Raw genomic sequence first — 72089 nt, forward strand, 5'->3', positions numbered from 1 at the left:
CAACTCCCTACATTAAAGGACATAACACATAAACTGGCAGGTGCGAAGTACTTCAGTCGGCTGGACGCAAAATCCGGGTACTGGCAGATCCAGCTAGATGATGAAAGTAGTGAACTCACAACATTTAAATCTCCTTTTGGCAGGTGGGCATTTACACCCTTAACTTTTGAACTGCACGACAAGCGACTCAGAGAACTACTTCAGAGATGCCGTGACAAAAACCTTCACCTGAATTCTGCAAAAATGGAAATTGAGATCACAGAGACAAAGTTCTACGCACACACTCTCACGTCGGAAGGTCTGAAACCTGACCCAGACAAGATTAAAGCGATTGAACAGATGCCGACCCCTACCTCGAAAAAGGAACGGGAAACGGTGATGGGTATGATCAATTACCTCACCAAGTTTGTCCCAGGGCATGCCACAGCCACAGCTCCAATAAAAGAACTCTTAAAAGAAAATGTTGAGTGGCTATGGGACGCAAATTGTGACAAAGCATTTGAAGAGGTGAAATCCATCATCACGCGAACACCAGGGCCGGTGTTAGCATACTATGACGTCACCAAGGACGTCACCCTCCAAGTAGACGCGTCAAAATCAGGCCTTGGCGCGGTCCATTCTTCAAGAAGGCAAACCAGTTGCCTATGCCTCACGAGCACTTATGCCGACACAGCAAAACTATACACAGATAGAAAAAGAAATGTTGGCAATTTAGTTTGGGCGTGAAAAGTTTCATTCTTATATCTATAGAAAACAAGTGACAGTACACAGTGATCACAAGCCGCTTGAGATAATCATGCGCAAACCACTGGCTTCAGCACCACCCAGACTACAGCGCATGACGCTGGGCTTACAGCTCTACGTGTGCGGACACACTGTCGAGAAATTACAAATCTGGACATGACGCACATGAAGATCCAACACTGGAAGAGCACGTTCATGCAGTATTTGAACTGATCCCAGTAACTGATCAAAAACTGAAAAAATCAAATCGGAAACATAGAAGGATCAAACTCCCATCAAACTTAAACCTGTCATTCACAGAGGCTAGCCACAGACTAAACAACAAGTGGACGCTGATCTGAGAGATTCTGGCATGTGCGAGAATGTCAAAAGTGACAAAACTGTGATTCCAGCATCATTGCATGTCGACATGCTGCAACGGATACATGCAGGACATTTCGGCATGGAACTTTGCAAACGACGTGCTAGAGAATTTCTCTACTGGCCGCTCATGTGTTCACAAATTGAGGACTATGTGAACAGATGTAGCACATGTCTTGAACACAGATACTCATTACTGAAGGAACCGATGATGTCACCACCGATACCCGATACAAACGGGCCATGGAAATTGTTAGCCACGGACCTGTTTGAGTGGTACAACCGTAATTATCTCATTGTGGCTGATTATTATAGCACACTATTTTGAGATCACTATTTTTTATCATGAAGAAAGCCCAGACCGATGGTACTGACCGGTACATGGGACTGTTGGTCTACAGAAATACACCCACTGATGGAACCGCTACACCAACTCAACTCCTAATGAGTCGTCGTCTTGGAGACAACCTCCCAGTCCAACAAAAGGCTCCGTCCATCTGTACAAAGCGTAAAAGATGTACAAAGGCGACTTCACAGAAACGGATGAACAGTGAGAAATACTACAACCGTAACACCCAATCTCAAAAACCATTAAAGGAAGAAGAGGATGTGTACATGCAACAACTCAATGGAAAATGGAAACCAGCGATAGTGAGAAAAGTAGCCGAGATACCACGATCATATATTGTCTCCACATCTGCTGGTGAAATTATCAACGGAACCGTCGTCACATCATTCCGTCCAAACCAGCCCCGCTAGCCAACAGTCCGAACAACAAATCAACAGGCTCGACACCTTCCACCGCTGGAAAACCCATTTCCTACTGAGACTCCGAAACCACCTGACACATCTCCAATTTCACAGTTCTCACGTTTGGTCGACGTATTAAGCCCAAGATTTTATCTGATTTGACAACTGGATGAAGTGGAAGTGTGTATGTGTTATTGTGAGCACAGTTTGTTTTGCTCTCAGTTGCAGATCTCAGTCAGAATTCCAGCTCCAATAGTGAATTTGTGAATCAGTGATTAATGTATGCATTCTATTCAGTTCATTGGATTCCATCATTCCTCGGCATTGAAATGAGTGATGCATTTACAGATAGTTTCAGTTTTTCCATCACTCAGATTCATGGATTTGGATGATTCAAAGTGCTATGATAATTTTATTTGCCATGTTAAATTGTTCCGAATTGTGCGATCTTGACATTGTTCTGAAAGTTTAATGGATGGATAAATTTGTGTTTAACTTTAAAACCTGGTGAACCACGGATATCATTTGACATTTGACTCCAACTCAAGTTTTAAGTATCAAACTGACTCAACAAATACTTACAGTTTGCAGTGTATTCTATTTTGTTTTAAATTGAAATTTGTTGCATTTGAAATGTATACTTGGGCAGTCCTTTAGAAGCGAAGTTTGTTAAAAAATGTAATACCACTAGCTTTTCTTCAAAAGAAGGGGGATGTGATATTGTCATAGTTTGCCAAGTGCATTTGTTTAGATCATAGCACATGTGTATATTTACGTCACATGATGAGCTCCCCTATATTAATATTCATGACGTTGCAGCATAGCGATTGGCTAATAATACGTAAGTAACATACTGCGGGACTGCTCAAGGTGATGAACCGAGTGGAATAGAGTGACAGTCTGAAAGAAGACGTTGTTTCGAGTCCTTTATTTACTTATACTTTCTTACGTCAAAAGACGGTAACATAAAAGTATTACACTTGTTACATTATGAGACACAAGTATCTCGACCTACCATTCTTGTGGCCTTTTCATGTTATAGTTAGTGCGTCCGCCCCTATCAAAGCGGGAAGACCTACCTGCGATCAAACCCGGGCCAGGTCATACCAAAATCTTTTAAAAGTTAGTACTTGTTGCTGCCTTGCTCAGGCTGAGCCATAGGTGGGAGAATCGTCTGAACGCTGGTCAGAAGTCCATTGTCTAGAACTGGAACTCATATAGCAGAAGGATAGGCAACAAGACAAAACCACGTTATTTCACGGTCTCGACGAGAAATTTCGTGAATGTAACAGTACATGGCTAGGCTGTGGGAGAGGAAATGGGTGCCGGGGTCTCTATCAGCACACAGACCCCCATTACAACTTCCGTTTTTCGAAAAGGGTAGTTCTGTGTATTTTAGGGTATAAAGTTTTATTTTGCCCCCAGGCGGCCATGTTTGGTGTACAGGTGCATGCTTGGTATTAAAATACTGGAAACTGTCTAAACTTTGAAGAGGTATGAGCTTTGCTGATGAAAGTTTGAAATTCTGGGCGAGAGGACACAAGGTGTGAGGTAGTGATGAGGCTGCGAGTGACGTCCCCATGGCGTTGCTAGGCATGGAAAGGTCCAGATTTTGACAGTCAACCTATGTCAAGATTTTTATGGCTCGTTTCTCGCAGGCTGGGCCAGGTATGCACCAAAGCTTATTGGTCACGGAATGTTTGGGACTGGGCTACAGTGCTAGACGTTAACATTGTCGCTTATGGAAAATGAATGGGGGCCTGAGACCATCAAGTTACTGACCTGTTTATTTTCTCTTCATGGGACGTACTGATAAGATCTCGCCTTACTAAATCGACGTTACATGACATAGGTATGTGGCGACAAGAATTTTTGAGCGATCCCTTACCAATGGTGGGTAAATTCTACCGGTTAGTTTTTACCTCCGACGGAGACCTGCTTTTCAAAGTGGCGACAATTTAGCTACATTCTCTACCAGCCCCACCGATTTTCACATTCCTCTTTCATTTTTTTCATCCATTTGACCGATTTTTGTTGTGTTCAACAGTTAATATTATCTCTGGCTTCTTACTATTGGTGTGTGGGTAAATTTATGAAATATAGGTATTTTTTTCCACATCGAATTTGACATTGTTAATGAGGGTAGCACTTTCGAGCTTACCATGGGTTTCAATTATCGTCATTTCCCTCTTCTAAAGGTTTCTTTGTCAACAACAATATTTAATTATTCTTTTGCTTTTTAAAAAGTAAACACTTTTGTGGGAGGCGTGGTATACTTGTTGTTGGTATAAGGTGGCAAGTTACATAGAAAAATACGTGTATAAATGACACATTTTCAGTGTAAAGTCGATATGAAGTTAGCTATAGCGGACTGTTCTGACAGTTATGTAATAGCTTACTATGTCAGAACAGCCAGCCAGAGATAGTCCCTATTTAATTAGTACCATAAAGTCCTGTTGTACCATATTTTTTTTATCCTCGAAAACCTGATTTTAACACAAATAACCAACTCAAGCAGAAATATCTTTACGACCAAATATTAGATTGTTGAGTCTATAAATGTTAATTCTTGTTTATGAAAATGCTGGTAATATTTGTTGTTAATGCGCAAATCTGTCTATTCGTTTTCACATGTATTTTGTTTATATTAAAATATGTGCTTTAAAGCCAAAAAAAAATGATAAAGTTTAAGTGTTACAAATATATTAGAATTTTATACTTAGACCTAAGGTATTGAGAATTTACTTAACTTTGTCTCCCCTCTCTCGTGAACTACAGAGAATAAATTATTCTAGATACCAGTGCTTGATACAGTGTGTTAGGAATATGAAAATATTTCATACAATTTTCCTATATAGGCCTGCCTACTAATTGTTCACCTGTTAAAATGCATAATTAATTGATGAAATCTACTTGTTGGCATACGCCCACACTGAGTGCTTCACATAGCACACATTCAAATTATTACATTTCACCATGTTTTCTGTGTACTCACCAATATGTTCTTTTTTTCAGATTTTCAGTATGTCTCAAAAACCTTGAGACAAGATGGGGCTGGTAAGAAAACACTGGCGTAAACCAACAGTGAATGAAGTGTATTCGTATGGTGCAGATCAACCGAAATTCTCTCATCCAGATGGTGTCTTGCTGATTTTATTTCACAAGCGACAGAACGTGAAGTGACAACTGAACAGTGATTCCGATGGATTACTCCCAGACAAGCTCTGCGTGATTTTAGACAAAACATACCAATATCCTGCCATCATTGTTTTGGATGAGTTTGTGAAATCTGCCTGAACACCCTGAACTATCAAAACCTGCACAGAGCTCGCTGCACGTTGGAAATTAAAACGGTGTTATATCACTAAAATGTTCCTCATGTTGTTATTTAAATACACGTATTTATATCTGATTTGTTTCCTGTTAAAATGCATGGTACCGGTATTAAAAAGAAAATCCAGAGTATTAAACTGTCTGCTTTCACAAACACCATTGGTAATTGAATGAATGCAGCCTTGCATTATCTGGCACTTTTTTATAATTGGTATCGTGAAATGTCCTTAGAAAAGTATCGAAGTCGTGTTATATGCATGTGTCGTAAAATAAATAAACGATCATATTCAAATATCTTGCCACAAGTCCTAACCTTGAAAAGAGAATTTGTATTTCCGTCTGATCTCGCTCTTTTATCGGGGCATTGGTGATTATAAGCACTCTTAACGTTTGCAGAATCGTCTACCAATATAGGGTGCTAGTCTGCATGTCACATGTTGGATCTTGTTCTAGCTTTGGTTGGTGCTTTACCCCGAGCTCATGGGTTTCCTGTACCCATATGATAAATCTTGTACATGTACAAGTGAAATATTCAACTATGAAACAATCACTATCAAATACATTGTTGTCTTACAGAACTTCCCGTTGTCGTAATTTTCCCAACACAACGGCGTTTGCGCCATATTTTCCCACCATGCATCAGCCGTTTCTCAAACGTTTGTAGCGCAATAAAGGGAAAAAATACATGGGTGCGCAGATACGTCACACAATGTATTAGAGACCGAAGAAAAGCGTAAAGTGCCGTAAAGACTAGGTATAGGGAAGTTGCATACTTCTTTGTAATGGACCTTCCACCTAATCTAGAACAAGTTAACTTGATGCCTGGCACAGACGATCCAACTTTAAATAGCTGGGCGTAAAACACGGAAAATCTCAACCAAACAACGTTCCTTCGAAAGTTGACACATTAACATTTACATTGATGTATAAATCGACAAACAAATTAACATGCTTTCACCTGGTTACACGAAGGCTGAAACCCGTAAGTTTGTATGTTTTTTGTTCAGTCGGACATTTTTTGTTCAGTTGGCCAAATCCGGTTACTGGAAAAAGACCGTCAAGCGACAGTTCTAGCTTCATTTCTCAGCAATGGAAGCCGCTGCGTGGATCCATCGTATTTCTACCACCGACCAAGTAAAATGTTCTTTTAATAAAACACTTTGAATTACCTTTATTGGCCATGGTCTACGGAAGTAATGCAGCTTCTTTTGTTTCTACTCCATACATGTACAGCTGTCACTTCTACTTGCCCCTATCACTGTAATCCGTGAGGGCGATTAAAGTTCATTCGCTCTGATTGTTCCCTGATTTAGAATATAGTGTGTACGTAGATAAGTACGTTTGTGAAACGGTCCCCAGACACCTGCATGACCTCACTAAGCAGATAAATCTATGGGTCGAAACAGACATTCGTATACCTGTCATCAAGCAAATAAGGTCAATTCACAAAACGATGTGTCACACAAACCATCAGAAAAAGTATATGAAGAACAAAATAGGACGGAATCATGCAAAGGGAAGCAGTCAACAGCTTTCAGTAATGTGGGAAAGACGCAAGGTTTAATCTAGGCGAATGAGTGGAATCGGTATTCAAATCGTGTATCATGCTAGAATATAATTTGTCGATAAAATGTCTATTTCGGTTGCGCTTTGACTGGACATGTTCATATATCCAACATGGTGATCTAATTCACCACGCTGAATATACGGCTCCTAGCCCCGGGTAAAGGGGAATTAGACAGTCAGGTTAAACTTGGAGTCAAAGCGTTCGATGAAATAACCTTGACACACTAGTTTTTACAATGATAACTTATGACGTTTATTGAAATCGCCTCACAACACATTGGAGCTAACAAATACTACAAGACGAGATATGTACACGCGATATGCAGGACTCCCCCGGTGTGTTACTGTCCCAGTAAGGATGTCATAGTGTCAAAATTGTCACCTCTGTGACGTCACTAACCGGACAAAGCCGGCAGACACTATACTGGGCAAACTGTTTGTCGTGAAATCAAAACAAAGCTGATAACAGAACAAACCTATTCTTTGACAATGGCTTGTGGTTCCCTACTGACACCTCTATCATTCAATTCATTAAGTCCTTGCCGAAACTACAAATCTGAAATTCGAAAACCCAGGAGACAAAGAATATGGAGTCCGACACTTTGGGATAACTGTGTAATTACGAGGATTTATTGGAATTAACTCATGACTAAATATGTATTCACAATGCAAATTTTACACGATGCACTATACATTTTAGAAAGTAATAAGTTTAAATGTATCTCAATGACTTCCGTAGCAAAATTCGTATCTACATTAGATAAATCCACGTCGTTTTCAGGGAATCAGATAATTTAACCTTTTCGAGAACAGTAATATTACAACATTAAAATAGAAATTACGTACATTGTAAGAGATTGGCTATACGACACTGATGGTGTGTTCTGTATATTATACAATGGAGATATGAATTTCAGAATTAGCACAGAGTATTACTGCTCAGGATGTGATCGTGGCATAACAAATATTTACAAACGGCCTAACTTTGAACTCGATATAACAAATGTTTACAAATGGTTCAGACAGTTTTAGACGTGATAATCATAGCAAATGATGAGAACATCACAAGTGCATTTTATAAGTGAATTTTTGTCAAGCAATAGCGAATTGTATTAAACATACATAAATTCAGCGTTCACAATTACATTTTTTTACCGGTTTTGGGCGATTGACTTTTCATGAATGTCAAGTCCTACTTCAATTCAAATGGTGCACATTTATCTGGGTATTGTAAAATTTCGTTTACCATGTTACGAAATTCGATAAAGTTGGCCAGAGAGAAAATATGGTCGATGAGAGGACGGGAAACCATAGACCTCGATCTCAGCTTTTCCAGAAATTCCGTAGTCGCCGATAGCCAAGGCAAAGACAAAAGCCTTCACCTGAAGTCGTCTAACGGCATTTGGCAAGGCGGCTCCACAGTTAGAGTGTCCGTCTGTTAAAACTAGTACTTCCTTCACGGACTCTGTAGCCGATCGGATTCCTGTGGGAAGTAAAAAAAATACTGTTGTGGACTCTGAACTTATTAACGTTCATATATAAGGGCAGAGAGATGGGGCATAAATGAAGCCGTCTGCGTTAGTGATTACAAAGTACTATTGTAATCCAACTGCTTGATTTTCTTTCATTTCCAAGACAAAACTATTACCCGAGCGCAAAAGAGTCTTTGTCATATATCTGACAAAGAAAATAAAATAAGGTTCAAGTGAAAATGTGACGAAAATACAGAGTTATCATTAAACGATCAGAAATGGCAGTGAAGACAATAAGGATACTTGAACAATGACTATAATATCCACAATAGATTTACATATCCGTGATCGATTTATCCATCAATCAAATTACGTATCATATTGGGTATAAAATGTAATGTATTTTTTTTTCAAAACGGTTCGCGTTACTTCCAAGTGTACGGTTTCATTCATCAAATAGTTGAAGTGCATACCTGTTTTAAAGGTATTCACAATATCTTTGAGGGTTACATTGCATCAAATAATTAAACTGCGTTATGTTTCTTGAATAAAATGCAACATTTTCCAAAAGTAAATTAATGGCTGTACCTGTGTCGGGTTCAAACATATATTGGCGAGCATATTCGAAAGCATCACCGGTACAGGTGGAACCTCTTGCTTGAGGCATGGCCAGTATGGCGTTTTTCACACTGTCGATGGTCCAGTGGGCTTTGAAGTTGAAGTTGAGCACAACCCGGCTGGAGAATGTGATAATGGCGATCCGATTATTTTGTGGACCCCTCCCAATGGACCCACACAGTCGCTCTATCAACTCGGCAAGTTTCTGTTTCGTTGTCGTCCAATCGCTGCTACTTATGCTTCCGCTCATGTCAATCATGAAGAGGAGATCACGTGGCAGTAATGTGACTCCACCATCGCCACCACCAAGCACATGTGCTCCCCGGTTGGGGACCTCTACTAGTCCAACAGCACGAGAGCTATCGGGGATGAAACTGTAGTAGTGAGTATGGCCAGTCATAAACTTATTGTGGAACTTCTGCTGGACTCCCTGTCTGGACCATGGATCTGATGAAAACAAGTGTAAGCTCCAAATAAATATGTAGGTAATAAATACAAATGTATGCGCCAAAGACAGGATGTAGAGCGGCGTAATAACGCAACATGTCGTGCATTAAATATTTTTTGACAGCATTATTTGTGTTGTTGTACTTTGCTGATAAGTATGTACACTGGTTTCAGAAATCAACAGCAGTTTTTTCTTAAATATTCGAAGTTCAAATATGGTAGCTGTCATTAAGATGTAAATCATCTATTACCTTAAGACTTTATAATTTCGTTCATCCAAAATATTAGGACTTTTAGCAAATATCGGCTTAGAGAAGCCGCTTCCAAATACTATACCCATGCGTCACTGCCTACATATTCGCCTGGGCTTTTCAGGAGATGGCGCGTCAGTATAATATTAATTAGCTTTGATTGGTGTTTTACGCCCTACTTAAAAATATTCCTCTTATACGAAAGCGACTGCATCGGTGAGAAGCTCCTGGGTCATTTCGACGCTCTGGTACGCTGTGCTGCTAGGTCCTTCTATAAAAAGGATTAACAAAATTTGTAATGCTCTAACCTGCTCTAGAGGCCGTTTCTGTCAGTGTCGGACATGGGCTTCCACCATTTCGAGGAGACCGGACAATCTCTCGTGTGCGGGTTCGTGTGCCTCCGGGCGCAGGCGCTGACCAGGCAGACCATTCTGACCAGACGGAAACCCCACAGTTCGTTCTTCTTGTACTCCATCTGTTTCCTTCTACTGACATGGCCAAGTACGCCAACAACACCAGGCGTACGATTACTTTCATTTTCACAATTTTTTTCTGTAAAGAAAAGCAGTAATTCGTAAATAGAACTTAAAAAAGGATTAATTACCACGAGTGAGTTATTTACCAACATATTTGATCGGCATTTAATGCTATTCTCAATAATATTTCGACCTCGAAACAAACTGTGTTAATAATTTAGTATCTTTCTGGCGCAGTGCACCTTTTGAGAACTGACAAATAAAATACCATGAATCTGTGGGTACTATTTGGGAAAGATCATTTATCAATCCTCCCTCATGTTCGCATTCAGCCAAAAACTCAACGTCCCCCTTTCCAACTCCTTGCACCACCCCACACCCAGACACGCATTAAGAGACCGCAGTTTGTATACATGTTATTGGAAATTCAACGCTTACACTATGAAGCTATGACGCCAAGCAATAATAAAAAAAAAAACAATAAGGAAAACGTCACACTCCAGGAAGGATACCTACATTTATGCAGATAGGTCTGAGGAAGTACGCAAGCAGTTCTCTGTCTACCTTCTATCGCTGCTGGAGACGAGGTCACAGCTTTGCCTCTTTCCATCCTCGGTGGCTCTTTATATACGAGTTAGCATCGTACTAACATCCGGCTGGCATGTGCAATGAGGTCACCCGTACTAGGTCATTACGCAATCGAACAGTAACCAGACTTCCAAAGATCGCATCAGTACTCAAGCGATGATTGGCTGCAGCTCAGAGGTCAGGCTGTGGTTGGGCGCCCGGTTTGGCCTCTCACAGAACCCGCGTGTTTATCATCCGGCTTTCCAATGACCATATGTCTTTACTCAGCACCACCTCCACCCCGCGTCCTCTCTCCGTCACAGATTTTATCAGCACTTTGTCCCTTTTGTAAGCAACATTTTACGAACACCATTATTATTGACAAAATCTTGGTTTTTTATAATTATGGTACAACTACAACTTTACAGTAAGATTGTGTGATGAGAATTACTTAACTGGCATTGTATACGCGGAATGCGTAAGGAATGGCAATGGATATATATTTATAGAAATGTACCTTAAAGCTGCATCCAGGTTAATTTTGGTAATTTTGTACGAATTATCTTTTCACTTGCAATACTTCCGGCTGCAAAAATACGGTATCTTAGTTATTTATTTATTTGATTTGTGTTTTTTGCCACACTCAAGAATATTTTACTTATGCGACGGCGGCCATTATTATGGTGGGAGGAAACCAACGACCATCCGCAGGTTAGCAAAAATATGGTGGCCTGATATATGATTTTATTATTGTTCAAATATACCTATAACACAAATTTAGAGAGTTTTATATGTTTGCTATATAAACGTATTGATTTAACATACATAATTTAAAGAAGACAAGTGTCTTAAATAGACAAATGTAAACGTTCAGTTATTTGGGTGAAAACTGGAATATACCAGTACCTGAAGATGTACACGTTTACTGACTGTTACTTACCTAATGTGAACGATTACTATTTCAAGGAAAAATAGCTTCGTTCATGTTGTGATAATCACATATATAAAAGCTAAATAGATAAACATTTGCTCTGTATCTGTAAAACTTATACAGTATTCGCTGAATGTTTACTACAAATTTTAACAGTGTGTCTTGGGCACAATCTCATGAAAGATGGGGATATAACTCACCGAGTTATTAATATATGTTTATATTCCCACACAAATGTCACGCGTCTTTTTTTTTTTTTTCGTAATAGATTATGATTTTGCCAGTGGGCCTATGAAAAGCAGTTAAATTTGTTTAACGCCACACTCAGGATTTTTTTAAATATACGACCGATGGCGGTCAGGCTTGTGGACGAAAATGAACCGGGTGTCATTCGCCGAGGCATGCATAAGGGAGGTTACTGATAGACTTCTGATTCAAACATGTGGCGTACTGATATGGACACTATGTTGACAAGATACAAGTGCTCTTCGATGAACGTTAGACTGCACAAACAGCCACACAACTGTATGGTGCCGTTATAGTTGTACGTCGTTTCAATAATAATAATGAAGTTGAGGCATCACCACGTAAATGTCCTCTCCGGCCGTATGTGGGAAGGTCGTCAGCAACCTGAGGATGGTCGTGGGTTTCCCCCGGGCTCTGCCTTGCTTCCTCCCACCATAATGCTGGTCGCCGTCGTATAAGTGAAATATTCTTCAGAACGGCGTAAAACACCAATCAAATCAAATAAATAAATCACCACGTAAATGTAAAAGGTTTCACAAACTTTGGATCCCCATGCCGAGATCACGATCACGACTTGAAATCATTGACCCCAGGGGTGTAACATCTACTGATATATGATATATATGAGAGCGGGACCTCATAGTGTACATGTACTGATATATATATTAAATTTTCTCACAATTTATTCTGATCATTCCTATCATTTTTAAGCACACGTTTGGACACAAACTTACAAATATTTTATAAATTATATCTCTAGTTGAGTTGCGTCGTTATTTATTTATATTCACAAAGAGAGCCTATGCTCGAGCTACCATCGGATTGAATTGGGCTCCATACTTCCGGGCCGAGCTTTAGACCTATTTGTTCGCTGAAACTGTATCGCATAGTGTATATTGTAATGTGCCCACCAATCGATCGTTTTCTGTTTATATGTGTATAAAGGTGTAGAATACAGATAACAGAATTACATAGAACATATTTGATAGTTGTTTAGTTCCTAACTAAACATTCACGATTAGGATCTGAGATTGAGAAAGAGATGATTCCGAAAGCTGAACCTCGTTCTCATTTAATGCAGTGAGTTACTTTTTCGATAGATATTGTACATCGCTTGTATATGGCACTCAGTGATTAAAAAGTTCAGAAATTTTAGAATCAAAACTTAGATGGTCCCAACGTCACTATTATTTCAAAATAAAGGTTGTGATAGACTAACAGTGTATTATGTTATAATAATAATGCATTATATAATAGCGAATGTAATAACTGAATTTTTGTTGAAAACGAATGAATGATTTATTTATTTATTTATTTGATTGGTGTTTTACGCCGTACTCGAGAATATGTCACATATACGACGGCGGCCAGCATAATGGTGGGTGGAAACCGGGCACAGCCCGGGGGAAGCCCACGACCATCCGCAGGTTGCTGAAAGACCTTCCCACATACGGCCGTAGAGGAAGCCAGCATGAGCTGAACTTGAACTCACAGCGACCGCATTGGTGAGAGACTCCTGGGTCATTACGCTGCGCTAGCGCGCTAACCAACTAAGCCACAGAGGCCCCATGAATGAATGAATGAATGAATGAAGGAGTGAGTGAAAGATTATGGCTTAGCGACAAAGCCACAAATATTTCAGTCATATATCATTGCCAGAAAAATAACAGATAATATTTTTCAGTGTGTCATCGTCCAGAAATAGATCAAAGTATTACACACGTACTTTGGACCCATGCAGCATTTCTGAGTTTCCCACTATACGCTATACCGCGCAAACAACAACTGCACAACTTACAAGAGCTGTATTTGAAACCACAACCTTTCTTTGGGTGTTTAATCACTATTTCTACGGGACCATGTACACGAGGACAGTTGAGCGCAGACAGATTTAATTATTATTTATTTTTTTATCACATCAGTTTTCAACTGTTCTAAAAGTTCACCAACTTTTTTTACTATATAAACACCGTCATAAATATTACCGATGGGGAATGGGGTTACTTTTCTTGTTGTTGAGAAGGATAGTGTTGCGTGGAAAAGATGTAAATGGCAGAGAACGCATTCATTGGCTAACCGATATACACAGGCTGCGATTGGCTGTCTGTTTGCCGGCCGGCTTTCTCATATGCTGTGCCGTATTTGTTTGTCGACCTGAATTAAACAAATATAGGTCAGTCTACGTCCGGGAGAAGTCTTTTTCGAGGGCTATAAATACGCGAAACATTTTGTGAGGAGCCAAAAGCCTCCTTCAGCAGCTTTCTGACAACAGTCACTGATTCGCCTAATTCCACCAAGATGGTTTACACTACGGCTGTTTTCCTGTTGGGCACCTTCGTCTTCGGCACCCATGCATGGGGTCCGACAGACTGCGCCTACTCCGTCTGGAGCGAATGGAGATCTTACAACAGCGGGACTTTCCAGTTCCGCACTCGGGACATCCTCCGTAACGCCAGGCAAGGTGGCCAGCCATGTGTTGGGGACAGAGTTGAATACAGACCAGTCAACGGTAAGCCAATAAGTCAACTTTGTAGGATAGCAACTGTTCCAGAGATCGCTCAGTTACGCATATCGCTATATCTATGAAACTTTTGTGGACGTACGAGAAAAACATGTTGGTGTGAAGTTAAGGAAACCACGCCAATCCTGACACATTGTACGAACAGCCTCACAGCGTACCGGTAACAGCTCCATGACAATGCGATAAAGATGAAATAAGATCAGCCACAGCTGTCTTTTCTTGAAAACTTTTTGCCAAATGTTTTTAAAGTAAAATTTCTGCAAAGCTAATCGAAGTTCTGGATTTGTGGCTGAAACTTTTTGTTTGGCGTTTTCGCACAGTTTCATCGTGGTTGATTGATCAGTACTTTGTGGACATCTTGTAATATATATAATGTACTACAAATTTTATAAGGTCAATTCATACTTAAATACGTGATTAAATAAAAAAGCACGCAAGATAGATGCATCTGCGTCTTATATGTACACTTGTATAATGGCATTCAGCACATACATATGTTTGGTATTGTGATTTGATGTTACGTTCAAAATCATAATGTCATGGCGGTGTCTGCGTGTAGCCAAAAAGTCTCTTATCCACCAACACGGTGATAGTAATCTGACATCGCGCGATTGGCATTTCCTATGTCTGTGTAAACATTTGCTAGGAAATTTCTAGTACAATTTCTGTATACGGCCTTGCTTTGGTTTAAACTCCCTAATGCACCGCGAATTGTGAGAAAAAGTTACCGTACGAAGAAAACCTTTGTTCGCGAAATTTTAAGCTTGTTCCAGGTACTGCCCTCAACTTAAAGCAAATCTGGAACTTCGTCTTAACAATTGTCCTCTTTGTTTCATTTCAGCGCAACTCGATCCGGGTTTTGAGGGATTTTTGTCCATGTTTTTGGCGGGAAACGCCCCGTCGTACAACTTAGCTGGAGGAGGGTTCTATACGCTGTCACGTGACTTTGTCATTCTTCTCGACACAACAATAAATGTCCAGTTGTTCCCATATTATAAATCTCTGGTGTCGAACATCTTGGGGAAGGTATGCGGGGATTTCTCAAGCAACCCCAGTGACAACCGAGTCACTATGGCGTCGTTTGACAGCTCAGAGACGGCGATTCACACATTTTCTGATACCCAGTCAAGGGAGATAATGCAGGACAAAGTCCTGAGGGTTCCTAGATCCCAGTACAGCACTTACGCTAACATCATACCGGCAGCTGACTTTGCCAGGACCACTTTGCACAGTGATACTTCAGGTATTATTGAGTACATCGCTATACAATATAAAATATAAGTACTTATTTCCATATATATTAATCCGTCTTATCCCAGATGTACCAGACTCGAATGTTATTTATTTATCTATTGATTTATTTATTCATTTGGTGTTTATTATTATTATTTCACTCATAGGCTTAAGTTTTAATAACTCAGGATTATATCAGACACTTGCCGAAGGTTGATGGTTTAACCCATTCCGGTCACTCTGGTTTCCTCCACCCTTAAAGTTTTCTTCAGACTGGCATCCAGTATTTATGTAGACCTATACGGTAATATTCAAAATTATGGAGAGGTGATGACAGTTATATAAGAATCATCAGTCTATCAAAATATATTTTATGGTATGCAGTTGGGCTCTTATCTTTATTCATTCTCTTCAGGCACCAGAACATATAACAATGCAACAAAGGAAGTTCTCCTTGTGACGTCATCTCCGGATTACTGCTCGCGCGGTCTGACCAGAGCCTTGAATCGTCTTCGTACCGTAGCTGAAGTTTACATCCTTGTCATTGGTCGCCCTAGTAACTCCTGCCTGGAGAGCCTTACCACTTCTCCGACCGAGTTTCACTTCCGGCAGCTTGAGGACGTCGCTGCTATCACGGACGGTTCTGCACTTTTGTTAGATCAGTCGCAAGGAAACAACTTCTGCGTTCGCAACACGGGTGGTGGACAACACTACTGAGAGAGTCGGTAACTGACCAGACTGTTACTTGAAGCCTTCCATGATTCAATTTAAGTTTAATGTGCATATTTGGTGAAGTAATTTTCCAGTATTATTATATCTGTCACTTTAGAAGTTAACTCAAACGGCCATAAGCATTGTCCTTGGATTTTATATCCAAGTCCACCAAATGTTGAAGTGTATCGGTTGTAGCCCTCTAAGCATCCTTGTACATATGTGCGTAGAACCATTGCTTATTCATTTTTGTAAAACGTGATTCCACACCATCGTTGTAAGTAGAAGACATCTAAGTTATTTTAGAGTTTTTCAGGGTGAAATTTCCAACCTGATACTTGATCCTGGAATATGACAATGTTCAAAACATGATTAAAGATTCACAACTGTACATAAAAGATATGGATTGATAATAATAAACCTTTTTAGTGTATCTCGAAGATTTATGTCATTTATCTTTATGTCATATGAAATGGCGTTTTCTGGCTGTGAATGATCTCGGATGAATGAATAAATGCGCTGAATGCTGCACGGTCATCGACGAAAAATCTAAATACACACAAGAATGCGTTTTGGTTTATATGCTCCATGACTCCTCGCCTGATTGACTGATGCTAGTCGCCATGCTCAAGAATATTCACTTATAAGCCCAAAGTACACCACCAGCATTTAGAACGTAACTGACCAAACTCTTCACATTTACTCTACAAATTTTCACAAGAATAGCGAGCTTGATGTACCTCATATTATTTTCTACTGATCCACATCGCCAGAGAGCGGCTAATTTTGATCCAGCACCACCTATGGACCGCGAGTGAAACAGCATCTTTTCCATACATGGTTGACTGCTTACCCAGTAACAACCAGATGTTTATGATTATGTTACATACCAACGGGTTTTATAGAGAACCAATTATGCGAAAAACAGGTCCACACGGTTCTCTGAGGAACTATAAGGAACCAAGATTTCTGAGAGTGTAGTGCATCCTCACTTAAACGCCATGCACGCACTGCATGCCATGCGTGCTGAAGACACTAGACACGGTACCCCACCCACTAACATTATATACTGACACTACGTTGATCACATAGTTTTCAAATAACATTAAACCCATGACAGAACATTTTGATGGATGAAATAACAAACAAATGGTTGACAAAATATGGAATGCCAATACCTAAAAATATTAATCTGTTGAGTTTATCAGAATGTCTGTTCTGTTAAGTGATGCCTGAATGTATTCGCTTATCATAACATATTACTGTGTTATATGCAATGTATTATTCTGTTATCCTATTATCCTATTAACAAGGTCATTTATTTGGATATTTGTGCTTTAAAAATAACGGTATAGTCTGGTGCAATAATAGAATACATTCTAATTTCCCTTCACATACAATATACGTTCACTTTTGTAATATAAAGATTAGCATTTATCTTGGTAAACTTTTACCGGTCACGAGTACATCTTTACTGAAACATTTGCTCAAAAAGATGCAGCCTAATTTTGTAGTCCTCATCCATGCCTGCTGCAGTAAGGCCTATAGACCTGTTTGCTATTTCAACGTAGTGATTTAATATACATAATTTAAAGAAGACAAGTGTCTTAATTGTACAAATGTAAACGTTCAGCTATTTGAGTGGAGACTGGAATATACCCGTACCTGAAGATGTACACGTTTACTGACTGGTCACTAAAACGAGACAGCTGTCGCCCAGTTGCAACAATGACTGGTTTTTGCAGCTTGGACTGAAACAGTTCATCTTCACTTTCCACTTTTAGTATAAGTCTCTTAATCTGTTCGCTGAGAGATTCTACTCTGGAGAGATGCGGTCGTTGTTGTTCACCACCACCCTGCTGGCGTACATCGTCGGTGCGGTCCGAGTTTTGACGAACATCCACCTCCTGCTGAACATTAACACCTCCAGTAGCCATTGCACATCTAGATCCAGGGTCAGGTCAAGGTCATATCACCAGGTCATTTCAGGGGTTTTTCTCCACTCACCACGACGAATCATCTTATCTCCCATCCCACTTCTGACACCAAATGTAAAGGTGTGGGAATAAACACATGTAGACCATCTGCTACGACTGTTATAGTTTATTAGGAGTTGGTGAACGGAGATGTTGTACAGAAGTGAGGGAGAAACCACAAGAAAGAAAAATACCTGCAATGTACAAAAATAAACACCACATGTACTCACAGTCAATTAATGTTCTATGATAAAAAGGCATTTCATATATAGACACAGTTCAGATTTACATCACTCCAAGAGAACCAGAAGTCACATCCTTTACTACTGTAGAGGAAGGGTTATTTCCTTTTCATGGAATACCATGCGTGTTTACTTAGTTTCCTTTCTTTAGAGTTGTTTTACATGCGTTTGGTGACTAAGTAATGTGATTAGAAACGTTGTGTAACTAAGGTTAGTGGAACGGCTCGAACTCCCGAAGCTGAAATGACCTGGGTCAATGTGTTTCACAATTTATGAAACCTGTGATCGTTAAGTTATACATCTGAGACAGGCGTTGTGCCAGCTATAGAGAATGGGGACAGCGTTCCAAGCCGATTCCTCTGACCAGGTCTCCACATCAGTTACCATGCTTGCCTGGGCGAAATGATTGGGGATAGCCTCAAGTTGCCATTTATGGCAAACAGCAACATTCCATCACCCCTTCCGTCATGGCTAAGTAAAAGTAGGGACACATGTAGAGAGGAATGCCGTGAGTTCTTTTTTTGTTGTTGTTGCCTTATGTTTGAATACTTGCTTTCACAATAACCTAATAAATTTCAATATTGTTTTGTTAACCTGTGTCTGAGCCTCGTTTTTGGAGAGTTGGCCGTCTGGCATTTTGGCTGATTCGCGTCACTTGGGGTCCTAACTTACGAACCTGGGTAGGTCAAGGAAGACAGCATTAGTTGCCTCCTGTTACACTACTCTTATCCAATGTATGTGTAAACCCCCAGGTCAGATCTGCCCAAATCTCCAGGCCAGATCTGCTCTGGGTGTTCACCAGTAAGCTAGTCACATCAGTAACCAAGCCTTATGCTTGTGGGGGAGTGTCCATGGCCTGAGAGGGGGTGGGAGGTCACATGACCTCCGCACCCCAGCCTTGCCATGCGGCCCTTTGTTTTAGCCCCACTCCCTCCAAGACAGCCGAGCAGTCAAGACGTGTTTTGCCAAGATCACAGCCAGTCTTCATTTATACATTTCACCCAGCTAAGAATTTAACCCTTGTGGTCTCAGAACACTTCCATAAACTGATATATGTAATTCTTGTTACATATGCACTTATCTGACTGTGCCATATAGGATATATTATGCACATCTCTTTGAGTAATTTAGGTTATTACTTCGGGTAGCCATTCACGAGTTAGTGTGATCTCTGCAAAGAGATACACACATTCTAAAAGGATTGGCTGAGTAGATTTCAGGAATTTACACTAAGAAACAGGTGGGATAACTGCTTCTCCCATCAACCTGTTTACAGTAAAAATATTTGGTTAGCTGTGTTAGTTTGGGGTAAACCTCCACACTGGAACTATTAACCCACTTAAGACTAAGTGACCACTGTTTACTTAAATTAATCTGGAATTTAAGGATTATATGTATCAACTACCAGCTTTTGCCTAAACTTAACTTAATCTCCTAACTTCCAGAACAGATAGTTCCTTTTATCCTGGTTAACACATGGTCAAGCCTAATTCCTTTGTTTGAGCTGACCATACCAGCCTCCAGTAGCTACAGACATGTTGATTACCCCAGTGTATGTAAGCAAGGTGGCAGCACATCTGGAAGGGATTAATTTCTCCTTGGCATCTATTGCCCCTGATGACCCCTGCTGGTTAATCTCATCCTATCAGCCCAGCCTTTATCAAGTGGCTAAACAAGATGGCTGCACCAGCAGTACACAGACCAAATGAAAACTCAGTACAATAGCAACCACTTGTAACTGTTCTGAGTTTTTGTATTTAGTTATGCCTCAGTGATACAACACAATCCTCAGAAATTACATATCACTGCAGATGCACATATACTGGAATTTATCATACTTTTGGACTTTGACCTTTTGAGTCCAGTGTACATGTTCTCTATGGCCAGTCAGTAAGCATTTGTTATTATTGTTGATAGATACATATATATAGATATTAACTTTGTATATACAGTTAATATGCATATGGGCTATCGCGTGGTAATATTGTGTTTAGTTTATAGATTTTATCAAAATCCCCTGTCTGACAAGCATGTTGATGTTATATCGTCCGACTGATGTATACCTGGTCAATTATTGTTCCCTTATTAGGAATTGCATACATATATCTCATTGATAAATGGTTATCATGTTTAAACGTTTCCGTCATAATTTGTTATTCTGTCTAAATGCGTAATTTGACATTTTGACTACCTTAAGAACAAGGGTTACCAGCACATACCATACAATGACATGTCACATGCACCACATACATGTGGTTATCATGCGTGACCCGTATCATTGTTCCTCATGCGGTAACCGTTCTGGATAGTACAATATGTATACAGCCCATAAAAATGTACCACTCAGATTATTATTGCATACATTAGCCTACACTATTGATTTGTAACCTGTATGTTAAATGATCAATTTAAATTAAGAGTAATTTACGAATGTTGTGTTTTGGTTGGAGGTGAAGGTCAGCTGGCATAGACCAGCAGGTCTTGTTATATATGAGATATGACCTGGCATCATAAAATGCATTTGTACCCATCATATGGATACACTGAGTCATCTAAATTTCTAATGCGAGCCTGGCCCCTTATTAGCCTGGCAACGTACTCGACATTATGTTTAGATGCTTCTCTTAAACAGGATACCGGTAACCCTGTGACCCTTGGCCTCTCTAGTATTGACTATGTTGCAATCATTGTTAGCATGATGTCACTTGGTTTCTAGATGCCATGCTTAAACGTTACATGCATTATGGTCTGACTGTCAGGCTGACCTCTCAACTTCAACCTACCTTGACCTACATGTATGTGTACAGGTCGCTGTGTATACATGTGGACACAAATGTAACATGTCTATTATATAATTGGGTTAATAATCATGTCCAACACCTTAACTTGTTTAACTTACCTGTTATGATCGTATGGCGCTTCTATTAAGTCTTTGAAAGCTAAGTTCTAAATTATTTACTCATTAATACTTGAAAGCTCTAGTAGCTCCCCATTCCCTCCACGACAGCCGAGCAGTCAAGACGTGTTTTGCCAAGATCACAGCCAGTCTTCATTCATACATTTCACCCAGGTGCTGTACCGTCTTGACTGCCAGACATTACCCTCTAGGCTGCTTCTCCTTGTGAGTCCCTCAGCGGGAACACTGTCCAAATTCAGAAGGAAGGAAGGAAGGGAAGAAACATATTTACAGATACTCCTACTCTTATACTGATTACCCCTGTCTCACATAATAAATTCTCAGGCTGTGGCACTTGTGAAAACCCACCAGAGCATTTGAGTTTCTTTGTCTAGCATATATTTAACACTTGTTCCCCCAAAAGCCAGTCACGTGTCCACCCGACAACGTAAGATAGTCTCGCAGGTGATTCAACCACAGACAAACAGGTCTTACATATGCAACATTATCTTATCTTATCTGACACAAGACAATTCTCACAATAACTATCATAGAATTGCAACCTCTGTTCTAAAATCGCCTGTTTATACATCTACACAAAGCATGCTATGCCAGTGAAAACATCACTATTACTGACCACTCACTAAACATCCTAAAACATTTCAATACAACCTTATCTGTATATAAGTAGAACTGAATTTAACGTGCACATTAACTAAATTTAAAAAAAAGTGTAAGGAAATATTAATCTACATTTCGACAACTGATAGATTTGTCACAACTGACAATTACTAAAAAAAGAAAACTACAACAGTTAAACAACTGCCTGGACCTATCCTGATTCAGTGGAGTCTATGACAATGTAACATAATACATCAGGCACCTCTACTACATCACTACAGTAACATTTCGTTTTAATAACAATATCATCTACACACATTGTTATCTAACCAGAGGGGAAACTCTAAAACTCAACTCCCAAGAGAGCTACAGCATCCCATTCAGTAAAGCAGCTACTTATGCAGCGCCTGGCAGTTCAGAATAACAATCAACTTAGCTGGGGTATAATGAAACAACGACAGACAATTAGTCTATGGTCTAATAACTAGTAGTAATAAACTAAAATATCCTTATGAATTTCAGTCACTTTATAATACTGATGGCATAGTTCCCTACTTACATTTACATTATGATTTCACATAATATACTCTCTATATGGCCGTGGCATCCTCTGTAAGGATCCCAGCGGCATTACATAAACATGTAATGTACTATATATACGAGAATTCTACAGCAATTTCCACATTTGTACTTTAACGGCCAAAATATAACTGTTTGCTAGCTCAAATACACATTTTACTTTTAAACCTCTAAAAGACATCATGTAGCACAAAATAAAGCCTTCTCGAGTCAATACGGATTTCTTGAGATTTTACGGTAAGTCGCACTTGTTCACCATGACATAATCCCACTTTGTTTTTTAGAATCAAATCTGTTGATTTACGCAATGTCATCTGAGAAGACAAAGTTCTTTCAACAGCGCACTGAAACTGCACCTTCCTTCCAACAACTGTGCATTCCTACATACATGACAAAAATTACGAAACATGATAGGTCTGATCGTCTGCGACCTACACGATTGCGATTTAAGATGGCGGGTGACCTCGATCGGTCACATCTAGTGTGCGTCTTAATTACACATACAAAAACAAATCTTTCAATATATACTGACTTCAGACAATGAATGAGGATTATGCAAAATAACTGTTACAAAAAAAAAATGATGGGTAATAAACTTTTGTGAGCTAATCAGCCCCGAACAGTCACGGAGATCTCCGAACACACACCAACATGCCAGTCACCGATAATGACCTAATTACTTGGTGCACCTCTTACACTAAGCCAGATAATTTCCATGATATTTAGATGAAGGTATTGTGCTGGCTATCTACGCGGGCTATAACAGGCTATAAATGATCAATTGTGCCAATATGTTGGCATCTAACGTCAATAATGTTCCAACACCACTAATGTGACAGACACAGCCCAGACCATAAAAGTAACTTTCCTCCAAGATGGCCAGCAGACATGATGCATGGGGACTGTTGACTTAATCATGTTTTCTCCATACACAAACGGGACTGTCCGTCCCTATCACAACTTGACTTTCATCAGAAAATATCGCATTTTTCACTCTCGATAATTCGTCCAGTTCCTCCTTTCCTTACACCATTTTACACCCTTTTGTGCCAGGGTAAGGCGCCACCGAGTTCGCACACATTGCATGGTCCTTTATAGACAGTGTTTAGCCTTCTTGGTTAAGGGCTATTTCATACTGATGATGTGCAAGTGCTCATAACTCTTTTGTGTTTGTGTTAGGTGTGTAATACTACTTTTTTTCTTACTTTTTTGGATACATTATTGTGACTATGATGCTTCCATTGGTAGAACCGTTGAACACTGTTGTTATGAGAGAAGGGAAGGTTTAACTACATCTGTATGTAAAAGGCCCGGTTTGGGTACGAGAGTATCCATGACATGGCTGCCGCCTCGCCAAAGGCGGTCGGTTTGAGTTAAGCTGTCGCTTATTTGCCTGTCATCGCTCTATGCTTGTATCTGTTATCCTTCCAGGGTTGCACACGACTGTCACACATACGACTGAGCCCAGTCCAAATGTAAAACCAGAGGAAAGAAATAAAGAGCATAGTCACAAGCAAGCCAGCGTTGTTCCAGCTGTGAAACTGAAAGGACCGGTAAACTCCACTCCGGTTACATTTTTTCTTCTTCACCTCACGAACCGCAATTCTCTTTCTTGCAACTCGTCTTTTGTACCCTGCTTTCTGCAAGTTTCTTGACACATTTTTCTGACAAAATTGACATTCCTTCCCCTCATTTAGCTTGTTGGTCACATCTGACAAACTTAATCTTCTGGTAAAACATACGTGAAAACCCTGATTTACCTGGAGCATGAAATGGTGCTTTCCTTTGTTTCTCGTCCATACACGGCTGTTTACCTTTCCGACCGATCTTGTCAAACAATGTTTACAAACAAACCGTAAGAGCCGACGACGATATGACGTCATGAATATATTTATGAAAACTTAAAGTCTATTTCATATAAAAGGTTTGATATGTTTATATGTCTGTATATAGAGCTGAACATAAACACATCAACTTCGCGAAGCGCAATTCCGCAATATTATGGAAGTGACGAATACTTATGTGCACTGACCGAAACCCGAGACCTCGCTCTATGGGTGGAGTATACATTGTAGCGGTCCAATTATTGTATTTATCTTATGTGCTTTCGTTACTTATGATGTCTTCTCCTCAAGTATACAGGTACTTATGTCAGTGCGACATAAATGTACAAATTGAACTGAGGACAATAAATGTTCTTTTGCTGTGTGAAACAAGAACGAAAATAGAAGGTAAAAGTTTTTCAGATAAGACAATGACATAGAATTTCGTAATTTTTAGATTATGGCTATATTGTTGAAAATACTTATAATTATCCCAAATGTGTAGGAATGCAGATACATGAACAACAACAACATCTCTCGTTCATGAAACAGATGGACGTAAGTTTAAATCTTTCTACGAGAATACATAAACACTATACTGGCAAATATTGACTTCATAAATTAAAAACTATGGCCTCATATAACTGTCTTACCAAAATTTCGGTGAAAATTCCTGCAGAAATGAATATATATAAACTTCCCTGCCTTAAATTTATTTCTCAAATCCCGGTACGTTTTACTGGTACACAGGAAGCGCTGGCCACCATGGTCCACGCCTAACCCCATATCAAAAGATCACAGCCGAGATCCTTGGCTAGTGTAGATTCGTCGTTGATTCTCGCGGAGATTTATTCATTCAGAAACGTTCTAATGTGACAGGACGGGACTACGAGCTGAGGATTATGTACAGAAATGATACATATAAATATCAAACAGCAACTCAAGTCCATATCTTCTTTTGGACCGATTTTATTACCCACGGAACATGCGCATGCCTGCAGGAAAAAATGACCGCCCGTGCAATCCCTTCTAGATAGGTTACCGTAATTGACCCACGCAGTCGTTAAATACCGTACAATTGGTATAATGACGCAACACATGACAAATATAAGGCACATGTTTGACAAACAAAGGAAAAAAATACACCCGGGGAGTATAAGAGGATAGTCCTTATATTCCAGTGTACTTGTTGTGATATTGTCATAGTTTGCCACGTGCATTTGTTTAGATCATAGCACATGTGTATGTTTACATCACATGATCAGCTCCCCTATGTTAATATTCATGACGTTGCAGCATAGCGATTGGCTAATAATAAGTAAGTAACATACTGCGGGACTGCTCAAGGTGATGAACCGAGTGGAATAGAATGACAGTCTGAAAGGAGACGCTGTTTCGAGTCCTTTATTTACTTATACTTTCTTACGTCAAAAGACGGTAACATAAAAGTATTACATGGTGTCAGAAGTTCAGAATAACCTTCGAGATAGCGGTAATGTTGCAGAAAACTGGTCACGATGGAAGAAACTGATGCACCTCGTGTTTACCGGACCGGATGCAAACAAGTGGAAAGCGGAGCAAAAGCCGTACAGTTCTTGATAAATATCGGACAAAAAGGCAGAGACATTTGCAGAGCATGGCGTTCTAGTGGTGAACTTTCAGAGGAAGATTCTAAGAAGCCAGAGAAACTGTTCGAACTTTTCGAGTACTACTGCAACCCGTAGAAAAACACAACGTAAGTACAACGTAAGTTATTTCATCAACGGGGTCAAAGTCAGTCAGAATCGATAGACGAATGGGTCACTCAGTTAAAACTCATTGGCCGTGACTGTAGTTTTCATGATCTAGACGACATGATTAAAGACAGGATTCTCGTGGGCTCAAATTCAGGAAAAACTCCCCTTAGAAGATGATCTGACTCTAGAAAAAGCAACAAAAATTGCCAGGGTTCATGAAATATCACGTGAACAATTGAAAGTGTTGAACAAAACTCCCGACGAAGTCCACGAGCTAAATTTGAGAATAAATTTGGAAAGAATAAATTGAAAATTGGTCAACAGAAATTTTAGGGACAAAACCAACAGAAATTTAACAAGTTTCAGAAACGGAACACACATGACAAGCAGGACAATTCTCAGTGTGGTCGGTGTGGATATGAACATAAGAAGTCAGAAACTTGCCCAGCAGTGGGAAAAAATTGTATGAAATGTGGCATCAAAAATCATTTCAGGAGAATGTGTAGGTCTAAATGAGCTCATGCTGTTTGTGAAGGTAATCATAACACAGAGACTGACACTGAAGACAATGTGGTATTTTAGGTACAGTTCACAAAACTGAAAACAACGAAAATGAAGCTTATGCAAACATTGAAATAGGAAACACAGGCAAAACTCTCAGGTGTAAACTGGATACTGGAGCACAGGTAAACTGCATTCCCACAGAAACATACAAAAGACTACTGTCAAGCGAAGTACCTTTACAAACACCCTTTCTCCCCAAGCTGTCAGGATATGGTGGTAATCAACTCAAAGTCACAGGTAAATGCACGGTACCATGCAACTGCAAAAACATTATTCAGAACTTAGAGTTTGTAGTCGTGGATAACCCAGCGAAACCCCTCCTAGATTTCAACGCCTGTAAGCTGCTACACCTGGTGAAAGTGGTTATGACAATTGATCAACCAATCACAAAGCAGTTTTTGACTAAAGAATCAGTGGTCAAGGAGAACAAGGATATCTTCACAGAGCTTGGTTGTCTTCCAGGAAAAGCCAAAATTAGACTTAAAGACAACGCACTACCAGTTGGACACGCACCACGGCGTGTCCCCGTAGCATTAAGGGATCGTGTCAAAAATGAACTAAAACGTATGGAGACAATGGGCGTTATCAGAGCCATTGACGAGCCCACAGAATGGGTAAGCTCAATGGTGGCCGTCGCGAAAAAAGACAACACACTGCGGATATGTATCGACCCGAAGGATTTGATCGAAAACATAATGCGAGAGCGCTGTCAACTCCCTACATTGGAGGACATAACACATAAACTGGCAGGTGCGAAGTACTTCAGTCGGCTCGACGCAAAATCCGGGTACTGGCAGATCCAGCTAGATGATGAAAGTAGTGAACTCACAACATTTAAATCTCCTTTTGGCAGGTGGGCATTTACACTCTTAACTTTTGAACTGCACGACGAGCGACTCAGAGAACTACTTCAGAGATGCCGTGACAAAAACCTGCACCTGAATTCTGCAAAAATGAAAATTGGGGTCACAGAGACAAAGCTCTACGCACACACTCTCACGTCGGAAGGTCTAAAACCTGACCCAGACAACATTATAGCGATTGAACAGATGCCGACCCCTACCTCGTAAAAGGAACAGGAAACGCTGATGGGTATGATCAATTACCTCACCAAGTTTGTCCCAGGGCTTGCCACAGCCACAGCTCTAATAAGAGAACTCTTAAAAGAAGATGTGGAGTGGCTATGGGACGCAAATTGTGACAAAGCATTTGAAGAGGTGAAATCCATCATCACGCGAACACCAGGGCCGGTGTTAGCATACTATGACGTCACCAAGGACGTCACCCTCCAAGTAGACGCGTCAAAATCAGGCCTTGGCGCGGTCATTCTTCAAGAAGGCAAACCAGTTGCCTATGCTTCACGAGCACTTATGCCGACACAGGAAAACTATACACAGATAGAAAAAGAAATGTTGGCAATTTAGTTTGGGTGAGAGAAGTTTCATTCTTATATCTATGGAAAACAAGTGACAGTACACAGTGATCACAAGCCGCTTGAGATAATCATGCGCAAACCACTGGCTTCAGCACCACCCAGACTACAGCGCATGATGCTGGGCTTACAGCTCTACGTGTGCGGACATACTGTCGAGAAATTACAAATCTGGACATGACGCACATGAAGATCCAACACTGGAAGAGCACGTTCATGCAGTATTTGAACTGATCCCAGTAACTGATCAAAAAGTGGAAAAAATCAAATCGGAAACATAGAAGGATCAAACTCCCATCAAACTTAAACCTGTCATTCACAGAGGCTGGCCACAGACTAAACAACAAGTGGACGCTCATCTGAGAGAATTCTGGCATGTTCGAGAATGTCAAAAGTGACAAAATTGTGATTCCAGCATCATTGCATGTCGACATGCTGCAACGGATACATGCAGAACATTTCGGCATGGAACTTTGCAAACCACGTGCTAGAGAATTTCTCTACTGGCCGCTCATGTGTTCACAAATTGAGGACTATGTGAACAGCTGTAGCACATGTCTTGAACACAGATCCTCCCTACCGAAGGAACCGATGATGTCACCGCCGATACCCGATACAAACGGGCCATGGAAATTGTTAGCCACAGACCTGTTTGAGTGGTACAACCGTAATTATCTCATTGTGGCTGATTATTATAGTACACTATTTTGAGATCACTATTTTTTATTATGAAGAAAGCCCAGACCGATGGTACTGACCCGTACATGGGACTGTTAGTCTACAGAAATACACCCACTGATGGAACCGCTACACCAGCTAAACTCCTAATGAGTCGTCGTCTTCGAGACAACCTCCCAGTCCAACAAAAACGGCTCCGTCCATCTGTACAAAACGTAAAAGATGTACAAAGGCGACTTTCACAGAAACGGATGAACAGTGAGAAATACTACAACCGTAACACCCAATCTCAAAAACCATTAAAGGAAGGAGAGGATGTGTACGTGCAACAACTCAATGGAAAATGGAAACCAGCGATAGTGAGAAAAGTAGCCGACATACCACGATCATATATTGTCTCCACATCTGATGGTGGACATTATCAACGGAACCGTCGTCACATCATTTCGTCCAAACCAGCCCCGCTAGCCAACAGTCCGAACAACAAATCAACAGGCTCGACACCTTCCACCGCTGGAAAACCCATTTCCTCCCGAGACTCCGAAACCACCAGACACACCTCCAATTTCACAGTTCTCACGTTTTGGTCGAGGTATTAAGCCCAATATTTTATCTGATTTGACAACTGGATAAAGTGGAAGTGTGTATGTGTTATTGTGAGCACAGTTTGTTTTGCTCTCAGTTGCAGATCTCAGTCAGAATTCCAGCTCCAACCGTGAATTTGTGAATCAGTGATTAATGTATGCATTCTATTCAGTTCATTGGATTCCATCATTCCTCGGCGTCTCAATGAGTGATGCATTTACAGATAGTTTCGGTTTTTCCATCACTCAGATTCATGGATTTGGATGATTCAAAGTGCTATGATAATTTTATTTGCTATGTTCACTTGTTCCGAATTGTGTGATCTTGATATTCTTCTGAAAGTTTAATGGATGGATAAATTTGTGTTTAACTTTAAAACCTGGTGAACCACGGATATCATTTGACCAACTCCAACTCAAGTTTTAAGTATCAAACTGACTCTACAAATACTTACAGTTTGCAGTGTATTCTATTTTGTTTTAAATTGAAATTTGTTGCATTTGAAATGTATACTTGGGCAGTCCTTTAGAAGCGAACATAAGACGGTAACATAAAAGTATTACACTTGTTACATTATGAGACACAAGTATCTCGACCTACCATTTTCGTGGCCTTTTCATGTTATAGTTAGTGCGTCCGCCCCTATCAAAGCGGGAAGACCTACCTGCGATCAATCCCGGGCCAGGTCATACCAAAATCATTTAAAAATTAGTACTTGTTGCTACCTTGCTCAGGCTGAGCCATAGGTGGGAGAATCGTCTGAACGCTGGTCAGAAGTGCATTGTCTAGAACTGGAACTCATATAGCAGAAGGATAGCCAACAAGACAAAACCACGTTATTTCACGGTCTCGACGAGAAATTTCGTGAATGTAACAGTACATGGCTAGGCTGTGGGTGAGGAAATGGGTGCCGGGGTCTCTATCAGCACACAGACCCCCATTACAACTTCCGTTTTTCGGTAGGGTAGTTCTGTGTATTTTAGGGTATAAAGTCTTATTTTGCTCCCAAGCGGCCATGTTTGGTGTACAGGTGCATGCTTGGTATTAAAATGCTGGAAACTGTCTAAACTTTGAAGAGGTATGAGCTTTGTTGATGAAAGTTTGAAATTCTGGGCGAGAGGACACAAGGTGTGAGGTAGTGATGAGGCTGCGAGTGACGTCCCCTTGGCGTTGCTAGGCACGCCTCCCAGCTGCCGGCATGGAAAGGTCCAGATTTTGACAGTCAACCTATGTCAAGATTTTTATGGCTCGTTTCTCGCAGGCTGGGCCAGGTATGCACCAAAGCTTATTGGTCACGGAATGTTTGGGACTGAGCTACAGTGCTAGACGTTAACATTGTCGCTTATGGAAAATGAATGGGGGTCTGAGACCATCAAGTTACTGACCTGTTTTTTTCTCTTCATGGGACATACTGATAAGGTCTCGTCTTACTAAATCGACGTTACATGACATAGGTATGTGGCGACAAGAATTTTTGAGCGATCCCTTACCACTGGTGGGTAAATTCTACCGGTTAGTTCAGAAGCCATCCATTGTTCCTCCACTGGGTGTCCGCATCCAGAAACATGTGCAAGCAGCTGGACTTTGGCTGGATACTATCACCCCCATACGCATCCAGGAAGATCCACCGTGGTTATGTCCTGAGCCTCAGGTTGATACCTCGCTCTCCTCCTTGAAGAAATCTTCCACCAACCCTTTAGTATACCAGCAGGAGTTTAGTAATATGTGTTCAAAGTATCCATTTTATCACCGCATATTCACTGACGGTTCCAAGAATGATGATGGCGTGGCTTCTGCCGCTGTCCTTGGGCCCAGAACCATTTCAACACGGTTTCCAAATTCCTGTTCTGTATTTACTGCGGAAGCCAAGGCAATTTTGTGCGCACTTCGGTCCATTCCAGAACTAGGAGATAGCAAATTTCTCATCTGCTCTGACTCCCTTTCCTGCCTCCAGGCAATTCGGCCTAGTTAGCCTGTACATCCAGACATTATGTCTATCAGGGAGATGTTTAAACGACTTAATGAAGATTTTATCATTGTCTTTTGTTGGGTGCCCGAGCATGTGGGTATCCCTGGGAATACTGCTGCAGATGAAGCCGCGAAGGCGGCTTTGCATTCCGTTACTACCCAAACTGACGTTCCATATTCGGACTTGCGTTCACTTATTTGCTCCTATATCAAGCGCTTGTTTCAGGCTCAATGGGATGACCAGACAACCAATAAACTGCATGATATTCGTCAGTTTGTTGGTCCAGCGCCTTCCCTTTCACGGCATCGTCTCCGTTCTTGCATTTTGAGGAGGTGTCGTATCGGTCACACACGTGCTACGCATGGGTATTTGTTGAAAGGAGAATATGCTCCTCATTGCTTTGCTTGTGATCAACGGTTCACAGTCAAGCACATATTGCTTCACTGTGGCGACTTTACTCCTGTACGAGATTCCTTTTATCACGTGAGCTCTCTTTCAGAACTTTTCAATTCTGTAGAAAGTGATACTATTTTTGACTTTCTCTCTACCATTGGTATGGCAGGAAAGCTGTGATTTTAAACTACCGTCTGTGTTTGTTATGTGACTTCTGGTGTCCTTTTTTGACTGAATAGTAAATGAATTATCCGTAGTAGATCGACTACTTGACGTTTTATTGTCGCGATAAAACTGAAATATTGTTGAAAGCGACGTTAAAACTTTCACTCACTCACTCACTCTACCGGTTAGTTTTTACCTCCGACGGTAAAATCTTTTCAAAGTGGCTGCTTTTCAAAGTGGCGACAATTTAGCTACATTCTCGACCAGCCCCACGGATTTTCACATTCCTCCTTCATTTTTTTCATACATTTGACCGATTTTTGTTGTGTTCAACAGTTAATATTATCTCTGGCTTCTTACTATTGGTGTGTGGGTAAATTTATGAAATGTAGGTATATTTTCCACATCGAATTTGACATTGTTAATGAAGGTAGCACTTTCGAACTTACCGTGGGTTTCAATTATCGTCAATTCCCTCTTCTAAAGGTTTCTTTGTCAACAACAATATTTAATTATTCTTTTGCTTTTTAAAAAGTAAACACTTTTGTGGGAGGCGTGGTATACTTGTTGTTGGTATAAGGTGGCAAGTTACATAGAAAAATACGTGTATAAATGACACATTTTCAGTGTAAAGTTGATATGAAGTTAGCTATAGCGGACTGTTCTGACAGTTATGTAATAGCTTACTATGTCAGAACAGCCAGCCAGAGATAGTCCCTATTTAATTAGTACCATAAAGTCTTGTTGTACCATATTTTTTTTATCCTCGAAAACCTGATTTTAACACAAATAACCAACTCAAGCAGAAATATCTTTACGATCAAATATTAGATTGTTGAGTCTATAAATGTTAATTCTTGTTTATGAAAATGCTGGTAATATTTGTTGTTAATGCGCAAATCTGTCTATTCGTTTTCACATGTATTTTGTTTATATTAAAATATGTGCTTTAAAGCCAAAAAAAAATGATAAAGTTTAAGTGTTACAAATATATTGGAATTTTATACTTAGACCTAAGGTATTGAGAATTTACTTAACTTTGTCTCCCCTCTCTCGTGAACTACAGAGAATAAATTATTCTAGATACCAGTGCTTGATACAGTGTGTTAGGAATATGAAAATATTTCATACAATTTTCCTATATAGGCCTGCCTACTAATTGTTCACCTGTTAAAATGCATAATTAATTGATGAAATCTACTTGTTGGCATACGCCCACACTGAGTGCTTCACATAGCACACATTCAAATTATTACATTTCACCATGTTTTCTGTGTACTCACCAATATGTTCTTTTTTTCAGATTTTCAGTATGTCTCAAAAACCTTGAGACAAGATGGGGCTGGTAAGAAAACACTGGCGTAAACCTACAGTGAATGAAGTGTATTCGTATGGTGCAGATCAACCGAAATTCTCTCATCCAGATGGTGTCTTGCTGATTTTATTTCACAAGCGACAGAACGTGAAGTGACAACTGAACAGTGATTCCGATGGATTACTCCCAGACAAGCTCTGCGTGATTTTAGACAAAACATACCAATATCCTGCCATCATTGTTTTGGATGAGTTTGTGAAATCTGCCTGAACACCCTGAACTATCAAAACCTGCACAGAGCTCGCTGCACGTTGGAAATTAAAACGGTGTTATATCACTAAAATGTTCCTCATGTTGTTATTTAAATACACGTATTTATATCTGATTTGTTTCCTGTTAAAATGCATGGTACCGGTATTAAAAAGAAAATCCAGAGTATTAAACTGTCTGCTTTCACAAACACCATTGGTAATTGAATGAATGCAGCCTTGGATTATCTGGCACTTTTTTATAATTGGTATCGTGAAATGTCCTTAGAAAAGTATCGAAGTCGTGTTATATGCATGTGTCGTAAAATAAATAAACGATCATATTCAAATATCTTGCCACAAGTCCTAACCTTGAAAAGAGAATTTGTATTTCCGTCTGATCTCGCTCTTTTATCGGGGCATTGGTGATTATAAGCACTCTTAACGTTTGCAGAATCGTCTACCAATATAGGGTGCTAGTCTGCATGTCACATGTTGGATCTTGTTCTAGCTTTGGTTGGTGCTTTACCCCGAGCTCATGGGTTTCCTGTACCCATATGATAAATCTTGTACATGTACAAGTGAAATATTCAACTATGAAACAATCACTATCAAATACATTGTTGTCTTACAGAACTTCCCGTTGTCGTAATTTTCCCAACACAACGGCGTTTGCGCCATATTTTCCCACCATGCATCAGCCGTTTCTCAAACGTTTGTAGCGCAATAAAGGGAAAAAATACATGGGTGCGCAGATACGTCACACAATGTATTAGAGACCGAAGAAAAGCGTAAAGTGCCGTAAAGACTAGCTATAGGGAAGTTGCATACTTCTTTGTAATGGACCTTCCACCTAATCTAGAACAAGTTAACTTGATGCCTGGCACAGACGATCCAACTTTAAATAGCTGGGCGTAAAACACGGAAAATCTCAACCAAACAACGTTCCTTCGAAAGTTGACACATTAACATTTACATTGATGTATAAATCGACAAACAAATTAACATGCTTTCACCTGGTTACACGAAGGCTGAAACCCGTAAGTTTTGTATGTTTTTTGTTCAGTCGGACATTTTTTGTTCAGTTGGCCAAATCCGGTTACTGGAAAAAGACCGTCAAGCGACAGTTCTAGCTTCATTTCTCAGCAGTGGAAGCCGCTGCGTGGATCCATCGTATTTCTACCACCGACCAAGTAAAATGTTCTTTTAATAAAACACTTTGAATTACCTTTATTGGCCATGGTCTACGGAAGTAATGCAGCTTCTTTTGTTTCTACTCCATACATGTACAGCTGTCACTTCTACTTGCCCCTATCACTGTAATCCGTGAGGGCGATTAAAGTTCATTCGCTCTGATTGTTCCCTGATTTAGAATATAGTGTGTACGTAGATAAGTACGTTTGTGAAACGGTCCCCAGACACCTGCATGACCTCACTAAGCAGATAAATCTATGGGTCGAAACAGACATTCGTATACCTGTCATCAAGCAAATAAGGTCAATTCACAAAACGATGTGTCACACAAACCATCAGAAAAAGTATATGAAGAACAAAATAGGACGGAATGATGCAAAGGGAAGCAGTCAACAGCTTTCAGTAATTTGGGAAAGACGCAAGGTTTGTTCTAGGCGAATGAGTGGAATCGGTATTCAAATCGTGTACCATGCTAGAATATAGGTTGTCGATAAAATGTCTATTTCGGTTGCGCTTTGACTGGACATGTTCATATATCCAACATGGTGATCTAATTCACCACGCTGAATATACGGCTCCTAGCCCCGGGTAAAGGGGAATTAGACAATCATGTTAAACTTGGAGTCAAAGTGTTCGATGAAATAACCTTGACACACTAGTTTTTACAATGGTAACTTATGACGTTTATTGAAGTAGCCTCACAACACACTGGAGCTAACAAATACTACAAGACGAGATATGTACACGCGATATGCAGGGCTCCCCCGGTGTGTTACTGTCCCAGTAAGGATGTCATAGTGTCAAAATTGTCACCTCTGTGACGTCACTAACCGGACAAAGCCGGCAGACACCATACTGGGCAAACTGTTTGCCGTGAAATCAAAACAAAGCTGATAACAGAACAAACCTATTCTTTGACAATGGCTTGTGGTTCCCTACTGACACCTCTATCATTCAATTCATTAAGTCCTTGCCGAAACTACAAATCTGAAATTCGAAACCCAGGAGACAAAGAATATGGAGTCCGACACTTTGGGATAACTGTGTAATTACGAGGATTTATTGGAATTAACTCATGACTAAATATGTATTCACAATACAAATTTTACACAATGCACTATACATTTTAGAAAGTAATAAGTTTAAATGTATTTCAGTGACTTGCTTAGCAAAATTCGTATCTACATTAAATAAATCCACAACATCATTTTCAGGGAATCAGATAATTTAACCTCTTCGAGAACAGTAATATTACAACATTAAAATAGAAGTTACGTACATTGTAAGAGATTGGCTATACGACACTGATGGTGTGTTCTGTATATTATACAATGGAGATATAAATTTCAGAATTAGCATAGAGTATTACTGCTCAGGATGTAACCGTGGCATAACAAATATTTACAAACGGCCTAACTTTGAACTCGATACTTTTCGCGATATAACAAATATTTACACATGGCTCAGACAGTTTTAGACGTGATAATCATAGCAAATGATGAGAACATCACAAGTGCATTTTATAAGTGAATTTTTGTCAAGCAATAGCGAATTGTATTAAACATACATAAATTCAGCATTCACAATTACATTTTTTTACAGGTTTTGGGCGATTGACTTTTTATGAATATCAAGTCTTACTTCAATTCAAATGGTGCACATTTATCTGGGTACAGTAAAATTTCGTTTACCATGTTACGAAATTCGATAAAGTTGGCCAGAGAGAAAATATGGTCGATGAGAGGACGGGAAACCATAGACTCGATCTCAGCTTTTCCAGAAGTTCCGTAGTCGCCGATAGCCAAGGCAAAGACAAAAGCCTTCACCTGAAGTCGTCTAACGGCATTTGGCAAGGCGGCTCCGCAGTTAGAGTGTCCGTCTGTTAAAACCAGTACTTCCTTCACGGACTCTGTAGCCGATCGGATTCCTGTGGGAAGTAAAAAATATACTGTTGTGGACTCTGAACTTATTAACGTTATTATATATAAGGGCAGCGAAATGGGGCATAAATGAACCCGTCTGCGTTAGTGATTACAAAGTACTATTGTAATCCAACTGCTTGATTTTCTTTCATTTCCAAGACAAAACTATTACCCGAGCGCAAAAGAGGTCTTTGTCATATATCTGACAAAGAAAATAAAATAAGGTTCAAGTGAAAATGTGACGAAATACAGAGTTATCATTAAACGATCAGAAATGGCAGTGAAGACAATAAGGATACTTGAACAATGACTATAATATCCACAATAGATTTACATATCTGTGATCGATTTATCCATCAATCAAATTACGTATCATATTGGGTATAAAGTGTAATGTATTTTTTTTTTCAAAACGGTTCGCGTTACTTCCAAGTGTACGGTTTCATTCATCAAATAGTTGAAGTGCATACCTGTTTTAAAGGTATTCACAATATCTTTGAGGGTTACATTGCATCAAATAATTAAACTGCGTTATGTTTCTTGAATAAAATGCAACATTTTCCAAAAGTAAATTAATGGCTGTACCTGTGTCGGGTTCAAACATATATTGGCGAGCATATTCGAAAGCATCACCGGTACAGGTGGAACCTCTTGCTTGAGGCATGGCCAGTATGGCGTTTTTTCACACTGTCGATGGTCCAGTGGGCTTTGAAGTTGAAGTTGAGCACAACCCGGCTGGAGATATGTGATAATGGCGATCCGATTATTTTGTGGATCCCTCCCAATGGACCCACACAGTCGCTCTATCAACTCGGCAAGTTTCTGTTTTGTTGTCGTCCAATCGCTGCTACTTATGCTTCCGCTCATGTCAATCATGAAGAGGAGATCACGTGGCAGTAATGTGACTCCACCATCGCCACCACCAAGCACATGTGCTCCTCGGTTGGGGACCTCTACTAGTCCAACAGCACGAGAGCTATCGGGGATGAAACTGTAGTAGTGAGTATGGCCAGTCATAAACTTATTGTGGAACTTCTGCTGGACTCCCTGTCTGGACCATGGATCTGATGAAAACAAGTGTAAGCTCCAAATAAATATGTAGGTAATAAATACAAATGTATGCGCCAAAGACAGGATGTAGAGCGGCGTAATAACGCAACATGTCGTGCATTAAATATTTTTTGACAGCATTATTTGTGTTGTTGTACTTTGCTGATAAGTATGTACACTGGTTTCAGAAATCAACAGCAGTTTTTTCTTAAATATTCGAAGTTCAAATATGGTAGCTGTCATTAAGATGTAAATCATCTATTACCTTAAGACTTTATAATTTCGTTCATCCAAAATATTAGGACTTTTAGCAAATATCGGCTTAGAGAAGCCGCTTCCAAATACTATACCCATGCGTCACTGCCTACATATTCGCCTGGGCTTTTCAGGAGATGGCGCGTCAGTATAATATTAATTAGCTTTGATTGGTGTTTTACGCCCTACTTAAAAATATTCCTCTTATACGAAAGCGACTGCATCGGTGAGAAGCTCCTGGGTCATTTCGACGCGCTGGTACGCTGTGCTGCTAGGTCCTTCTATAAAAAGGATTAACAAAATTTGTAATGGTCTAACCTGCTCTAGAGGCCGTTTCTGTTAGTGTCGGACATGGGCTTCCACCATTTCGAGGAGACCGGACAATCTCTCGTGTGCGGGTTCGTGTGCCTCCGGGCGCAGGCGCTGACCAGGCTGACCATTCTGACCAGACGGAAACCCCACAGTTCGTTCTTCTTGTACTCCATCTGTTTCCTTCTACTGACATGGCCAAGTACGCCAACAACACCAGGCGTACGATTACTTTCATTTTCACAATTTTTTTCTGTAAAGAAAAGCAGTAATTCCTAAATAGAACTTAAAAAAGGATTAATTACCACGGGTGAGTTATTTACCAACATATTTGATCGGCATTTAATGCTATTCTCAATAATATTTCGACCTCGAAACAAACTGTGTTGATAATTTAGTATCTTTCTGGCGCAGTGCACCTTTTGAGAACTGACAAATAAAATACCATGAATCTGTGGGTACTATTTGGGAAAGATCATTTATCAATCCTCCCTCATGTTCGCATTCAGCCAAAAACTCAACGTCCCCCTTTCCAACTCCTTGCACCACCCCACACCCAGACACGCATTAAGAGACCGCAGTTTGTATACATGTTATTGGAAATTCAACGCTTACACTATGAAGCTATGACGCCAAGCAATAATAAAAAAAAACAATAAGGAAAACGTCACACTCCAGGAAGGATACCTACATTTATGCAGATACGTCTGAGGAAGTACGCAAGCAGTTCTCTGTCTACCTTCTATCGCTGCTGGATACGAGGTCACAGCTTTGCCTCTTTCCATCCTCGGTGGCTCTTTATATACGAGTTAGCATCGTACTAACATCCGGCTGGCATGTGCAATGAGGTCACCCGTACTAGGTCATTACGCAATCGAACAGTAACCAGACTTCCAAAGATCGCATCAGTACTCAAGCGATGATTGGCTGCAGCTCAGAGGTCAGGCTGTGGTTGGGCGCCCGGTTTGGCCTCTCACAGAACCCGCGTGTTTATCATCCGGCTTTCCAATGACCATATGTCTTTACTCAGCACCACCTCCACCCCGCGTCCTCTCTCCGTCACAGATTTTATCAGCACTTTGTCCCTTTTGTAAGCAACATTTTACGAACACCATTATTATTGACAAAATCTTGGTTTTTTATAATTATGGTACAACTACAACTTTACAGTAAGATTGTGTGATGAGAATTACTTAACTGGCATTGTATACGCGGAATGCGTAAGGAATGGCAATGGATATATATTTATAGAAATGTACCTTAAAGCTGCATCCAGGTTAATTTTGGTAATTTTGTACGAATTATCTTTTCACTTGCAATACTTCCGGCTGCAAAAATACGGTATCTTAGTTATTTATTTATTTGATTTGTGTTTTTTGCCACACTCAAGAATATTTTACTTATGCGACGGCGGCCATTATTATGGTGGGAGGAAACCAACGACCATCCGCAGGTTAGCAAAAATATGGTGGCCTGATATATGATTTTATTATTGTTCAAATATACCTATAACACAAATTTAGAGAGTTTTATATGTTTGCTATATAAACGTATTGATTTAACATACATAATTTAAAGAAGACAAGTGTCTTAAATAGACAAATGTAAACGTTCAGTTATTTGGGTGAAAACTGGAATATACCAGTACCTGAAGATGTACACGTTTACTGACTGTTACTTACCTAATGTGAACGATTACTATTTCAAGGAAAAATAGCTTCGTTCATGTTGTGATAATCACATATATAAAAGCTAAATAGATAAACATTTGCTCTGTATCTGTAAAACTTATACAGTATTCGCTGAATGTTTACTACAAATTTTAACAGTGTGTCTTGGGCACAATCTCATGAAAGATGGGGATATAACTCACCGATTTATTAATATATGTTTATATTCCCACACAAATGTCACGCGTCTTTTTTTTTTTTTTGTAATAGATTATGATTTTGCCAGTGGGCCTATGAAAAGCAGTTAAATTTGTTTAACGCCACACTCAGGATTTTTTGACTTATACGACCGATGGCGGTCAGGTTTGTGGACGAAAATGAACCGGGTGTCATGCGCCGAGGCATGCATAAGGGAGGTTACTGATAGACTTCTGATTCAAACATGTGGCGTACTGATATGGACACTATGTTGACAAGATACAAGTGCTCTTCGATGAACGTTAGACTGCACAAACAGCCACACAACTGTATGGTGCCGTTATAGTTGTACGTCGTTTCAATAATAATAATGAAGTTGAGGCATCACCACGTAAATGTCCTCTCCGGCCGTATGTGGGAAGGTCGTCAGCAACCTGAGGATGGTCGTGGGTTTCCCCCGGGCTCTGCCTTGCTTCCTCCCACCATAATGCTGGTCGCCGTCGTATAAGTGAAATATTCTTCAGAACGGCGTAAAACACCAATCAAATCAAATAAATAAATCACCACGTAAATGTAAAAGGTTTCACAAACTTTGGATCCCCATGCCGAGATCACGATCACGACTTGAAATCATTGACCCCAGGGGTGTAACATCTACTGATATATGATATATATGAGAGCGGGACCTCATAGTGTACATGTACTGATATATATATTAAATTTTCTCACAATTTATTCTGATCATTCCTATCATTTTTAAGCACACGTTTGGACACAAACTTACAAATATTTTATAAATTATATCTCTAGTTGAGTTGCGTCGTTATTTATTTATATTCACAAAGAGAGCCTATGCTCGAGCTACCATCGGATTGAATTGGGCTCCATACTTCCGGGCCGAGCTTTAGACCTATTTGTTCGCTGAAACTGTATCGCATAGTGTATATTGTAATGTGCCCACCAATCGATCGTTTTCTGTTTATATGTGTATAAAGGTGTAGAATACAGATAACAGAATTACATAGAACATATTTGATAGTTGTTTAGTTCCTAACTAAACATTCACGATTAGGATCTGAGATTGAGAAAGAGATGATTCCAAAAGCTGAACCTCGTTCTCATTTAATGCAGTGAGTTACTTTTTCGATAGATATTGTACATCCCTTGTATATGGCACTCAGTGATTAAAAAGTTCAGAAATTTTAGAATCAAAACTTAGATGGTCCCAACGTCACTATTATTTCAAAATAAAGGTTGTGATAGACTAACAGTGTATTATGTTATAATAATAATGCATTATATAATAGCGAATGTAATAACTGAATTTTTGTTGAAAACGAATGAATGATTTATTTATTTATTTATTTGATTGGTGTTTTACGCCGTACTCGAGAATATGTCACATATACGACGGCGGCCAGCATAATGGTGGGTGGAAACCGGGCACAGCCCGGGGGAAGCCCACGACCATCCGCAGGTTGCTGAAAGACCTTCCCACATACGGCCGTAGAGGAAGCCAGCATGAGCTGAACTTGAACTCACAGCGACCGCATTGGTGAGAGACTCCTGGGTCATTACGCTGCGCTAGCGCGCTAACCAACTAAGCCACAGAGGCCCCATGAATGAATGAATGAATGAATGAAGGAGTGAGTGAAAGATTATGGCTTAGCGACAAAGCCACAAATATTTCAGTCATATATCATTGCCAGAAAAATAACAGATAATATTTTTCAGTGTGTCATCGTCCAGAAATAGATCAAAGTATTACACACGTACTTTGGACCCATGCAGCATTTCTGAGTTTCCCACTATACGCTATACCGCGCAAACAACAACTGCACAACTTACAAGAGCTGTATTTGAAACCACAACCTTTCTTTGGGTGTTTAATCACTATTTCTACGGGACCATGTACACGAGGACAGTTGAGCGCAGACAGATTTAATTATTATTTATTTTTTTATCACATCAGTTTTCAACTGTTCTAAAAGTTCACCAACTTTTTTTACTATATAAACACCGTCATAAATATTACCGATGAGGAATGGGGTTACTTTTCTTGTTGTTGAGAAGGATAGTGTTGCGTGGAAAAGATGTAAATGGCAGAGAACGCATTCATTGGCTAACCGATATACACAGGCTGCGATTGGCTGTCTGTTTGCCGGCCGGCTTTCTCATATGCTGTGCCGTATTTGTTTGTCGACCTGAATTAAACAAATATAGGTCAGTCTACGTCCGGGAGAAGTCTTTTTCGAGGGCTATAAATACGCGAAACATTTTGTGAGGAGCCAAAAGCCTCCTTCAGCAGCTTTCTGACAACAGTCACTGATTCGCCTAATTCCACCAAGATGGTTTACACTACGGCTGTTTTCCTGTTGGGCACCTTCGTCTTCGGCACGCATGCATGGGGTCCGACAGACTGCGCCTACTCCGTCTGGAGCGAATGGAGATCTTACAACAGCGGGACTTTCCAGTTCCGCACTCGGGACATCCTCCGTAACGCCAGGCAAGGTGGCCAGCCATGTGTTGGGGACAGAGTTGAATACAGACCAGTCAACGGTAAGCCAATAAGTCAACTTTGTAGGATAGCAACTGTTCCAGAGATCGCTCAGTTACGCATATCGCTATATCTATGAAACTTTTGTGGACGTACGAGAAAAACATGTTGGTGTGAAGTTAAGGAAACCACGCCAATCCTGACACATTGTACGAACAGCCTCACAGCGTACCGGTAACAGCTCCATGACAATGCGATAAAGATGAAATAGGATCAGCCACAGCTGTCTTTTCATGAAAACTTTTTGCCAAATATTTTTAAAGTAAAATTTCTGCAAAGCTAATCGAAGTTCTGGATCTGTGGCTGAAACTTTTTGTTTGGCGTTTTCGCACAGTTTCATCGTGGTTGATTGATCAGTACTTTGTGGACATCTTGTAATATATATAATGTACTACAAATTTTATAAGGTCAATTCATACTTAAATACGTGATTAAATAAAAAAGCACGCAAGATAAATGCATCTGCGTTTTATATGTACACTTGTATAATGGCATTCAGCACATACATATGTTTGGTATTGTGATTTGATGTTACGTTCAAAATCATAATGTCATGGCGGTGTCTGCGTGTAGCCAAAAAGTCTCTTATCCACCAACACGGTGATAGTAATCTGACATCGCGCGATTGGCATTTCCTATGTCTGTGTAAACATTTGCTAGGAAATTTCTAGTACAATTTCTGTATACGGCCTTGCTTTGGTTTAAACTCCCTAATGCACCGCGAATTGTGACAAAAAGTTACCGTACGAAGAAAACCTTTGTTCGCGAAATTTTAAGCTTGTTCCAGGTACTGCCCTCAACTTAAAGCAAATCTGGAACTTCGTCTTAACAATTGTCCTCTTTGTTTCATTTCAGCGCAACTCGATCCGGGTTTTGAGGGATTTTTGTCCATGTTTTTGGCGGGAAACGCCCCGTCGTACAACTTAGCTGGAGGAGGGTTCTATACGCTGTCACGTGACTTTGTCATTCTTCTCGACACAACAGTAAATGTCCAGTTGTTCCCATATTATAAATCTCTGGTGTCGAACATCTTGGGGAAGGTATGCGGGGATTTCTCAAGCAACCCCAGTGACAACCGAGTCACTATGGCGTCGTTTGACAGCTCAGAGACGGCGATTCACACATTTTCTGATACCCAGTCAAGGGAGATAATGCAGGACAAAGTCCTGAGGGTTCCTAGATCCCAGTACAGCACTTACGCTAACATCATACCGGCAGCTGACTTTGCCAGGACCACTTTGCACAGTGATACTTCAGGTATTATTGAGTACATCGCTATACAATATAAAATATAGGTACTTATTTCCATATATATTAATCCGTCTTATCCCAGATGTACCAGACTCGAATGTTATTTATTTATCTATTGATTTATTTATTCATTTGGTGTTTATTATTATTATTTCACTCATAGGCTTAAGTTTTAATAACTCAGGATTATATCAGACACTTGCCGAAGGTTGATGGTTTAACCCATTCCGGTCACTCTGGTTTCCTCCACCCTTAAAGTTTTCTTCAGACTGGCATCCAGTATTTATGTAGACCTATACGGTAATATTCAAAATTATGGAGAGGGGATGACAGTTATATAAGAATCATCAGTCTATCAAAATATATTTTATGGTATGCAGTTGGGCTCTTATCTTTATTCATTCTCTTCAGGCACCAGAACATATAACAATGCAACAAAGGAAGTTCTCCTTGTGACGTCATCTCCGGATTACTGCTCGCGCGGTCTGACCAGAGCCTTGAATCGTCTTCGTACCGTAGCTGAAGTTTACATCCTTGTCATTGGTCGCCCTAGTAACTCCTGCCTGGAGAGCCTTACCACTTCTCCGACCGAGTTTCACTTCCGGCAGCTTGAGGACGTCGCTGCTATCACGGACGGTTCTGCACTTTTGTTAGATCAGTCGCAAGGAAACAACTTCTGCGTTCGCAACACGGGTGGTGGACAACACTACTGAGAGAGTCGGTAACTGACCAGACTGTTACTTGAAGCCTTCCATGATTCAATTTAAGTTTAATGTGCATATTTGGTGAAGTAATTTGCCAGTATTATTATATCTGTCACTTTATAAGTTAACTCAAACGGCCATAAGCATTGTCCTTGGATTTTATATCCAAGTCCACCAAATGTTGAAGTGTATCGGTTGTAGCGCTCTAAGCATCCTTGTACATATGTGCGTAGAACCATTGCTTATTCATTTTTGTAAAACGTGATTCCACACCATCGTTGTAAGTAGAAGACATCTAAGTTATTTTAGAGTTGTTCAGGGTGAAATTTCCAACCTGATACTTGATCCTGGAATATGACAATGTTCAAAACATGATTAAAGATTCACAACTGTACATAAAAGATATGGATTGATAATAATAAACCTTTTTAGTGTATCTCGAAGATTTATGTCATTTATCTTTATGTCATATGAAATGGCGTTTTCTGGCTGTGAATGATCTCGGATGAATGAATAAATGCGCTGAATGCTGCACGGTCATCGACGAAAAATCTAAATACACACAAGAATGCGTTTTGGTTTATATGCTCCATGACTCCTCGCCTGATTGACTGATGCTAGTCGCCATGCTCAAGAATATTCACTTATAAGCCCAAATTACACCACCAGCATTTAGAACGTAACTGACCAAATTCTTCACATTTACTCTACAAATTTTCACAAGAATAGCGAGCTTGATGTACCTCATATTATTTTCTACTGATCCACATCGCCAGAGAGCGGCTAATTTTGATCCAGCACCACCTATGGACCGCGAGTGAAACAGCATCTTTTCCATACATGGTTGACTGCTTACCCAGTAACAACCAGATGTTTATGATTATGTTACATACCAACGGGTTTTATAGAGAACCAATTATGCGAAAAACAGGTCCACACGGTTCTCTGAGGAACTATAAGGAACCAAGATTTCTGAGAGTGTAGTGCATCCTCACTTAAACGCCATGCACGCACTGCATGCCATGCGTGCTGAAGACACTAGACACGGTACCCCACCCACTAACATTATATACTGACACTACGTTGATCACATAGTTTTGAAATAACATTAAACCCATGACAGAACATTTTGATGGATGAAATAACAAACAAATGGTTGACAAAATATGGAATGCCAATACCTAAAAATATTAATCTGTTGAGTTTATCAGAATGTCTGTTCTGTTAAGTGATGCCTGAATGTATTCGCTTATCATAACATATTACTGTGTTATATGCAATGTATTATTCTGTTATCCTATTATCCTATTAACAAGGTCATTTATTTGGATATTTGTGCTTTAAAAATAACGGTATAGTCTGGTGCAATAATAGAATACATTCTAATTTCCCTTCACATACAATATACGTTCACTTTTGTAATATAAAGATTAGCATTTATCTTGGTAAACTTTTACCGGTCACGAGTACATCTTTACTGAAACATTTGCTCAAAAAGATGCCGCCTAATTTTGTAGTCCTCATCCATGCCTGCTGCAGTAAGGCCTATAGACCTGTTTGCTATTTCAACGTAGTGATTTAATATACATAATTTAAAGAAGACAAGTGTCTTAATTGTACAAATGTAAACGTTCAGCTATTTGAGTGGAGACTGGAATATACCCGTACCTGAAGATGTACACGTTTACTGACTGGTCACTAAAACGAGACAGCTGTCGCCCAGTTGCAACAATGACTGGTTTTTGCAGCTTGGACTGAAACAGTTCATCTTCACTTTCCACTTTTAGTATAAGTCTCTTAATCTGTTCGCTGAGAGATTCTACTCTGGAGAGATGCGGTCGTTGTTGTTCACCACCACCTTGCTGGCGTACATCGTCGGTGCGGTCCGAGTTTTGACGAACATCCACCTCCTGCTGAACATTAACACCTCCAGTAGCCATTGCACATCTAGATCCAGGGTCAGGTCAAGGTCATATCACCAGGTCATTTCAGGGGTTTTTCTCCACTCACCACGACGAATCATCTTATCTCCCATCCCACTTCTGACACCAAATGTAAAGGTGTGGGAATAAACACATGTAGACCATCTGCTACGACTGTTATAGTTTATTAGGAGTTGGTGAACGGAGATGTTGTACAGAAGTGAGGGAGAAACCACAAGAAAGAAAAATACCTGCAATGTACAAAAATAAACACCACATGTACTCACAGTCAATTAATGTTCTATGATAAAAAGGCATTTCATATATAGACACAGTTCAGATTTACATCACTCCAAGAGAACCAGAAGTCACATCCTTTACTACTGTAGAGGAAGGGTTATTTCCTTTTCATGGAATACCATGCGTGTTTACTTAGTTTCCTTTCTTTAGAGTTGTTTTACATGCGTTTGGTGACTAAGTAATGTGATTAGAAACGTTGTGTAACTAAGGTTAGTGGAATGGCTCGAACTCCCGAAGCTGAAATGACCTGGGTCAATGTGTTTCACAATTTATGAAACCTGTGATCGTTAAGTTATACATCTGAGACAGGCGTTGTGCCAGCTATAGAGAATGGGGACAGCGTTCCAAGCCGATTCCTCTGACCAGGTCTCCACATCAGTTACCATGCTTGCCTGGGCGAAATGATTGGGGATAGCCTCAAGTTGCCATTTATGGCAAACAGCAACATTCCATCACCCCTTCCGTCATGGCTAAGTAAAAGTAGGGACACATGTAGAGAGGAATGCCGTGAGTTCTTTTTTTGTTGTTGTTGCCTTATGTTTGAATACTTGCTTTCACAATAACCTAATAAATTTCAATATTGTTTTGTTAACCTGTGTCTGAGCCTCGTTTTTGGAGAGTTGGCCGTCTGGCATTTTGGCTAATTCGCGTCACTTGGGGTCCTAACTTACGAACCTGGGTAGGCCAAGGAAGACAGCATTAGTTGCCTCCTGTTACACTACTCTTATCCAATGTATGTGTAAACCCCCAGGTCAGATCTGCCCAAATCTCCAGGCCAGATCTGCTCTGGGTGTTCACCAGTAAGCTAGTCACATCAGTAACCAAGCCTTATGCTTGTGGGGGAGTGTCCATGGCCTGAGAGGGGGTGGGAGGTCACATGACCTCCGCACCCCAGCCTTGCCATGCGGCCCTTTGTTTTAGCCCCACTCCCTCCAAGACAGCCGAGCAGTCAAGACGTGTTTTGCCAAGATCACAGCCAGTCTTCATTCATACATTTCACCCAGCTAAGAATTTAACCCTTGTGGTCTCAGAACACTTCCATAAACTGATATATGTAATTGTTGTTACATATGCACTTATCTGACTGTGCCATATAGGATATATTATGCACATCTGTTTGAGTAATTTAGGTTATTACTTCGGGTAGCCATTCACGAGTTAGTGTGATCTCTGCAAAGAGATACACACATTCTAAAAGGATTGACTGAGTAGATTTCAGGAATTTACACTAAGAAACAGGTGGGATAACTGCTTCTCCCATCAACCTGTTTACAGTAAAAATATTTGGTTAGCTGTGTTAGTTTGGGGTAAACCTCCACACTGGAACTATTAACCCACTTAAGTTCACTAAGTGACCACTGTTTACTTAAATTAATCTGGAATTTAAGGATTATATGTATCAACTACCAGCTTTTGCCTAAACTTAACTTGATCTCCTAACTTCCAGAACAGATAGTTCCTTTTATCCTGGTTAACACATGGTCAAGCCTAATTCCTTTGTTTGAGCTGACCATACCAGCCTCCAGTAGCTACAGACATGTTGATTACCCCAGTGTATGTAAGCAAGGTGACAGCACATCTGGAAGGGATTAATTTCTCCTTGGCATCTATTGCCCCTGATGACCCCTGCTGGTTAATCTCATCCTATCAGCCCAGCCTTTATCAAGTGGCTAAACAAGATGGCTGCACCAGCAGTACACAGGCCAAATGAAAACTCAGTACAATAGCAACCACTTGTAACTGTTCTGAGTTTTTGTATTTAGTTATGCCTCAGTGATTGTGCTAACACAACACAATCCTCAGAAATTACATATCACTGCAGATGCACATATACTGGAATTTATCATACTTTTGGACTTTGACCTTTTGAGTCCAGTGTACATGTTCTCTATGGCCAGTCAGTAAGCATTTGTTATTATTGTTGATAGATACATATATATAGATATTAACTTTGTATATACAGTTAATATGCATATGGGCTATCGCGTGGTAATATTGTGTTTAGTTTATAGATATTATCAAAATCCCCTGTCTGACAAGCATGTTGATGTTATATCGTCCGACTGATGTATACCTGGTCAATTATTGTTCCCTTATTAGGAATTACATACATATATCTCATTGATAAATGGTTATCATGTTTAAACGTTTCCGTCATAATTTGTTATTCTGTCTAAATGCGTAATTTGACATTTTGACTACCTTAAGAACAAGGGTTACCAGCACATACCATACTGTTATGTATGACTATTTAACGTTTTCATGTACTGTTAGTCTGCGGACCTTTGCGAAAGCATAACAAGCCCTGTTATATATGTACAGCGCGGACCTGGTGGAAAGCGCCTTGTTCAAGGCTTTGTTTATTTCACTGGCTGTTCATTGGCTGTTAATTCTGTGTCTAAGAATAGCTGAATCCACCTGGACCGTATATAAGCCGTGTTTTCTGTGCAGAGTGGAGGTATTTTTGCTGCATCCACTGGGAGCCAGGAGAGTGTGCGATGCTCTCGTATCGAGTCCATTATATTTATATGAGCTGGTGATGCCAGTTTCGTTTGGGAGGACAGATTTTTATGCCGGCACCGTTTGTGTACCACAGTAGTACTGATGTCTGGTTTATGTGAATTTCTGCGGAAGTCACGTTTATTGGTGTTCGGATCTTTATTATGATTATACAGTGTTGACTGTGTAATTTGTTTAACACGCTGACCTCACCTGACCGACAAGGTCGTCAAGGACTCTAAACTGAAGTTTTCAGTTTTGCAAAGGACGTTCGTTCTGCCACAAGGTGACATTACTCTACGTCTCTGAACGGCTCGTTTGTGAGCTTCTGCGGGAGCTGTGACTGATCTAAAGTGGATTATACCTCCATGCCTGTATTTACCCTGTGTTGTGCTCTGCGGGTGTGACGTCATTCAAAGGCTTGACTGTTCCAGTTCTGTGTAACCTGTGTACTGTGTTCGCGTTCGCTAACCTAGCGAAGTACCTGACTAGGACAATTTGTGACTTGTGTGAATTGTGTGTTTATCCCATGGTCTTTACGTTGGATCTCCTGGAACACGTTCCTTGGGATGCAAAGGTGAACTGGAAACTTTTAAAGACCGGTAATACTGATTTCTATGTTTTTTTATGTTGTTGTTGTTGAACTGTCTGTAAAACTGTACGTCTCATTTTATATATAAAGCCATTGTTTACATTGAAATATTGAGTCACTGAGTCTGTTTTCTGTTGCTGTTTTCAATACCGTAACAATACAATGACATGTCACATGCACCACATACATGTGGTTATCATGCGTGACCCGTATCATTGTTCCTCATGCGGTAACCCTTCTGGATTGTACAATATGTATACAGCCCATAAAAATGTACCACTCAGATTATTATTGCATACATTAGCCTACACTATTGATTTGTAACCTGTATGTTAAATTATCAAAAGAGTAATTTACGAATGTTGTGTTTTGGTTGGAGGTGAAGGTCAGCTGGCATAGACCAGCATGTCTTGTTATATATGAGATATGACCTGGCATCATAAAATGCATTTGTACCCATCACATGGATACACTGAGTCGTCTAAATTTCTAATGCGAGCCTGGCCCCTTATTAGCCTGGCAACGTACTCGACATTATGTTTAGATGCTTCTCTTAAACAGGATACCGGTAACCCTGTGACCCTTGGCCTCTCTAGTATTGGCTATATTGCAATCATTGTTAGCATGATGTCACTTGGTTTCTAGATGCCATGCTTAAACGTTACGTGCATTATTGACTGACTGTCAAGCTGACCTCTCAACTTCAACCTACCTTGACCTTCATGTATGTGTACAGGTCGCTGTGTATACATGTGGACACACATGTAACATGTCTAATATATAATTGGGTTAATAATCATGTCCAACACCTTAACTTGTTTAACTTACCTGTTATGATCATATGGCACTTCTATTAAGTCTTTGAAAGCTAAGTTCTAAATTATTTACTCATTAATACTTGAAAGCTCTAGTAGCTCCCCATTCCCTCCAAGACAGCCGAGCAGTCAAGACGTGTTTTGCCAAGATCACAGCCAGTCTTCATTCATACATTTCACCCAGGTGCTGTACCGTCTTGACTGCCTGACGTTACCCTCTAGGCTGCTTCTCCTTGTGAGTCCCTCAGCGGGAACACTGTCCAAACTCAGAAGGAAGGAAGGAAGGGAAGAAACATATTTACAGATACTCCTACTCTTATACTGAGTACCTCTGCCTCACATAATAAATTCTCAGGCTGTGGCACTTGTGAAAACCCACCAGAGCATTTGAGTTTCTTTGTCTAGCATATATTTAACACTTGTTTTCCCCCAAAAGCCAGTCACGTGTCCACCCGACAACGTAAGATAGTCTCGCAGGTGATTCAACCACAGACAAACAGGTCTTACATATGCAACATTATCTTATCTTATCTGACACAAGACAATTCTCACAATAACTATCATAGAATTGCAACCTCTGTTCTAAAATCGCTTGTTTATACATCTACACAAAGCATGCTATGCCGGTGAAAACATCACTATTACTGACCACTCACTAAACATCCTAAAACATTTCAATACAACCTTATCTGTATATAAGTAGAACTGAATTTAACGTGCACATTAACCAAATTTTTAAAAAGTGTAAGGAAATATTAATCTACATTTCGACAACTGACAGATTTGTCACAACTGACAATTACTAAAAAAAAAATACAACAATTAAACAACTGCCTGGACCTATCCTGATTCAGTGGAGTCTATTATAATGTAACATAATACATCAGGCACCTCTACTGTATCACTACAGTAACATTTCGTTCTAAAAACAATATCATCTACACACATTATTATCTAACCAGAGGGGAAACTCTAAAACTCACCCCCAAGAGAGCTACAGCATCCCATTCAGTAAAGCAGCTACTTATGCAGCGCCTGGCAGTTCAGAATAACAATCAACTTAGCTGGGGTATAATGAAACAACGACAGACAATTAGTCTATGGTGTAATAACTAGTAGTAATAAACTAAAATATCCTTATGAATTTCAGTCACTTTGTAATACTGATGGCATAGTTCCCTACTTACATTTACATTATGATTTCACATAATATACCCTGTATATGACCGTGGCATCCTCTGTAAGGATCACAGCGGCATTACAAAAACATGTAATGTACTATACATACGAGAATTCTACAGCAATTTCCACATTTGTACTTTAACGGCCAAAATATAACTGTGTGTTTGCTAGCTCAAATACACATTTTACTTTTAAACCTCTAAAAGACATCATGTAGCACAAAATAAAGCCTTCTCGAGTCTATACGGATTTCTTGAGATTTTACGGTAAGTTGCGCTTGTTCACAATGACATAATCCCACTTTGTTTTTAGAATCAAATCTGCTGATTTACGCAATGTCATCTGAGAAGACAAAGTTCTTTCAACAGCGCACTGAAACGGCATCTTCCTTCCAACAATTGTGCATTCCTACATACATGACAAAAATTACGAAACATGATCGGTATGATCGTGTGCGACCTACACGATTGCGATTTAAGATGGCGGGTGACCTCGATCGGTCACATCTAGTGTGCGTCTTAATTACACATACAAAAACAAATCTTTCAATATATATTGACTTCAGACAATGAATGAGGATTATGCAAAATAACTGTTACAAAAAAAAAATGATGGGTAATAAACTTTTGTGAGCTAATCAGCCCCGAACAGTCACGGAGATCTCCGAACACACATCAACATGCCAGTCACCGATAATGACCTAATTACTTGGTGCACCTCTTACACTAAGCCAGATAATTTCCATGATATTTAGATGAGGGTATTGTGCTGGCTATCTACGGCGGGCTATAACAGGCTATAAATTATCAATTGTGCCAATATGTTGGCATCTAACGTCAATAATGTTCCAACACCACTAATGTGACAGACACAGCCCACACCATAAAAGTAACTTTCCTCCAAGATGGCCAGCAGACATGATGCATGGGGACTGTTGACTTAATCATGTTTTCTCCATACACAAATGGGACTGTCCGTCTCTATCACAACTTGACTTTCATCAGAAAATATCGCATTTTTCACTCTCGATAATTCGTCCAGTTCCTCCTTTCCTTACACCATTTTACACCCTTTTGTGCCAGGGTAAGGCGCCACCGAGTTCGCACACATTGCATGGTCCTTTATAGACAGTGTTTAGCCTTCTTGGTTAAGGGCTATTTCATACTGATGATGTGCAAGTGCTCACAACTCTTTTGTGTTTGTGTTAGGTGTGTAATACTACTTTTTTTCTTACTTTTTTGGATACATTATTGTGACTATGATGCTTCCATTGGTAGAACCGTTGAACACTGTTGTTATGAGAGAAGGGAAGGTTTAACTACATCTGTATGTAAAAGGCCCGGTTTGGGTACGAGAGTATCCATGACATGGCTGCCGCCTCGCCAAAGGCGGTCGGTTTGAGTTAAGCTGTCGCTTATTTGCCTGTCATCGCTCTATGCTTGTATCTGTTATCCTTCCAGGGTTGCACACGACTGTCACACATACGACTGAGCCCAGTCCAAATGTAAAACCAGAGGAAAGAAATAAAGAGCATAGTCACAAGCAAGCCAGCGTTGTTCCAGCTGTGAAACTGAAAGGACCGGTAAACTCCACTCCGGTTACATTTTTTCTTCTTCACCTCACGAACCGCAATTCTCTTTCTTGCAACTCGTCTTTTGTACCCTGCTTTCTGCAAGTTTCTTGACACATTTTTCTGACAAAATTGACATTCCTTCCCCTCATTTAGCTTGCTGGTCACATCTGACAACTTAATCTTCTGGTAAAACATACGTGAAAACCCTGATTTACCTGGAGCATGAAATGGTGCTTTCCTTTGTTTCTCGTCCATACACGGCTGTTTACCTTTCCGACCGATCTTGTCAAACAATGTTTACAAACAAACCGTAAGAGCCGACGACGATATGACGTCATGAATATATTTATGAAAACTTAAAGTCTATTTCATATAAAAGGTTTGATATGTTTATATGTCTGTATATAGAGCTGAACATAAACACATCAACTTCGCGAAGCGCAATTCCGCAATATTATGGAAGTGACGAATACTTATATGCACTGACCGAAACCCGAGACCTCGCTCTATGGGTGGAGTATACATTGTAGCGGTCCAATTATTGTATTTGTCTTATGTGCTTTCGTTACTTATGATGTCTTCTCCTCAAGTATACAGGTACTTATGTCAGTGCGACATAAATGTACAAATTGAACTGAGGACAATAAATGTTCTTTTGCTGTGTGAAACAAGAACGAAAATAGAAGGTAAAAGTTTTTCAGATAAGACAATGACATAGAATTTCGTAATTTTTAGATTATGGCTATATTGTTGAAAATACTTATAATTATCCCAAATGTGTAGGAATGCAGATACATGAACAACAACAACATCTCTCGTTCATGAAACAGATGGACGTAAGTTTAAATCTTTCTACGAGAATACATAAACACTATACTGGCAAATATTGACTTCATAAATTAAAAACTATGGCCTCATATAACTGTCTTACCAAAATTTCGGTGAAAATTCCTGAAAAAATGAATATATATAAACTTCCCTGCCTTAAATTTATTTCTCAAATCCCGGTACGATGTACTGGTACACAGGAAGCGCTGGCCACCATGGTCTACGCCTAACCCCATATCAAAAGATCACAGCTGAGATCCTTGGCTAGTGTAGATTCGTCGTTGATTCTCGCGGGGATTTATTCATTCAGAAACGTTCTAATGTGACAGGACGGGACTACGAGCTGAGGATTATGTACAGAAATGATACATATAAATATCAAACAGCAACTCAAGTCCATATCTTCTTTTGGACCGATTTTATTACCCACGGAACATGCGCATGCCTGCAGGAAAAAATGACCGCCCGTGCAATCCCTTCTAGATAGGTTACCGTAATTGACCCACGCAGTCGTTAAATACCGTACAATTGGTATAATGACGCAACACATGACAAATATAGGGCACATGTTTGACAAACAAAGGAAAAAAATACACCCGGGGAGTATAAGAGGATAGTCCTTATATTCCAGTGTACTTGTTGTGATATTGTCATAGTTTGCCACGTGCATTTGTTTAGATCATAGCACATGTGTATGTTTACATCACATGATCAGCTCCCCTATGTTAATATTCATGACGTTGCAGCATAGCGATTGGCTAATAATACGTAAGTAACATACTGCGGGACTGCTCAAGGTGATGAACCGAGTGGAATAGAATGACAGTCTGAAAGGAGACGCTGTTTCGAGTCCTTTATTTACTTATACTTTCTTACGTCAAAAGACGGTAACATAAAAGTATTACATGGTGTCAGAAGTTCAGAATAACCTTCGAGATGGCGGTAATGTTGCAGAAAACTGGTCACGATGGAAGAAACTGATGCACCTCGTGTTTACCGGACCGGATGCAAACAAGTGGAAAGCGGAGCAAAAGCCGTACAGTTCTTGATAAATATCGGACAAAAAGGCAGAGACATTTGCAGAGCATGGCGTTCTAGTGGTGAACTTTCAGAGGAAGATTCTAAGAAGCCAGAGAAACTGTTCGAACTTTTCGAGTACTACTGCAACCCGTAGAAAAACACAACGTAAGTACAACTTAAGTTATTTCATCAACGGGGTCAAAGTCAGTCAGAATCGATAGACGAATGGGTCACTCAGTTAAAACTCATTGACCGTGACTGTAGTTTTCATGATCTAGACGACATGATTAAAGACAGGATTCTCATGGGCTCAAATTCAGGAAAAACTCCTCTTAGAAGATGATCTGACTCTAGAAAAAGCAACAAAAATTGCAAGGGTTCATGAAATATCACGTGAACAATTGAAAGTGTTGAACAAAACTCCCGACGAAGTCCACGAGCTAAATTTGAGAATAAATTTGGAAAGAATAAATTGAAAATTGGTCAACAGAAATTTTAGGGACAAAACCAACAGAAATTTAACAAGTTTCAGAAACGGAACACACATGACAAGCAGGACAATTCTCAGTGTGGTCGGTGTGGATATGAACATAAGAAGTCAGAAACTTGCCCAGCAGTGGGAAAAAATTGTATGAAATGTGGCATCAAAAATCATTTCAGGAGAATGTGTAGGTCTAAATGAGCTCATGCTGTTTGTGAAGGTAATCATAACACAGAGACTGACACTGAAGACAATGTGGTATTTTAGGTACAGTTCACAAAACTGAAAACAACGAAAATGAAGCTTATGCAAACATTGAAATAGGAAACACAGGCAAAACTCTCAGGTGTAAACTGGATACTGGAGCACAGGTAAACTGCATTCCCACAGAAACATACAAAAGACTACTGTCAAGCGAAGTACCTTTACAAACACCCTTTCTCCCCAAGCTGTCAGGATATGGTGGTAATCAACTCAAAGTCACAGGTAAATGCACGGTACCATGCAACTGCAAAAACATTATTCAGAACTTAGAGTTTGTAGTCGTGGATAACCCAGCGAAACCCCTCCTAGATTTCAACGCCTGTAAGCTGCTACGCCTGGTGAAAGTGGTTATGACAATTGATCAACCAATCACAAAGCAGTTTTTGACTAAAGAATCAGTGGTCAAGGAGAACAAGGATATCTTCACAGAGCTTGGTTGTCTTCCAGGAAAAGCCAAAATTAGACTTAAAGACAACGCACTACCAGTTGGACACGCACCGCGGCGTGTCCCCGTAGCATTAAGGGATCGTGTCAAAAATGAACTAAAACGTATGGAGACAATGGGCGTTATCAGAGCCATTGACGAGCCCACAGAATGGGTAAGCTCAATGGTGGCCGTCGCGAAAAAAGACATAATGCGAAAGCGCTGTCAACTCCCTACATTGGAGGACATAACACATAAACTGGCAGGTGCGAAGTACTTCAGTCGGCTCGACGCAAAATCCGGGTACTGGCAGATCCAGCTAGATGATGAAAGTAGTGAACTCACAACATTTAAATCTCCTTTTGGCAGGTGGGCATTTACACTCTTAACTTTTGAACTGCACGACGAGCGACTCAGAGAACTACTTCAGAGATGCCGTGACAAAAACCTGCACCTGAATTCTGCAAAAATGAAAATTGGGGTCACAGAGACAAAGTTCTACGCACACACTCTCACGTCGGAAGGTCTGAAACCTGACCAAGACAAGATTATAGCGATTGCCAGATGCCGACCCCTACCTCGAAAAAGGAACAGGAAACGCTGATGGGTATGATCAATTACCTCACCAAGTTTGTCCCAGGGCTTGCCACAGCCACAGCTCTAATAAAAGAACTCTTAAAAGAAGATGTGGAGTGGCTATGGGACGCAAATTGTGACAAAGCATTTGAAGAGGTGAAATCCATCATCACGCGAACACCAGGGCCGGTGTTAGCATACTATGACGTCACCAAGGACGTCACCCTCCAAGTAGACGCGTCAAAATCAGGCCTTGGCGCGGTCATTCTTCAAGAAGGCAAACCAGTTGCCTATGCTTCACGAGCACTTATGCCGACACAGCAAAACTATACACAGATAGAAAAAGAAATGTTGGCAATTTAGTTTGGGTGAGAGAAGTTTCATTCTTATATCTATGGAAAACAAGTGACAGTACACAGTGATCACAAGCCGCTTGAGATAATCATGCGCAAACCACTGGCTTCAGCACCACCCAGACTACAGCGCATGATGCTGGGCTTACAGCTCTACGTGTGCGGACATACTGTCGAGAAATTACAAATCTGGACATGACGCACATGAAGATCCAACACTGGAAGAGCACGTTCATGCAGTATTTGAACTGATCCCAGTAACTGATCAAAAAGTGGAAAAAATCAAATCGGAAACATAGAAGGATCAAACTCCCATCAAACTTAAACCTGTCATTCACAGAGGCTGGCCACAGACTAAACAACAAGTGGACGCTCATGTGAGAGAATTCTGGCATGTTCGAGAATGTCAAAAGTGACAAAATTGTGATTCCAGCATCATTGCATGTCGACATGCTGCAACGGATACATGCAGGACATTTCGGCATGGAACTTTGCAAACCACGTGCTAGAGAATTTCTCTACTGGCCGCTCATGTGTTCACAAATTGAGGACTATGTGAACAGCTGTAGCACATGTCTTGAACACAGATCCTCCCTACCGAAGGAACCGATGATGTCACCGCCGATAACCGATACAAACGGGCCATGGAAATTGTTAGCCACAGACCTGTTTGAGTGGTACAACCGTAATTATCTCATTGTGGCTGATTATTATAGTACACTATTTTGAGATCACTATTTTTTATTATGAAGAAAGCCCAGACCGATGGTACTGACCCGTACATGGGACTGTTAGTCTACAGAAATACACCCACTGATGGAACCGCTACACCAGCTAAACTCCTAATGAGTCGTCGTCTTCGAGACAACCTCCCAGTCCAACAAAAACGGCTCCGTCCATCTGTACAAAACGTAAAAGATGTACAAAGGCGACTTTCACAGAAACGGATGAACAGTGAGAAATACTACAACCGTAACACCCAATCTCAAAAACCATTAAAGGAAGGAGAGGATGTGTACGTGCAACAACTCAATGGAAAATGGAAACCAGCGATAGTGAGAAAAGTAGCCGACATACCACGATCATATATTGTCTCCACATCTGATGGTGGACATTATCAACGGAACCGTCGTCACATCATTCCGTCCAAACCAGCCCCGCTAGCCAACAGTCCGAACAACAAATCAACAGGCTCGACACCTTCCACCGCTGGAAAACCCATTTCCTCCCGAGACTCCGAAACCACCAGACACATCTCCAATTTCACAGTTCTCACGTTTTGGTCGAGGTATTAAGCCCAATATTTTATCTGATTTGACAACTGGATAAAGTGGAAGTGTGTATGTGTTATTGTGAGCACAGTTTGTTTTGCTCTCAGTTGCAGATCTCAGTCAGAATTCCAGCTCCAACAGTGAATTTGTGAATCAGTGATTAATGTATGCATTCTATTCAGTTCATTGGATTCCATCATTCCTCGGCGTCTCAATGAGTGATGCATTTACAGATAGTTTCGGTTTTTCCATCACTCAGATTCATGGATTTGGATGATTCAAAGTGCTATGATAATTTTATTTGCTATGTTCACTTGTTCCGAATTGTGTGATCTTGATATTCTTCTGAAAGTTTAATGGATGGATAAATTTGTGTTTAACTTTAAAACCTGGTGAACCACGGATATCATTTGACCAACTCCAACTCAAGTTTTAAGTATCAAACTGACTCTACAAATACTTACAGTTTGCAGTGTATTCTATTTTGTTTTAAATTGAAATTTGTTGCATTTGAAATGTATACTTGGGCAGTCCTTTAGAAGCGAACATAAGACGGTAACATAAAAGTATCGCACTTGTTACATTATGAGACACAAGTATCTCGACCTACCATTTTCGTGGCCTTTTCATGTTATAGTTAGTGCGTCCGCCCCTATCAAAGCGGGAAGACCTACCTGCGATCAAACCCGGGCCAGGTCATACCAAAATCATTTAAAAGTTAGTACTTGTTGCTACCTTGCTCAGGCTGAGCCATAGGTGGGAGAATCGTCTGAACGCTGGTCAGAAGTCCATTGTCTAGAACTGGAACTCATATAGCAGAAGGATAGCCAACAAGACAAAACCACGTTATTTCACGGTCTCGACGAGAAATTCCGTGAATGTAACAGTACATGGCTAGGCTGTGGGTGAGGAAATGGGTGCCGGGGTCTCTATCAGCACACAGACCCCCATTACAACTTCCGTTTTTCGGTAGGGTAGTTCTGTGTATTTTAGGGTATAAAGTCTTATTTTGCTCCCAAGCGGCCATGTTTGGTGTACAGGTGCATGCTTGGTATTAAAATGCTGGAAACTGTCTAAACTTTGAAGAGGTATGAGCTTTGTTGATGAAAGTTTGAAATTCTGGGCGAGAGGACACAAGGTGTGAGGTAGTGATGAGGCTGCGAGTGACGTCCCCTTGGCGTTGCTAGGCACGCCTCCCAGCTGCCGGCATGGAAAGGTCCAGATTTTGACAGTCAACCTATGTCAAGATTTTTATGGCTCGTTTCTCGCAGGCTGGGCCAGGTATGCACCAAAGCTTATTGGTCACGGAATGTTTGGGACTGAGCTACAGTGCTAGACGTTAACATTGTCGCTTATGGAAAATGAATGGGGGTCTGAGACCATCAAGTTACTGACCTGTTTTTTTCTCTTCATGGGACATACTGATAAGGTCTCGTCTTACTAAATCGACGTTACATGACATAGGTATGTGGCGACAAGAATTTTTGAGCGATCCCTTACCACTGGTGGGTAAATTCTACCGGTTAGTTCAGAAGCCATCCATTGTTCCTCCACTGGGTGTCCGCATCCAGGAACATGTGCAAGCAGCTGGACTTTGGCTGGATACTATCACCCCCATACGCATCCAGGAAGATCCACCGTGGTTATGTCCTGAGCCTCGGGTTGATACCTCGCTCTCCTCCTTGAAGAAATCTTCCACCAACCCTTTAGTATACCAGCAGGAGTTTAGTAATATGTGTTCAAAGTATCCATTTTATCACCGCATATTCACTGACGGTTCCAAGAATGATGATAGCGTGGCTTCTGCCGCTGTCCTTGGGCCCAGAACCATTTCAACACGGTTTCCAAATTCCTGTTCTGTATTTACTGCGGAAGCCAAGGCAATTTTGTGCGCACTTCGGTCCATTCCAGAACTAGGAGATAGCAAATTTCTCATCTGCTCTGACTCCCTTTCCTGCCTCCAGGCAATTCGGCCTAGTTAGCCTGTACATCCAGACATTATGTCTATCAGGGAGATGTTTAAACGACTTAATGAAGATTTTATCATTGTCTTTTGTTGGGTGCCCGAGCATGTGGGTATCCCTGGGAATACTGCTGCAGATGAAGCCGCGAAGGCGGCTTTGCATTCCGTTACTACCCAAACTGACGTTCCATATTCGGACTTGCGTTCACTTATTTGCTCCTATATCAAGCGCTTGTTTCAGGCTCAATGGGATGACCAGACAACCAATAAACTGCATGATATTCGTCAGTTTGTTGGTCCAGCGCCTTCCCTTTCACGGCATCGTCTCCGCTCTTGCATTTTGAGAAGGTGTCGTATCGGTCACACACGTGCTACGCATGGGTATTTGTTGAAAGGAGAATATGCTCCTCATTGCTTTGCTTGTGATCAACGGTTCACAGTCAAGCACATATTGCTTGACTGTGGCGACTTTGCTCCTGTACGAGATTCCTTTTATCACGTGAGCTCTCTTTCAGAACTTTTCAATTCTGTAGAAAGTGATACTATTTTTGACTTTCTCTCTACCATTGGTATGGCAGGAAAGCTGTGATTTTAAACTACCGTCTGTGTTTGTTATGTGACTTCTGGTGTCCTTTTTTGACTGAATAGTAAATGAATTATCCGTAGTAGATCGACTACTTGACGTTTTATTGTCGCGATAAAACTGAAATATTGTTGAAAGCGACGTTAAAACTTTCACTCACTCACTCACTCTACCGGTTAGTTTTTACCTCCGACGGTAAAATCTTTTCAAAGTGGCTGCTTTTCAAAGTGGCGACAATTTAGCTACATTCTCGACCAGCCCCACGGATTTTCACATTCCTCCTTCATTTTTTTCATACATTTGACCGATTTTTGTTGTGTTCAACAGTTAATATTATCTCTGGCTTCTTACTATTGGTGTGTGGGTAAATTTATGAAATGTAGGTATATTTTCCACATCGAATTTGACATTGTTAATGAAGGTAGCACTTTCGAACTTACCGTGGGTTTCAATTATCGTCAATTCCCTCTTCTAAAGGTTTCTTTGTCAACAACAATATTTAATTATTCTTTTGCTTTTTAAAAAGTAAACACTTTTGTGGGAGGCGTGGTATACTTGTTGTTGGTATAAGGTGGCAAGTTACATAGAAAAATACGTGTATAAATGACACATTTTCAGTGTAAAGTCGATATGAAGTTAGCTCTAGCGGACTGTTCTGACAGTTATGTAATAGCTTACTATGTCAGAACAGCCAGCCAGAGATAGTCCCTATTTAATTAGTACCATAAAGTCCTGTTGTACCATATTTTTTTTATCCTCGAAAACCTGATTTTAACACAAATAACCAACTCAAGCAGAAATATCTTTACGACCAAATATTAGATTGTTGAGTCTATAAATGTTAATTCTTGTTTATGAAAATGCTGGTAATATTTGTTGTTAATGCGCAAATCTGTCTATTCGTTTTCACATGTATTTTGTTTATATTAAAATATGTGCTTTAAAGCCAAAAAAAAAATGATAAAGTTTAAGTGTTACAAATATATTGGAATTTTATACTTAGACCTAAGGTATTGAGAATTTACTTAACTTTGTCTCCCCTCTCTCGTGAACTACAGAGAATAAATTATTCTAGATACCAGTGCTTGATACAGTGTGTTAGGAATATGAAAATATTTCATACAATTTTCCTATATAGGCCTGCCTACTAATTGTTCACCTGTTAAAATGCATAATTAATTGATGAAATCTACTTGTTGGCATACGCCCACACTGAGTGCTTCACATAGCACACATTCAAATTATTACATTTCACCATGTTTTCTGTGTACTCACCAATATGTTCTTTTTTTCAGATTTTCAGTATGTCTCAAAAACCTTGAGACAAGATGGGGCTGGTAAGAAAACACTGGCGTAAACCTACAGTGAATGAAGTGTATTCGTATGGTGCAGATCAACCGAAATTCTCTCATCCAGATGGTGTCTTGCTGATTTTATTTCACAAGCGACAGAACGTGAAGTGACAACTGAACAGTGATTCCGATGGATTACTCCCAGACAAGCTCTGCGTGATTTTAGACAAAACATACCAATATCCTGCCATCATTGTTTTGGATGAGTTTGTGAAATCTGCCTGAACACCCTGAACTATCAAAACCTGCGCAGAGCTCGCTGCACGTTGGAAATTAAAACGGTGTTATATCACTAAAATGTTCCTCATGTTGTTATTTAAATACACGTATTTATATCTGATTTGTTTCCTGTTAAAATGCATGGTACCGGTATTAAAAAGAAAATCCAGAGTATTAAACTGTCTGCTTTCACAAACACCATTGGTAATTGAATGAATGCAGCCTTGGATTATCTGGCACTTTTTTATAATTGGTATCGTGAAATGTCCTTAGAAAAGTATCGAAGTCGTGTTATATGCATGTGTCGTAAAATAAATAAACGATCATATTCAAATATCTTGCCACAAATCCTAACCTTGAAAAGAGAATTTGTATTTCCGTCTGATCTCGCTCTTTTATCGGGGCATTGGTGATTATAAGCACTCTTAACGTTTGCAGAATCGTCTACCAATATAGGGTGCTAGTCTGCATGTCACATGTTGGATCTTGTTCTAGCTTTGGTTGGTGCTTTACCCCGAGCTCATGGGTTTCCTGTACCCATATGATAAATCTTGTACATGTACAAGTGAAATATTCAACTATGAAACAATCACTATCAAATACATTGTTGTCTTACAGAACTTCCCGTTGTCGTAATTTTCCCAACACAACGGCGTTTGCGCCATATTTTCCCACCATGCATCAGCCGTTTCTCAAACGTTTGTAGCGCAATAAAGGGAAAAAATACATGGGTGCGCAGATACGTCACACAATGTATTAGAGACCGAAGAAAAGCGTAAAGTGCCGTAAAGACTAGCTATAGGGAAGTTGCATACTTCTTTGTAATGGACCTTCCACCTAATCTAGAACAAGTTAACTTGATGCCTGGCACAGACGATCCAACTTTACATAGCTGGGCGTAAAACACGGAAAATCTCAACCAAACAACGTTCCTTCGAAAGCTGACACATTAACATTTACATTGATGTATAAATCGACAAACAAATTAACATGCTTTCACCTGGTTACACGAAGGCTGAAACCCGTAAGTTTGTATGTTTTTTGTTCAGTCGGACATTTTTTGTTCAGTTGGCCAAATCCGGTTACTGGAAAAAGACCGTCAAGCGACAGTTCTAGCTTCATTTCTCAGCAGTGGAAGCCGCTGCGTGGATCCATCGTATTTCTACCACCGACCAAGTAAAATGTTCTTTTAATAAAACACTTTGAATTACCTTTATTGGCCATGGTCTACGGAAGTAATGCAGCTTCTTTTGTTTCTACTCCATACATGTACAGCTGTCACTTCTACTTGCCCCTATCACTGTAATCCGTGAGGGCGATTAAAGTTCATTCGCTCTGATTGTTCCCTGATTTAGAATATAGTGTGTACGTAGATAAGTACGTTTGTGAAACGGTCCCCAGACACCTGCATGACCTCACTAAGCAGATAAATCTATGGGTCGAAACAGACATTCGTATACCTGTCATCAAGCAAATAAGGTCAATTCACAAAACGATGTGTCACACAAACCATCAGAAAAAGTATATGAAGAACAAAATAGGACGGAATTATGCAAAGGGAAGCAGTCAACAGCTTTCAGTCATTTGGGAAAGACGCAAGGTTTGTTCTAGGCGAATGAGTGGAATCGGTATTCAAATCGTGTACCATGCTAGAATATAAGTTGTCGATAAAATGTCTATTTCGGTTGCGCTTTGACTGGACATGTTCATATATCCAACATGGTGATCTAATTCACCACGCTGAATATACGGCTCCTAGCCCCGGGTAAAGGGGAATTAGACAATCATGTTAAACTTGGAGTCAAAGTGTTCGATGAAATAACCTTGACACACTAGTTTTTACAATGGTAACTTATGACGTTTATTGAAGTAGCCTCACAACACACTGGAGCTAACAAATACTACAAGACGAGATATGTACACGCGATATGCAGGGCTCCCCCGGTGTGTTACTGTCCCAGTAAGGATGTCATAGTGTCAAAATTGTCACCTCTGTGACGTCACTAACCGGACAAAGCCGGCAGACACCATACTGGGCAAACTGTTTGCCGTGAAATCAAAACAAAGCTGATAACAGAACAAACCTATTCTTTGACAATGGCTTGTGGTTCCCTACTGACACCTCTATCATTCAATTCATTAAGTCCTTGCCGAAACTACAAATCTGAAATTCGAAACCCAGGAGACAAAGAATATGGAGTCCGACACTTTGGGATAACTGTGTAATTACGAGGATTTATTGGAATTAACTCATGACTAAATATGTATTCACAATACACATTTTACACAATGCACTATACATTTTAGAAAGTAATAAGTTTAAATGTATTTCAATGACTTGCTTAGCAAAATTCGTATCTACATTAAATAAATCCACAACATCATTTTCAGGGAATCAGATAATTTAACCTCTTCGAGAACAGTAATATTACAACATTAAAATAGAAGTTACGTACATTGTAAGAGATTGGCTATACGACACTGATGGTGTGTTCTGTATATTATACAATGGAGATATGAATTTCAGAATTAGCACAGAGTATTACTGCTCAGGATGTGATCGTGGCATAACAAATATTTACAAACGGCCTAACTTTGAACTCGATATAACAAATGTTTACAAATGGTTCAGACAGTTTTAGACGTGATAATCATAGCAAATGATGAGAACATCACAAGTACATTTTATAAGTGAATTTTTGTCAAGCAATAGCGAATTGTATTAAACATACATAATATTCAGCATTCACAATTACATTTTTTTACAGGTTTTGGGCGATTGACTTTTTATGAATATCAAGTCCTACTTCAATTCAAATGGTGCACATTTATCTGGGTACAGTAAAATTTCGTTTACCATGTTACGAAATTCGATAAAGTTGGCCAGAGAGAAAATATGGTCGATGAGAGGACGGGAAACCATAGACTCGATCTCAGCTTTTCCAGAAGTTCCGTAGTCGCCGATAGCCAAGGCAAAGACAAAAGCCTTCACCTGAAGTCGTCTAACGGCATTTGGCAAGGCGGCTCCGCAGTTAGAGTGTCCGTCTGTTAAAACCAGTACTTCCTTCACGGACTCTGTAGCCGATCGGATTCCTGTGGGAAGTAAAAAATATACTGTTGTGGACTCTGAACTTATTAACGTTATTATATATAAGGGCAGCGAAATGGGACATAAATGAACCCGTCTGCGTTAGTGATTACAAAGTACTATTGTAATCCAACTGCTTGATTTTCTTTCATTGCCAAGACAAAACTATTACCCGAGCGCAAAAGAGTCTTCGTCATATATCTGACAAAGAAAATAAAATAAGGTTCAAGTGAAAATGTGACGAAAATACAGAGTTATCAGTAAACGATCAGAAATGGCAGTGAAGACAATAAGGATACTTGAACAATGACTACAATATCCACAATAGATTTACATATCTGTGATCGATTTATCCATCAATCAAATTACGTATCATATTGGGTATAAAGTGTAATGTATTTTTTTTTCAAAACGGTTCGCGTTATTTCCAAGTGTACGGTTTCATTCATCAAATAGTTGAAATGCATACCTGTTTTAAAGGTATTCACAATATCTTTGAGGGTTACATTGCATCAAATAATTAAACTGCGTTATGTTTCTTGAATAAAATGCAACATTTTCCAAAAGTAAATTAATGGCTGTACCTGTGTCGGGTTCAAACATATATTGGCGAGCATATTCGAAAGCATCACCGGTACAGGTGGAACCTCTTGCTTGAGGCATGGCCAGTATGGCGTTTTTCACACTGTTGATGGTCCAGTGGGCTTTGAAGTTGAAGTTGAGCACAACCCGGCTGGAGAATGTGATAATGGCGATCCTATTATTTTGTCGACCCCTACCAATGGACCCACAGAGTCGCTCTATCAGCTCGGCAAGTTTCTGTTTCGTTGTCGTCCAATCGCTGCTACTTATACTTCCGCTCATGTCAATCATGAAGAGGAGATCACGTGGCAGTAATGTGACTCCACCATCGCCACCACCAAGCACATGTGCTTCCCGGTTGGGGGCCTCTACTAGTCCCGGAAGTCCAACGGCACGAGAGCTATCGGGGATGAAACTGTAGTAGTGAGTATGGCCAGTCATAAACTTATTGTGGAACTTCTGCTGGACTCCCTGTCTGGACCATGGATCTGAGGAAAACAAGTGTAAGCTCCAAATAAATATGTAGGTAATAAATACAAATGTATGCGCCACAGACAGGATGTAGAGCGGCGTAATAACGCAACATGCGCGCATTAAATATTTTTGACAGCATTATTTGTGTTGTTGTACTTTGCTGATAAGTATGTACACTGGTTTCGGAAATCAACAGCAGTTTTTTTTTAAATATTCGAAGTTCGAATATGGTAGCTGTCATTAAGATTTAAAACATCTATTACCTTAAGATTTTATAATTTCGTTCATCCAAAATATTTGGACTTTTAGCAAATATCGGCTTAGAGAAGCCGCTTCCAAATACTATACCCATGCGTCACTGCCTACATATTCGCCTGGGCTTTTCAGGAGATGGCGCGTCAGTATAATATCAATTAGCTTTGATTGGTGTTTTACGCCCTACTTAAAAATATTCCACTTATACGAAAGCGACTGCATCGGTGAGAAGCTCCTGGGTCATTGCGACGCGCTGGTACGCTGTGCTGCTAGGTCCTTCTATAAAAAGGATTAACAAAATTTGTAATGCTCTAACCTGCTCTAGAGGCCGTTTCTGTCAGTGTCGGACATGGGCTTCCACCATTTCGAGGAGACCGGACAATCTCTCGTGTGCGGGTTCGTGTGCCTCCGGGCGCAGGCGCTGACCAGGCTGACCATTCTGACCAGACGGAAACCCCACAGTTCGTTCTTCTTGTACCCCATCTGTTTCCTTCTACTGACATGGCCAAGTACGCCAACAACACCAGGCATACGATTAATTTCATTTTCACAATTGTTTCTGTAAAGAAAAGCAGTAATTCGTAAATAGAACTTAAAAAAGGATTAATTACCACGAGTGAGTTATTTACCAACATATTTGATCGGCATTTAATGCTATTCTCAAAAATATTTCGACCTCGAAAAAAAAATGGTGTTGATAATTTAGTAGGCCTATCTTTCTGGCGCAGTGCACCTATTGAGGACTGACAAATAAAATACCAAAAATTTGTGGGTACTATTCAGGAAAGATCATTTATCAATCCTCCCTCATGTTCGCATTCAGCCAAAAACTCAACGTCCCCCTTTCCCACTCCTTGCACCACCCCACACCCACACCCACATTAAGAGACCGCAGTTTGTATACATTGGAAATTGGAAATTCAACGCTTACACTATGAAGCTATGATGCCAAGCAATAATAAAAAAAAAACAATAAAGAAAACGTCACACTCCAAGAAGGATACCTACATTTATGCAGATACGTCTGAGGAAGTACGCAAGCAGATCTCTGTCTACCTTCTATCGCTGCTGGATACGAGGTCACAGCTTTGCCTCTTTCCATCCTCGGTGGCTCTTTATATACGAGTTAGCATCGTACTAACATCCGGCTGGCATGTGCAATGAGGTCACCCGTACTAGGTCACTACGCAATCGAACAGTAACCAGACTCCCAAAGATCGCATCAGTACGCAAGCGATGATTGGCTGCAGCTCAGAGGTCAGGCTGTGGTTGGGCGCCCGGTTTGGTCTCTCACAGAACCCGCGTGTTTATCATCCGGCTTTCCAATGACCATATGTTTTTACTCAGCACCACCTCCACCCCCCGTCCTCTCTCCGTCACAGATTTTATCAGCCCTTTGTCCCTTTTGTAAGCAACATTTTACGAACACCATTATTATTGACAAAATCTTGGCTTTTTATAATTACGGTACAACTTTCAGTAAGATTGTGTAATGAGAATTACTTAATTGGCATTGTATACGCGATTTCTTGCAAGGAATGGCAATGGATATATATTTATAGAAATGTACCTTAAAGCTGCATACAGGTTAATTTTGGTAATTTTGTACGAATTATATTTTCACTTGCAATACTTCCGGCTGCAAAAATATGGTAACTTCGTTATTTATTTATTTGATTTGTGTTTTATGCCATACTCAAGAATATTTTACTTATGCGACGGTGGCCATTATTATGGTGGGAGGAAACCAACGACCATCCGCAGGTTAGCAAAAATATGGTGGCCTGATATATGATTTCATTATTGTTTAAATATACCTATAACACAAATTTAGAGAGTTTTACATGTTTACTATATAAACGTATTGATTTAACATACATAATTTAAAGAAGACAAGTGTCTTAAATGGACAAATGTAAACGTTCAGTTATTTGGGTGGAGACTGGAATATACCAGTACCTGAAGATGTACACGTTTACTGACTGTTACTTACCTAATGTGAACGATTACTATTTCAAGGAAAAATAGCTTCGTTCATCTTGTGATAATCACATATATAAAAGCTAAATAGATAAACATTTGCTCTGTATCTGTAAAACTTATACAGTATTCGCTGAATGTTTACTACAAATTTTAACAGTGTGTATTGGGCACAATCTCAGGAAAGATTGGGATATAACTCACCGATTTATTAATATATGTTTATATTCCCACACAAATGTCAGGCGTCTTTTTTTTTTTTCGTGATAGATTATGATTTTGCCAGTAGGCCTATGAAAAGCAGTTAAATTTGTTTAACGCCACACGCAGGATTTTTTCACTTATACGACCGATGGCAGTCAGGCTTGTGGACGAAAGTGAACCGGGTGTCATGCGCCGAGGCATGCATAAGGGAGGTTACTGATAGACTTCTGATTCAAACATGTGGCGTACTGATATGGACACCATGTTTATAAGATACAAGTGCTTTTCGATGAACGTTAGACTGCACAAACAGCCACACAACTGTATGGTGCCGTTATAGTTGTACGTCGTTTCAATAATAATAATGAAGTTGAGGCATCACCACGTAAATGTCCTCTCCGGCCGTATGTGGGAAGGTCGTCGCAACCTGCGGATGGTCGTGGGTTTCCCCCGGGCTCTGCCTGGTTTCCTCCCACCCTAATGCTGGTCGCCGTCGTATAAGTGAAATATTCTTCAGAACTGCGTAAAACACCAATCAAATCAAATAAATAAATAAATCACCACGTAAATGTAAAAGGTTTCACAAACTTTGGATCCCCATGCCGAGATCACGATCACGTGACAATGTGTTTTTGGTTCTAAAATTTTCCTTGGTAAACAAGATACTAATTGTTGACAGTTAATCAGTAACCAGTGTCGTAGACTGAAATCTAAACCGACTTGAAATCATTGACCCCAGGGGTGTAACATCTACTGATATATGATATATATGAGAGCGGGACCTCATAGTGTACATGTACTGATATATATATATTAAACTTTCTCACAATTTATTCTGATCATTCCTATCATTTTTAAGCACACTCTTGGACATAAACTCACAAATATTATAAATTATATCTCTAGTTGAATAGCGTCGTTATTTCACAAAGAGAGCCTATGCTCGAGCTACCATCGGATTGAATTGGGCTCCATACTTCCGGGCCGAGCTTTAGACCTATTTGTTCGCTGAAACTGTATCGCATAGTGTATATTGTAATTTGCCCACCAATCGATCGTTTTCTGTTCATATGTGGATAAAGGTGTAGAATACAGATAACAGAATTACATAGAACATATTTGATAGTTGTTTAGTTCCTAACTAAGCATTCACGATTAGGATTTGAGATTGAGAAAGAGATGATTCCGAAAGCTGAACCTCGTTCTCATTTAATGCAGTGAGATATATTCGATAGATATTGTACATCCCTTGTATATGGCACTCAGTGATTAAAAAGTTCAGAAATTTTAGAATCAAAACTTAGATGGTCCCAACGTCCCTATTATTTCAAAATAAAGGTTGTGATAGACTAACAGTGTATTATGTTATAATAATAATGCATTATATAATAGCGAATGTAATAACTGAATTTTTGTTGAAAACGAATGAATGATTTATTTATTTATTTATTTATTTGATTGGTGTTTTACGCCGTACTCAAGAATATGCCACTTATACGACGGCGGCCAGCATAATGGTGGGTGGAAACCGGGCACAGCCCGGGGGAAGCCCACGACCATCCGCAGGTTGCTGCAGACCTTCCCACGTACGGCCGTAGAGGAAGCCAGCATGAACTGGACTTGAACTTACAGCGACCGCATTGGTGAGAGACTCCTGGGTCATTACGCTGCGCTAGCGCGCTAACCAACTAAGCCACGGAGGCCCCATGAATGAATGAATGAATGAAGGAGTGAGTGAAAGATTATGGCTTAGCGACAAAGCCACAAATATTTCAGTCATATATCATTGCCAGAAAAATAACAGATAATATTTTTCAGTGTGTCATCGTCCAGAAATAGATCAAAGTATTACACACGTACTTTGGACCCATGCAGCATTTCTGAGTTTCCCACTATACCACACAAACAACAACTACACAACTTACACGAGCTGTATTTGAAACCACAACTTTTCTTTGGGTGTTTATTTCTACGGGACCATATACACGAGGACAGTTGGGCGCAGACAGATTTAATTATTTTTTTTTTATCACATCAGTTTTTAACTGTTCTAAAAGTTCACCAACCTTTTTTTTACTAGATAAACACCGTCATAAATATTATTGATGGGGAATGGGGTTACTTTTCTTGTTGTTGACAAGGATAGTGTTGCGTGGAAAAGATGTAAATGGCAGAGAACGCATTCATTGGCTAACCGATATACACAGGCTGCGATTGGCCGTGTGTTTGCCGGCCGGCTTTCTCATATGCTGTGCCGTATTTGTTTGTCGACCTGAATTAAACAAATATAGGTCAGTCTACGTCCGGGAGAAGTCTTTTTCGAGGGCTATAAATACGCGAAACATTTTGTGAGGAGCCAAAAGCCTCCTTCAGCAGCTTTCTGACAACAGTCACTGATTCGCCTAATTCCGCTAAGATGGTTTACACTATGGCTGTTTTCCTGTTGGGCACCTTCGTCTTCGGTACCCATGCATGGGGTCCGACAGACTGCGCCTACTCCGTCTGGAGCGAATGGAGATCTTATAACAGCGGGACTTTCCAGTTCCGCACTCGGGACATCCTCCGTAACGCCAGGCAAGGTGGCCAGCCATGTGTTGGGGACAGAGTTGAATACAGACCAGTCAACGGTAAGACAATAAGTCAACTTTGTAGGATAGCAGCTGTTCCAGAGATATATCGCTCAGTTACGCATATCGTTATATCTATGAAACTCTTGTGGACGTACGACAAA

The 72089-nt window shown here is 40.2% G+C and overlaps 5 protein-coding genes and 2 long non-coding RNA genes across 8 annotated transcripts in view; 3 read left to right on the forward strand and 4 right to left on the reverse strand.

Moving 5' to 3' along the window:
* Positions 1-7361: 7361 nt before the first annotated feature.
* On the reverse strand, positions 7362-10612 carry LOC135472933 (uncharacterized). 2 transcript variants are annotated; one of them, XM_064752669.1, is made up of 4 exons: positions 10534-10612; positions 9850-10093; positions 8814-9290; positions 7362-8236 (listed from the first exon to the last, which is right to left on the reverse strand). In XM_064752669.1, the coding sequence occupies exons 2-4, from the start codon at positions 10076-10078 to the stop codon at positions 8004-8006; spliced, it is 939 nt and encodes a 312-aa protein (XP_064608739.1). In that variant the 5' UTR covers positions 10079-10093; positions 10534-10612; the 3' UTR covers positions 7362-8003. The 2 variants fall into 2 exon arrangements, with proteins under 2 accessions (XP_064608739.1, XP_064608740.1); XM_064752670.1 differs by lacking the exon at positions 10534-10612 and having other exon boundaries at positions 9850-10175.
* Positions 10613-14038: 3426 nt separating this feature from the next.
* LOC135473127 (uncharacterized) lies at positions 14039-16659 on the forward strand. The gene is made up of 3 exons (XM_064752957.1): positions 14039-14270; positions 15124-15525; positions 15931-16659. The coding sequence occupies exons 1-3, from the start codon at positions 14060-14062 to the stop codon at positions 16230-16232; spliced, it is 915 nt and encodes a 304-aa protein (XP_064609027.1). The 5' UTR covers positions 14039-14059; the 3' UTR covers positions 16233-16659.
* Positions 16660-35849: 19190 nt separating this feature from the next.
* Positions 35850-37289, reverse strand: LOC135473033 (uncharacterized). Its single transcript, XR_010444573.1, has 2 exons — positions 37150-37289; positions 35850-36569 (listed from the first exon to the last, which is right to left on the reverse strand). It is a non-coding gene; the product is annotated as an uncharacterized LOC135473033 (long non-coding RNA).
* Positions 37290-37522: 233 nt separating this feature from the next.
* Positions 37523-38929, reverse strand: LOC135474018 (uncharacterized). Its single transcript, XR_010444612.1, has 3 exons — positions 38870-38929; positions 38188-38431; positions 37523-37628 (listed from the first exon to the last, which is right to left on the reverse strand). It is a non-coding gene; the product is annotated as an uncharacterized LOC135474018 (long non-coding RNA).
* A 3428-nt stretch (positions 38930-42357) lies between these two features.
* On the forward strand, positions 42358-44994 carry LOC135472931 (uncharacterized). The gene is made up of 3 exons (XM_064752663.1): positions 42358-42605; positions 43459-43860; positions 44266-44994. Exons 1-3 carry the CDS (start codon positions 42395-42397, stop codon positions 44565-44567), a joined length of 915 nt encoding a protein of 304 aa, XP_064608733.1. The 5' UTR covers positions 42358-42394; the 3' UTR covers positions 44568-44994.
* A 20038-nt stretch (positions 44995-65032) lies between these two features.
* On the reverse strand, positions 65033-68333 carry LOC135472554 (integrin alpha-X-like). Its single transcript, XM_064752108.1, has 4 exons — positions 68183-68333; positions 67491-67733; positions 66448-66933; positions 65033-65868 (listed from the first exon to the last, which is right to left on the reverse strand). Exons 2-4 carry the CDS (start codon positions 67717-67719, stop codon positions 65579-65581), a joined length of 1005 nt encoding a protein of 334 aa, XP_064608178.1. The 5' UTR covers positions 67720-67733; positions 68183-68333; the 3' UTR covers positions 65033-65578.
* A 3386-nt stretch (positions 68334-71719) lies between these two features.
* LOC135472745 (uncharacterized) overlaps positions 71720-72089 on the forward strand; it is a 2789-nt gene continuing 2419 nt past the window's right edge. The window contains exon 1 of the mRNA XM_064752407.1: positions 71720-71985. Coding sequence (XP_064608477.1) covers positions 71775-71985 — 211 coding nt within the window. The 5' untranslated portion in view covers positions 71720-71774. The remainder of the gene's footprint in view (positions 71986-72089) is intronic.

This window comes from Liolophura sinensis, chromosome 8 (assembly GCF_032854445.1).
Source record: "Liolophura sinensis isolate JHLJ2023 chromosome 8, CUHK_Ljap_v2, whole genome shotgun sequence".
Classification (NCBI taxonomy): domain Eukaryota; kingdom Metazoa; phylum Mollusca; class Polyplacophora; order Chitonida; family Chitonidae; genus Liolophura; species Liolophura sinensis.

What these genes read in the sequence shown, in the direction of transcription:
- LOC135472933 (XM_064752669.1), bottom strand. Translation starts at nt 10,078, where the DNA reads ATGAAAGTAATCGTACGCCTGGTGTTGTTGGCGTACTTGGCCATGTCA. An exon ending in AGAAACGGCCTCTAGAGCAG is followed by an intron (nt 9,291 to 9,849) that starts GTTAGAGCATTA and finishes TGTTTTCATCAG; the next exon opens with ATCCATGGTCCAGACAGGGA. An exon ending in TATGTTTGAACCCGACACAG is followed by an intron (nt 8,237 to 8,813) that starts GTACAGCCATTA and finishes TACTTCCCACAG; the next exon opens with GAATCCGATCGGCTACAGAG.
- LOC135473127 (XM_064752957.1), top strand. Translation starts at nt 14,060, where the DNA reads ATGGTTTACACTACGGCTGTTTTCCTGTTGGGCACCTTCGTCTTCGGC. An exon ending in TGAATACAGACCAGTCAACG is followed by an intron (nt 14,271 to 15,123) that starts GTAAGCCAATAA and finishes GTTTCATTTCAG; the next exon opens with CGCAACTCGATCCGGGTTTT. An exon ending in TTTGCACAGTGATACTTCAG is followed by an intron (nt 15,526 to 15,930) that starts GTATTATTGAGT and finishes CATTCTCTTCAG; the next exon opens with GCACCAGAACATATAACAAT.
- LOC135472931 (XM_064752663.1), top strand. Translation starts at nt 42,395, where the DNA reads ATGGTTTACACTACGGCTGTTTTCCTGTTGGGCACCTTCGTCTTCGGC. An exon ending in TGAATACAGACCAGTCAACG is followed by an intron (nt 42,606 to 43,458) that starts GTAAGCCAATAA and finishes GTTTCATTTCAG; the next exon opens with CGCAACTCGATCCGGGTTTT. An exon ending in TTTGCACAGTGATACTTCAG is followed by an intron (nt 43,861 to 44,265) that starts GTATTATTGAGT and finishes CATTCTCTTCAG; the next exon opens with GCACCAGAACATATAACAAT.
- LOC135472554 (XM_064752108.1), bottom strand. Translation starts at nt 67,719, where the DNA reads ATGAAATTAATCGTATGCCTGGTGTTGTTGGCGTACTTGGCCATGTCA. An exon ending in AGAAACGGCCTCTAGAGCAG is followed by an intron (nt 66,934 to 67,490) that starts GTTAGAGCATTA and finishes TGTTTTCCTCAG; the next exon opens with ATCCATGGTCCAGACAGGGA. An exon ending in TATGTTTGAACCCGACACAG is followed by an intron (nt 65,869 to 66,447) that starts GTACAGCCATTA and finishes TACTTCCCACAG; the next exon opens with GAATCCGATCGGCTACAGAG.